The 72,089-nt window shown below is 35.6% G+C and overlaps 1 long non-coding RNA gene across 1 annotated transcript; it reads right to left on the bottom strand.

Annotated features, from left to right (window-relative positions):
- Positions 1 to 34,208: 34,208 nt before the first annotated feature.
- LOC131423673 (uncharacterized) lies at positions 34,209 to 42,766 on the bottom strand. The gene is made up of 3 exons (XR_009225539.1): positions 42,612 to 42,766; positions 41,435 to 41,500; positions 34,209 to 34,310 (listed from the first exon to the last, which is right to left on the bottom strand). It is a non-coding gene; the product is annotated as an uncharacterized LOC131423673 (long non-coding RNA).
- Between the last annotated feature and the right edge of the window lie 29,323 nt (positions 42,767 to 72,089).

Below are 72,089 nucleotides of genomic sequence, written 5' to 3' on the forward strand. Positions count from 1 at the left end.
GCACAAAGACTTCCTGAATAAGAACCCTATAGCTCCAGAAATAAAGGAATGAATTTATAAATGGGATGACATCAAATTAAGAAGCTTCTGCATAGCAAAGGAAACTATTATAAATGAAGAAAAGAGACTACTGACATAACGTAGAGAAAGTCTTCAAATATTCTTCCAACAGAGGATTAATATCCAGACTTTATAAAGAACTACAAAAACTCAACACCATAAAACAAATAACCAATCAGTAAATGAGCAAATGACTGGAACAGACACTTCTCAAAAGAATAAGTACAAATGGTCGTGAAAAAAATATTTAACATTATTTAGTAATCAAGAAAATACAAATCAAAACTTCACTGAAGTTTCATCTCATTCCATTCAGAATTGCAACCATCAAGAATACAAATAACATTAAATGCTGGTGAAGATGTAGGGGAAATAGAAACTCTTATGCACTATTGGTCAGAATGTGAATTAGTACAGCCACTAAGGAAATAAGTATGGAGGTTCACCACAAAACCTAGAAATTGAACTACAGCAAGATCTACGTATACCAGTCCTTGGTATTTATCCAAAAGAATTAAAATCATCATACTTTAGAGATTCATGAATACTCAGTTAATTATAGCACAATTTACCATAGCTAAGTTATTATCTCTGTCAACAGATAAATGGATAAAAAATATACACAATGGAATTTTATTAGCCATAAAGAAGAAGATAACTGTCATTACTGGAACAGGATGGAACTGAAAAACATAATTTTTAGTGAAATAAGTTAGAGAGAAAAGTAACATATTTCTTTTCACATGTGAAAGCTATAGGGAAAAAAAGGAAAACAAAACAAAAAGAATCCATGAAATTAAAAAGAAGATCAATATAGTAGAAAAAGGAAATTAGTGGAAGGCACAAGGGAATCATAAGGTATGGTAGAGTGAAATTGATCAAATTATTTTATGTGTGCATAAATATGCTACAATGATACCCACCATTCTGTGTAAGTAATATGTACCAATAAAAATCAATGATTTATGCATTTCAGGTGACCTTACATAGAAATTCATGTATACAATACCCAAAGGCCTCAGTTGACCATAATTTGAACTACATACTACTCAAAAGTGGTGAACTAATTTCCGAAAGAGCTAACAATAAAAAAAAAATTAACCTATGCTTATAAATATCTAACATCCAAGACAAGGGAGAAAATCATTCTGTTGTGGAGGTTTATACAAAATTCCAGCTACTGCCAGGTGCAGTGTCACACGTCAATAATTGCAGCAACTCAGGAGGCTGAGACAGGAGGATCCCAAGTTCAGTTCCAGCAACTTAGTAAGACCCTAAGCAACTTAGCACAATACTGTCTCAAAATATAATAAAATTAAAAAGTACTGGGAATGTAGTACAGTGTAAAGCACCCCTGGGTTTAATCCCCAATATCAAAACAACAACAAAAAATTGCAGGTACCACATTTTAAGGTGGAAATCTGATCAGTTAAGATCCCATTTAGTTTTGAATGATCTATGATAATAAAAGGTTAGAAAAACATTTTACAAGACAAATAGTTGAAGCATCCAAGGACAGTTGATACAGGGAAAAAAGTATATTTTCATAAATACATGAAAAAAATTTCAAACACTTGAAAGACTAGCATGTGAAAGGGAAAATAAGAGAGAAAGGAGGGGAAGATAGGAAGTCATTGGTTATAGAACAGCCCATTTCTAAACACTGTACAGAAGATTTTTCTAAAAGTTAATCAAAGCCATTTGTAAATGCTTCCTAGATGGTGAGCTCCCTGCAAGTAATCAAATAGAGGATAGATGTTGTAAAGGACATGGTTTTACTCTTAATATTGCGCCTTGATTTTCTGATCAGTAAAATAGAAAAAAAATTATGGCTCACCTCTTAGAGAATTTTCTAATAAATTTGCAGGGACCCCTTTAGATTTTGTATTCTAGAAAGGTTAAGATAGATTTAGGCAGTGCCTAGGAAATAACTGAACCATGAAAAATAAAACATCACTCAATATTTTTTGTCATTCAAGAAGGTTTTCCATCATGACTCTGTTCTTCCCATTTTTTATGTCTTTCTGAAACACTCCACAGGCTCTGCCTGGGCTGTCAGCCGTAGGGTTCAGCAATGCAACCACCAAGCCATCATTTTTCTAACTCATTAGACCATATTATTAGTGCTGTTTCCACCACAGCCCTTATAGCTCAGGGCATAAATATGTCCGAGCCTAAATTTAGGAGCTTAGAGCTTATCCTTCATTTTATTCTATTTTATTTTATTATTTTAAATTTTATTTAGCAACACTGTTAAGAATATTCTCTCAAAACTTAGACTGCCTTAATGTGTTTGCTTACCAGGATATTTCTGGGAGGGTCAAAATAGCATCTTCTTGGTGCCTCTCCATTACAGAAAAGGGCAGGTCATGCATTGCTGGTAGCCTGAGGTAGCTCTGAAATGATCTGTCAAGCACATAGAATGCCAGGCTTTGACAGTTCCAACATCACAGAACAATGAAGCTCCAGTGTACCCTGTTGGCATTTTCCTGTTCCAGATGCTTTTCTGACCATTTTATTTTACTGATGAATTTTGTAACAAGATGCAATTGTTAGGGCTGTTTATTGAGAAGCCTTTCTTAACTTCATTTCTCACAATTACTTGTTTTGCTCTTGGACTCATACAGGCTAAAAATCTAATTAAATTTGTTGACACTCCTCTGGCCACTTATTTTTCAGGTGCACAATTAACAAACAATACTGACAACACAATTGAATGTAATAATCATATCACATTTTATCATTTATAAAGTCCTTTCATGTAAATCTCATGGAAAATCTCTGAGGCAGGAACTTTTCAATACATGTTATCAAAAAAGTGTTTGTTAGAAGCTCCCACAACTAAAATAGTTTAGAGTATTTCAGGGGCAAGTTAATGAGATGGGATTGGTAATGCCCATCACAAAAATTCACATTAAATTATATACAAAAGACAAATGCAACTAGACAGATTCTAAGTAAATGCAAGTTTATATTTTATGTGTATCAAACATATGTTCTAGCTATATTAGTTTTCTCAGGCTGCCATAACAAAATACCATAAACTGGGGGTAAAACAGAAAAAAAAAATTCTCTCTCAGCTCTGGAGACCAAAAATCTACAAACAAGATGTTGCAAAGGTTGATTCTTTCTAGAGGCTCTGAGGAAGAGTCTACCCTATATCCCTTTTTTAGCTTCCAGTGGTTGCCAGCAATCCTTAGCTTTCCTTGGCATTTAGATTAACCATTCCAATATCTGCCTCTACCTTCATATGGCATTCTCCATATGTCTTTATGCATGTGTTTCTGTTTTCTTGTAAATACACAGGTTGTATTAGATTAGGATCCACCCAAATAGAGCACGATCCTATTTTAACTTAATTAAATAGGTAAAGACTATTTCCTAATAAGTCCACATTCACAGTTATCATAGTTTGGGATTTCAATATGTCTTTGGGAGGGCATAATACAACCCATGACACCACTCTTACCAATCAGTGACAATAAAGTTTTTGTCTCTTTATACTCCAAATGTTATAATCCCTACTTGAATCCAGACTCCTGCTCACCACAAAACTACTATTTTAGTGCATTTTATTTACACAGAATAATATGTTTCATTCTGGCATGTTCATACATGCAAGTAACATATATTGATCATATCCACCACTCCTTATGCCCCTCCTTTATCTTCTACTCTCCATCCCCCAATTCCCTTCCTACTCTCTAATAGTCTCCCCTCTATTTACATGCCTTGTTTTCTAGTTTTCCTTAAGCGTCCTAGCAATTTTTCCCTAGCAAATACAGAAAGAGTTCCCCTTTACTTTTGCTCTGACCTTCCCATCCTGTTGTCATAAAGCTACTTTGGATACTGATGGTCTTTGTCTTTGTGAAAATGACAGGGTGTCTCACCCAGCTATGTATGCTGGGAACTCCTACTAATTCTCATTCTAGCCTTGGATTTGTGGATACTACTGATAGGACTGGAGCTGAGACACACCTACTTAAGGCTACAAACTTCAAAATCTCTGCCTGGCTAAATCCTTGTGGGAATGTTGTTGCTACTGATATCTTTGCCTTCAATAACATATGAAGGCAAGTGTTGACCAACCTAAATTGTTCTATCCATGTGCAAGGGAACTGTATTTACACCATCAAAATTACATCAATTTTCTTTATGCTTTAGAGTCAAAACCAATTTAAGGCTCTTTCTATACCACTAAAATCAACCACCTCCTGTCATAGGATAAATTTCTTTCTGTGAAGACCTGTTGCCCTCCGATAAAAAGCTACCACCCCTAATCAGGATGTGACTTCCCATCTCAACAATCAAAGATAAATCTGCTATTTTGTGATTGAGACTGCTGCTAGTTGACTATGCAATATTTATTTTTCTTCTTATCCTTGGTAAATGAAAGATTACTTTGTTGGGTATGATAATGAGCCAAGCAATGAAATATTTATCCAAGCTTCTAGGGCAGACAGAGGTGGCTGATGAAATGTAGACACAAAATTTTTGGCATGGCTTTTAGGAATTCTTTTTATAGGGACCTAACTTAGCTCCTTCTTTTTCTTACCTGAAACATATGGCTGAGCTGCTGTAGCCATCTTTGCACCATGAAGTAGATTTTAAGAATGGAAGAGTTAAAAAAACAGAAGGATGGCTCAGGATATAACTCAGTGGTATAGCACATGCTTAGCAAACATGAAGCCCTGGGTTCAAGCCTCATTCCCTTTCTGCCATACACATGCAAAAATTTATATATATGTAATGTATATATGCATATATATAATCTTGTAAAATTGTACAGCTGCCAAAGCAGCCATGATTTCTTCTACATTATCACCTAAGGGACATTTGGCAATGTCTGGAGACTTTTTTGATTGTTACAACTTGGGGGAGGGGTGTACTGTTATTTAGTAAGGATCAAGGATAACACTAAACATTCTGCAATGCATAAGAGAGTCTTCCACAATAAAGAATCATCCCACCCCAAATGCCAATAATTCTGAGATTATGAAGCCCATGTTCTAGAATAAACACCTCTGTTATTTCTAGTCTATCTTGTGAGTAGTCAAATGTAATTCCTGACACATAGTGAAATAACCTTCATAATCAAGATTATTTTGTCTTTATCACTGTTATGTCATTGCATGTATAAGAACTAGAGTGAGTGTTAAACAAAATGTTTGTGTTGTGCAATTCAGGCTAACTTTATTTAATATTTCCACTACCAGGAAAAATCAATAATTATAAACATTTTAAGGTGCTTCTAGGCAAAGCATTGTTAATAAAGTTATTGCATTGCTGCTCTTTGAGTTGAAAGTAATAGGGTTGGTTCCTCAAGAAATTAAATGTAGAATTGCATACAGCCACCCATGGATATATACCACAAAGAATTAAAAAACAGCATTTAAATAAATACTGGAACACAAATGTTTATAAGAGAACTATTCATAATAGTCATAAAGTGATAACAACCCAAATTTTCAACTATGAATAAACAAAATGCAATATATATCTATAATGAGATATTATTTAAGCATAAAAAGGAATGAAGTTTTGATGCATGCTATAATGGGGATGAACCACAAAAACATTTTGCTAAGTGAAAAATATCAAAGATAAAAGGCCATATATTGTACAATTCCATTTGTCTGAAACATCCAGAATAGGTAAATCTACAGAAACACAAATCAGATTAATGGTTGTTAGGAATTGAGGGGAGAGGAATTGAGGAGTGACTGCTTAATGATTACAGAGTCTCATTTAGGATAAGTAAAATGTATTGGAACTAAACATGGGTTGTTGCTGCAGGACGTTTTGAATATAACTGAAGTCCACAGTTGTATATTTTAAACTAGCTAAACTGATAATTTTTGTGTTATTTTTATTTTACCACCTTTTAAAAAGCAATAGGTTAACTGTAGCCATCTCGAGTTTAAAAATAATTATTTGTGACCAGAAAATTTCTCAGGGACCAAACTCTTCACATAGAAATTGGGTTGACTGAGGGAATATTCAGAATCATAATATTTCAACAAGGCACAAGTATAAGGTCTTAGTAACAGTTATATATAAGATTTGGAAATTTCCAGACTGTCTTACAATAACTGTTTTTTTTTTTTCTGTGAAGGGCTGATATAAAAGGGGGGAAATGGTGTAGTCAAAATTTTGAGATCCCAAAAATATGAGCAGCAGAAACTCTGCTAGAAGATTGGGCAATGGTTTCAATCCAGGTTCTAGCATATCATTCTACAAGGATTTTCTAAAATTTGTAGAATTATGGTGTAACTAGGTGGGCATTAAGGTCACCTCGGTTTAAAATGTTTTGCACCACTCTAGCAGAGTTCCTCCATAGAAGAGCTCTGTTTAAAGGTTCTGTTGAGCACATTTTAGAAATCTGTGAATAAGCTAGGATGTCGATCTACTTGAAACTAGAATTAAATTCACTTTTCAAAGAGTTTTCCTCCAATTGGTTTGTTGGCAGAATTCTTAATTTGAACTAAAGAGGGAAAAATAAATAAAGCTTCTAACTTCTTTATTTGTTCCTGGATAAGGAATCATGGAAAGAATGTTCATTTTCTTTAATTCTACAAAGGAAAAAAAATTCTCATGTTGATTTCATAACTTAATAATTTATGTTTAGCTTGTTTTAGTATGTAAGTTCAAACAAGAATGCCTGTATTTTGACTTTTTTTTGGATGCCTCTATACAATGACTGCCTGTGGATACTCTCACACTGGAGTAATTAAAAGCAATGCTCATGTGAACTTATACTTAATGACACATTTTAGTTTTTAAACCAAGCCTTGTATATCATGTAATTGAGTAAGTGTTGCTATTACCCGCCATTCTTAGAAAAAAAATGTAAGGATCAATTGGTCATACCAAAATTTGTTTACATATATTTGTAATCTTAAAGCAGCGTTAGCTTTACAAAACTACATTTTAATGAGCTGAATTTAAGTGAGTTGGCAATTAGATATCTTAAAAAAGCAAAAAGACAAATGTTAAAACCAAATGTAAGATAGTTTTTACTACCCAATCCTTTGAAAATTCCTTCTAAATAACTCATAATAAAATCACTCATCACTCACTCACTCTGAATTATTTTTAATCCATCTTCATGTAATTTATATAAAACATGCGAACCCAGATCTAAACTTTATAAATTGCAATTTTGGTTATACAATTGGTCATCTTCATTTTAGAACCAAGAATATTTATGGCTCTAGGTTAAGGATAAAATATGTTTCTTCAGTGTTTAAAATTGGTACAGGAATGGCTGGTAATTGATAGAAGTAAAAGCTGTAAAATCAATAATAAATGTTGTAACCGATTTTATCAATGTCCCACCCATACCTCCCATTTTCTTCTCATCAGTTTTTAAATGTCAAATCACAACTACCAACATTTCTATTTATTTATCTGAGGGCTTTCTATAGTTTCCAAAGTCCACTATTTCCAAACAGATAGCAGGTTACAAGTGTGGCAGAATTAACACACCACCGGGAACAGCTTTCAACCAATGACTGCCAGGAGTTGGTATATACATTCCCCTGCACCTTGCCTCTCAGATGCCATTATGTGCAGTCATGTTCCATACCCACATACACACAAACATGGCTATAACAATAAAGGCCATATGTCCCAGCCTCCCTTACACATGAATGAGGGTGTGTGACAAATTCTGACCAATAAAATATGAGCATATGGTATATATGTCTTCCACTCGACTTGCTTCAAAGAAATCATTTGCCATAAATTTCTTTTCTTTCTTCCTGTCTACACATAGCAACATGGATGTTCTAGAGAATTGGCTTCAACCATGTCTACAGAGACAATATCTTAGAGAATGAAAGATCAATGACATGTAAAATTCCTGAATGACAAGGTACAATAGGAATGTCCTCAAACTTTTTAAACTCCAATTCAGTAGTCAAATAAAGTCTGCAAAAACCATCATCTGTAAGGTAGCATATCAGGACATACCATCACTATAGGGTAAACCTCTAAGCAAATTCCACATCTGTGTAACAATGATGCTGTCAGCTCTGAGACCCATATCCCCCACTTTTATCACATTTTTAATCCTAAAGAGTCTGCTCAATGTCATCTCCAACTTTCATGAGTTTTGACATGCTGACAGAAGCATAAAATCCTTTGCAGGAACTTTAGCCACTAAGCACAGATCTCAAATTTGCTTAAAATTCCCCCCAAAGCTAAGAATGTTAAGAGAACAACATGAAAATGTACTTCAACTTGATCAACCATATTTCTAATGTGCTGATAATGTCAGTTCAACCAAATTAGCTACATATTACATTGATATCATCAGAAATTATGTAATTTTCCCTTTTGGTTGCCCAAAAGAGGATAGCTGCAAAAGTCATTAAGAAAGACACATGAGCTGGTCACAGTGGCACATGCCTATAATCCCAGAAGCTCAGGAGGCTAAGGCAGGAGAATCACAAGTTCAAAGCCAGCCTCAGCAACTTAGCAAGGTCCTAAGCAACTTATATTGACACTGCCTCAAAATAAAAACTAAAAAAGGCTGGGGATGTGGCTCAGTGGTTAAGTGTCCCTGAATTCAATCCCCAGTATGAAAAAAAAGAAAGAAAAAAATAACAAGAAAGAAAGAAAAGACACATGATATATACTTAGCAAGTAGTGTGCCCTTCTATAAACATGAAGGGTACAGTTTAGACTGCTTTATTTAGGAGTGATAGTTTTAAAATTGATAAATCATGTATTGGTCCTTCATCTAACAAAAGAACCAAATCAATTAGATAAAATATGAAAATATTTTCACTGATTTTCAACTATGATTTTAAAGTAATAGTTTCTCCCAAGACTCATCAGTGTCACTCTCTTGATCAACATGAATCTTTCTACTGTTCCTCTATATGATTATGTCAAGAAAACAGAACATTTTCATTTACTGAAAATGTTCTGTGTTACTAATGTTCCAAAATTGTAGGGACATATAAATTCGGTTCCTGTGACATCATATTCTGGTTCATTAGTTAGTGATGATAGAGACTCAAGTTTATACCCATTATTGATTTCCAATTTTCTTGTCCTAGAAATTCGTAATTTTGTTATTTAAAATCTTATTTTGAAACTACTTCTACTGCAACAGTTCTCAACCTGGCTGCCCATCAAATCACCTGGGGATATTTTAAAATTCCAATGCCCAAATCTCACCCTATACTAATTAAATTAAAATTTCTATGAGTGGATAGCAGCCAGGTATTGGTATTCTAAAAAATCTCTTCTTCCATGTCTCCAGTGTACAGCAAAGTCTGAAGAGTCCTTGAGAAGATCAAGTTCTACATTTAGTTAACTGTGTCTCCTAGACTTCCTAACATTTCTAAATAAGGGCTTTAAACTAGATCTTCAAGTACAGAGAACCAATTCAAAAGTCAATAAATATTCATAAAGTTCCAACTATCCACCAGGTTCCATGTTCAGTGCTGGAAATGCAAGAATGAAAAAGACATCTGAGCCAGATAGAAAGAGCAGAGCTGCTCAAACTTTAATGTCTACATGAATCACCTAGGGATCTTGTTAAAATGCACGTTCCAACTCTGTAGGTCTAAGGTAGGGCCTCAGACTGCATTTCTAACAAGCTCCCAGGTGAGACACTTAATGCTGCTGGTCCGTGGACCTCACCTTGAGCAACATGGAGAATTGCAAAATGAAGTAATGAATACTACGAAAAGTGTAGGGTGCTCTGGTATGCCTAATAATGAACAAAACTCTGTAATTCTATAAAATGCTGTCCTGCAGGGGTTTTTGAAATCATCTTTATACCTTTCTTGCAGAGTTTTCAAAGAAAACAAATCTGTATTCTTCCTAGGTCATCTTTACACATGGTCCTAAGTATTTTATAATAATATATGTTCAACAATATTATTTTAGTGATGTTGAGAGCCACAGCCGAAGGGGCCCCAGCAAACTTCTAGCTGCCAGCTGATGATTGGCTCACAGCAGACCCAGCAAACTTCTAGCTGCCAACTGATTGGCTCCTCTGTGGTGATGCTCATTGGGTTGTTTCCCCGCCCTTTCAGACCACAGAGCTGCTCATTGGGGGACTTTTTTGGCTCCGCCCACACGACCCAGCCAATCGGCCTCAAGAGCAGGAGGAGTGGGGGAGGTTGAGAGGCTTGTGGGAAGCCTGTGGTGGCAGTTGGGCTCTGAGGGTTTTCCTGAAGAGCTGTGTGGTGGTGTGTGTGTGTGTGTTCTAAAAATAAAGTTCGTTTCTTTTGACAAGTGGCTCCTGAATTGTGCCCAGCCAGACTGCGGCATAGTTCAGTATTATATAGTTCAGAATTTTAGTTCAACAATAAGTACACAAAGTTCTAAAAGAAATAATTTAGAAAATCACATGAGAAAATAAGATTAACTAAAACCAAGATTGATGAAATTAAAAAGGGAAAGGCATGAAGGCAAGATTTTGAAAAAAGAAATGCATATTAGCGAAATAAAATTGGAAGGCAGGCAAGAAGTCAACTTGCCCCTTTCCCTGTCCTCTTTGTAAGTCCATAACTCATGCTTTTACCCCTTGTCTAAAGAAATTAAAGGTCATTTGCACTTAAAAGCAGCACTTAGAAAGAAATGTGCCTTCAAAACTCCCAATGCCTAGCCTTTTGTCATAAACAACTTTAAAGCAATTGAAACCTTTCTCAAGTGTTCAAACTAATGTTTCAATTAAAGTGATAATGTTAAACAAAGATCTACCTATTTGTATTTATTCTTTAATATATTTTGAAGATAAATATAAATGTATCCTTTCTTCTTTCAATATTTCTCCCTTATTAATAATAAAATAACATGTATAATAATATCTTCAAGTGTCTCAGCTGAGCCCTTTGATTCCATTAGATTCTACTATGACCAAATATCAAAGTCACTTTTAAATTCTTCCAGGAAGAATGGAAGACTGACATGTTGACATAGTGGGACTAGGTTTCTATTCAATATAATTAAATGATTAACAGAATCAAATTCTCAGTACCAAAAACTAAAACGTAGATGGGGGAAGAAGGATCTTAAGAAGATGAAGGCCTCTACAGGAATGAACAATTACTCTTTGTGTTAAATGATTATCATGGTATTTGTGATTAGAGTTCTCTTTTGACACACAGATATCTTCTTACTACAAGTTAATATTAGATTCCTCTTATATTAGAAGAATAATTAGACTTGATGTATCACCAAAAGAACAAGTTCTTCCCTAATCTGTACTTACTGTGTATTACATTGAGTTCTAGTGTTATAGGTGATGTGACATTGTCAAAAGTGAGTTTTTTGTGATTCTAATTCCAGCTCTGTGACTTCCTATATGTATGGCTTGCACTAGGGGAAGTTAAATATTAATAATTCTTTCAGTTTTGATTTTCTTCTGTATAAATGGGATAAAATGAGGTGGAGAGAAAGTGATGAAAAGGGGAAAGAATCGAGGAAAGAAATTGACCAAATTATGCTATGTATGTGTATCAGTATATTATAGTGAATTCCACTTTTATGTATATCTCTAAAGTACAATTAAAACAATAAATGAATACAAGGAAAGCCAGTAGAGAAAAGGGATCAGGGAGAGGAAGGAGGGGAGAAAAAGGGAAATTACTGGAGATTGAAATGGAGAAAGTTATATTACATGCATGCATGAATACATCAAAATGAACCCCACTATTATGTATAACTATAATGTATTAATAAAAACATTAACATATATATGTAAATATGATTGAATTTCTGCAATAATAATTATGCATATAAGGTGAAATTTCTCTTTTAAATTCTTATTACAATTTTCTAATAAGGATAATAAGCTCATTAAAAGAAAATATTGCAGTTTTGTCATCATAAGTCCCTTTGCATCAGATGAGCTTAAGGGATTAATGATGATGATGACCTAAGAGTTTATCTAAATATGATCTAATCCTCTGGTCTCTCCTCTCCTGCTGACAAAAAGTACTTAGGCACTAAAGCAAGCAAAAGGGAGGCATGTGGACCCAGTACAGCAAACAAATAAGTTTTTCTTGATTGGAACAGTACTCATTTAAAATGTTAAATTAGGACTGGGGCTATAGCTCAGTTGGTAGAGCACTTGCCTAGCACATATGAGGCACTGGGATTGATCCTCAGCACCACATAAAAATAAAATAAAGGTATTGTGTTCATCCACTATAAAAATATTTTTTAAATGTTAAATTAGTTGATGGCATTTAAAAATCAGAAGATTTAATATAAATATCTTGATTTCCAGTTCCTTTTGAAAAATCAGAAACTCAAGCAACATTGCCCAAATAATCACATTTTGCAGCCACCACCTGATGTTGAAAACCTACTGCCCGCTTTAGATAGAATGCCTTCTTTTTTGCCACTGTCTCCACCTGATCCATTTAAGTTAGGAAAGTGACCACTATAGGCATTTGAGTTGAGAGTTCTACACATGCACATGTGTGCGTGCACACATACAAACTCACTCTTTCTGTCTCAATAGATGATATATATGAAATAATTAGGGAAACTATAATAGCTGATTAGACAAATAAACTGCTTGTTTGAAACCACTCTCCAGTTTCAACTTGAGTTTGGGCACACAGGGGGATTTGAATGGAAATATAACCAGAGTTATGTTTTAAGTACTAAGGAGTTCCAAAACAAAAGAGGGATGTGAGCACTGTTTTCAATTCAGATTATAACTTCTGGCTCTATACCACTGTATACCCTGTTAGAGTGAAGTTTATTTATAAAAGGAGGGGAATACCAACTGAGCTTCAGGGTAGGCCACCAGCTGCTTTGGTGACATCAGTTTCAGCAGCAAAAAGGCTAATGTCCTCAGTTTAGATGACAGCACCTTCAGGACTACTATGGATACCATTGGGTCAGTCACTAGCCAGTGCTTTGTCTAAAAAGTCACTCCTCATAATATTAAGTATATTAAGCAGAGAATTCAGATTTTTAATGCTTAATGGTCCATTTTAGATTGTCAACACACCAATTATTATCCCATGTTCATCATTGGCAAAGGGAACCACTTGAATTTTGGTCAGGCTCAACAATAAACAGCTTTCTTCTCTTTTCTTCATCTATTTACTGTTTACTCAACAGTAAACAGCTTTCAGCTTTCAGCTCTTTTCTTCATCTATTGGAAAGGGAAAAAGGGGGGAATGTTTGAGGCCCATTATGTTGTAGGAATTGTTTGTTGGCATTTTTGAAAGTTTCTTTCTAAATAAATCTCTTCGGCAGGAGTGTACCTATTGTGATCAGCACCTAGGATAATTCTAGAAATAGGAGTAACTGAAGGGTATAAAACGATCTCACAGCTAGGTGAATGGTACATGGGAAATTTATGTACTATATTTACAGGTCTTCTGAAAAACTACTTTAAATGTTTAAAGGCTGCAAGATTACTACCTGTTTACCTAGTCTAAGATTTTTAGCAATTGAGAGACTGAGTAAGTTGATAGGAAATTCTTTATCAGATCAATATTTATATAGTAGATAGATCTTCATTGTCTTACAACATAGAAATTTATCTGTAATTGTCACTCTCAATATATTTTAAATTGTATTGCAAACCAATCACTGATTCACCATCATAAACCAAACTTCCTGGGGTTGATTATTTTAAAAATATCTCAACTATCAACTATACTCAGCAGGGGAGATTTAGTTTCAGGGTCTTAGGATAATGCTTAGAAAAACCTTGGGAAGAAACATTTTTTTTCATTCTGTATTCCTAGGAGATACCACCATATTTGAAAGGAAATATCTGAAAGACTTGTATTTGTCCAAGCTTTAGCCAAACTTGCATTTCTCCTTGCAGCAAAGTTTGTAAATTTCTGATCTATGAAGATACAACACAAAGCTTAAAAAGCCCAAGAACTGAGAGTGAGAAAATACCTAAGTTATGGAAGGAAACTGTTCAATATGACTATTTTATTTTAAGTAGCTGCTCTAGGAATAGCTCTAAGGATATTCTGAAATTTCTCTTTAGCTTTCCTTCATTCTCTGATGATGATGATGACAGATGATAGATTAGATATAATTGAGCCCTTAATAAGCATAAAGGGACAAATATTGTGTCAATTGTTTCAACTAAAATATTTCATTCTTGCAACAAGCCTATGAAATAGATAAAATAAGAAAAACATTACCTATTAAAAAGCTGAGTCAGTGAGAATTTTCTCCACGAGTAAGTGCAAGAATGCCACATTCCTTTATTTTTTTTTAAATCAAATTAAATCTGGTTCTATATCCCCACCCAAATTGTCAATTATGGGTTCCACTGTCAATTAAGTGGGGCCAGAAAAGAGAAGAAGGCACGGAAACTTCATAAACTGTGATGTTATTCATCATTCTCATTGTTCCTTCTACTTCTATAGGGCTCTGTTGACCTTTGGTTTTTTAGCTAGCTGTTGGCCACTGTAGGCATAGAGAGTCTCTTTACTTACCACAGGCTCCTATAGAGCTCACAGTATATGGTCCAGGTTTAGCAAATAAAAAATATTGAACACCTGGTTAAATTTGAATTTCAGATAAACAACAAATAATTTCTCAGCATAGGTATGTTCCATGTAAGACTTGGAACAATTCTTTATCTGAAATTTAATTTTAATTAGGCATCCTATATTTGATTGGGCAACCCTCTTAGCAGCCATTGAGGCCAGAGCACTTAGTCTCCAGACACTGCATACATCCCACACCCATTGCTCATCTAGGAAGCATGGGTGCAAGATGGATCATGTGATTAAGAAAACATTTTGATTGAATCCAGTGCTCTGTTTCCCACTAGCACAGCCATGAAAAGATCAAAAGATCAAAAGATCAAAAGGCCTGATAAACACTGACTAGTCCCATTGAGTATTGAAGAAAAAGCACACAGTGACATGGAAGGAAAATCCCTCTGTTGATGTCTGGTGCCTGGAGGTTAACTCTGTGAGCTTGAAATAAACCTGCAGCAGAGAATTCAGGTGGACCTGCCTGAACCTGATACAGGTCAAATCCCCTAAAGATTCTGGCAGTGGCTCTCATGCTGGGAACAGTCAAAGTGTCTCCTCATCACCCTGAGACCTCTTACCTGAAACCCCAGCCCTGAAAATTGCTCAACTCCAGCTAACTACTTAAAGCAGTCACAACTCAAAACAAAACAGTTTTGGTACTATGTGAGTCACAGATTTGCAGATGTTTTTAGTATTTGATCCCTTCACATTACTGTTCTTTTCTCCTTGTGTTGTTTTGTTAATTCTCTTAAAGACTTTCACATTTGAATAGCCCAACAGCAAAGTGTTCCTATAAGGGGTCATGAGAGGGATCCTAAACAAAGGAAGTGAGAGAAATACTTTCTATCAAACTGTTCTCACATTGGTAGTCAGGACCAAAATGATTCTATACCTAAATAAATGTATGGACAATAATACTAACCTAAAATAATGACCAACACAATAGCAAGAATCACCCTCACTTAATAATCTATAAAGAGAAGCCAGGGGAAGACAGCAGAAGTGAATGAGGTAACGAGTCTTGATCTCCTCACAACACAGAAAGAAGGCAGTGAAGAAAAAGCAGAATTGAGAGTTTGGTGACAAATTACATGCTCTATGACTCATTATTACAAAGTGTGCAGAAAAAGCATTCGACAAAGTACAGCATTCCTTTATGTTCAAAACTCTAGAAAAAAATAGGGATAACAGGAACATACCTCAATATTGTAAAAGCAATCTATGCTAAGCCTCAGGCTAGCATCATTCTGAATGGAGAAAAATTGAAGGCATTCCTTCTAAAATCTGGAACAAGACAGGGATGCCCCCTCTCACCACTTCTGTTCAACATAGTTCTCAAAACACTGGCTAGAGCAATTAGACAGATGAAAGAAATTAAAGGCATAAAAATAGGAAAAGAAGAACTTAAATTATCACTATTTGCAGGTGACATGATTCTATACCTAGCAGACCCAAAAGGGTCTACAAAAAAACTATTAGAGCTAATAAATGAATTCAGCAAAGTGGCAGGATATAAAATCAACACGCATAAATCAAAGGCATTCCTATATATCACCGACAAATCCCCTGAAATAGAAAGGAGGACAACCACTCCATTCACAATATCTTCAAAAAAAATAAAATACTTGGGAATCAACCTAACAAAAGAGGTGAAAGACTTATACAATGAAAACTACAGAACCCTAAAGAGAGAAATAGAAGAAGATCTTAGAAGATGGAAAAATATACCCTGTTCATGGATAGGCAGAACTAACATTATCAAAATGGCAATATTACCAAAAGTTCTCTATAGGTTTATTGCAATGCCAATCAAAATCCCAATGGCATTTCTTGTAGAAATAGAGAAAGCAATTATGAAATTCATATGGAAAAATAAACGACCCAGAATAGCAAAAACAATGCTAAGCAGGAAGTGTGAATCAGGCGGTATAGCGATACCAGACCTCAAACTATACTACAGAGCAATAGTAACAAAAACAGCATGGTACTGGTACCAAAACAGGCGGGTGGACCAATGGTACAGAATAGAGGACACAGAAACCAATCCACAAAACTACAACTATCTTATATTCGATAAAGGGGCTAAAAGCATGCAATGGAGGAAGGATAGCATCTTCAACAAATGGTGCTGGGAAAACTGGAAATCCATATGCAACAAAATGAAACTGAATCCCTTTCTCTCGCCATGCACAAAAGTTAATTCAAAATGGATCAAGGAGCTTGATATCAAATCAGAGACACGCCGTCTGATAGAAGAAAAAGTTGGCTACGATCTACATACTGTGGGGTCGGGCTCCAAATTCCTCAATAGGACACCCATAGCACAAAAGTTAATAACTAGAATCAACAAATGGGACTTACTCAAACTAAAAAGTTTTTTCTCAGCAAAAGAAACAATAAGAGAGGTAAATAGGGAGCCTACATCCTGGGAACAAATCTTTACTCCTCACACTTCAGATAGAGCCCTAATATCCAGAGTATACAAAGAACTCACAAAATTAAACAATAAGAAAATGAATAACCCAATCAACAAATAGGCCAAGGACCTGAACAGACACTTCTCAGAGGAGGACATACAATCAATCAATAAGTACATGAAAAAATGCTCACCATCTCTAGCAGTCAGAGAAATGCAAATCAAAACCACCCTAAGACATCATCTCACTCCAGTAAGATTGGCAGCCATTATGAAGTCAAACAACAACAAGTGCTGGCGAGGATGTGGGGAAAAGGGTACACTTGTACATTGCTGGTGGGACTGCAAATTGGTGCGGCCAATTTGGAAAGCAGTATGGAGATTTCTTGGAAAGCTGGGAATGGAACCACCATTTGACCCAGCTATTCCCCTTCTCGGTCTATTCCCTAAAGACCTAAAAAGAGCATGCTACAGGGACACTGCTACATCGATGTTCATAGCAGCACAATTCACAATAGCAAGACTGTGGAACCAACCTAGATGCCCTTCAATAGACGAATGGATAAAAAAATGTGGCAGTTATACACAATGGAGTATTACTCTGCATTAAAAAATGACAAAATCATAGAATTTGCAGGGAAATGGATGGCATTAGAGCAGATTATGCTAAGTGAAGCTAGCCAATCCCTAAAAAACAAATGCCAAATGTTTTCTTTGATATAAGGAGAATAACTAAGAACAGAGTTGGGAGGAAGAGCATGAGAAGAAGATTAACATTAAACAGGGGTGAGAGGTGGGAGGGAAAAGGAAAGAGAAGGGAAATTCCTTGGAAATGGAAGGAGACACTCAGGGTTATACAAAATTACATACAAGAGGAAGTGAGGGGAAAGGGGAAAAAAACAAGGGGGAGAAATGAATTACAGTAGATGGGATAGAGAGAGAAGATGGGAGGGGAGGGGATGGGGGATAGTAGAGGATAGGAAAGGCAGCAGAATACAAACAGACACTAGTATAGCAATATGTAAAACAGTGGATGTGTAACCGATGTGATGCTGAAATCTGTATATGGGGTAAAAATGGAAGTTCATAACCCACTTGAATCAAAGTGTGAAATATGATTTGTCAAGAACTATGTAATGTTTTGAACAACCAACAATAAAAATTAAAAAAAAAAAAAACAAAGTGTGAGTCCTGGAGAGACTCAAAGATAAGTTACTAGAGTAGAAAACAAACTCAGAGTCCCCTAACCCCAACCTAGATCTGGGGATGAGAAGGAGGAAGGGCAACAGAGAAAGAAAGAAAAAAGGAGGATCATAAAATCTCTTAAGCTCACCCACTTGAAAAGAGTTGGAAAGAGACAAAATTTAAAATGCAACTGTAACAGAAGGGTCCTTAAAACAGCGCATACATTTTAAACTCAAATTGTGAAAAGAAAACTGAGCCGGGGGTCCACAGCCATCTTGTGGAGCCTTCAACCAACCAGTCACCCCCTTAAATCATCATGCTGTCTTCCCATACCCAGATAGCTGCAAATTAAACCAAAGAGAAGTCCTCTGCAGTGGGACCTCTTAAGAATCCAGAGCCAGAAAGATCTTCTAGAAGGAACACTGCTAACAGAAATTTGCTAAAACCCTCTCTACCTCCCCCTTACCACAAACAAGGGGAATTGAATGGGCTGGAGGAGACCTGTGCCAGGAAGCACACCTAGTCCTACTGAACTTCTTTGACCCAGGAAAGGGCAGAAAGCTCTATGCAGTATCTGCTCACAGACAAAAATGAAGAAGATGTATCTCCAAACAAAAGAAAGCAGATTCACCAGGTCCTGATCACTGACACTGAGGGAAGCCTAGGGGATGGTCCCCTGGATTGCCGGTCAATACCAAAGACAAGCTGCCTGAATATCAGTGACATAGACGCCCAGTGGGAAATTAACAGAGTCCACACAGCAGAAAGGGGCTGATCACAGCCTTCATTGGTACACAGCCTGAACCATGATCACAACTGGCAAGTGATAGTGCATTGTTTGAATACTTGCAGGAAGGACCTTAAATCAGACTTAGTAAATGGAGAAAATCAAAACCCACCATTCACAACCTGTTGCAGTAGAACTTAGAGTCCAAATGAACTAACTACCTGTGATCCTCCACTAAAGTACCTCAGAGTGGCAATGCCTCGGGGAATACTACTGCACCACAGAATACCCACGGAAAACCCACAATCAGAGTTCCTGTGCTCCTAGACAGCCACCAGCATCTTCACTACTGTGGAAAAGATCCTATAGAGGGGAGCAGATACACTCCAGAGCCTGCATCCTGAACTACTGCATACAATAGAAACAGCCAACCCACAACACTGCACCCCACCCCAAGAAATCAGCTATAAGAACCTGAGCTAACAAACCTGAGCTGAACCTCCTGATAGGAGGTTCATAGCAACTAGGGAACTGACCAAAGACTGCTGAATGTCCACATCCCAATGAAATCCAAAACAAGATTAAACAAGAATTTTCTTCATCTTGACATGGTTTACTATAAATAAATCTAATGTCAACTTTGATCATATAAATAACTCTTTAACTTGAACAATAATTATTAACCAAATAGCCAACAATGATACCTTCAACCCATTTAAATGTATTTCATCTAATGGTTTAAAGCATTAATTGTAAAAACAAAATCTTCCTGTGTTTTGCTAGCTCTAGTTTATACCTGCTCCTCTTACCCACTACTCATCCTCTTTGCTACAACCTCAAATACCGACCATTCATCTCTATCTCTTTTCTACTTTGATGTATATATCCTTTTACATCTTTTTTCTGTTTTTCCCCTGTAATTTTTGCACAATCCTCCCTCCTACTTTTAGCCCTCACTTAGTATTTACTAAATTTAACAAATAATTTTATGACCTATTCCAGAACTTTATTGCCAGTTTATACCTGAATTTGAGGAACCATAAAGAAAAATTGCAACCAGTTTGTTTCTTATAATATTGAATAGAACAAGGCTTGGGTCAGAAGTGATTATAGTAAATATGGCTCAGTGGCATCTCTTTTTTTTTTAATTTTTTATTGTTGGCTGTTCAAAACATTACATAGTTCTTGACATATCATATTTCACAATTTGATTCAAGTGGGTTATGAACTCCCATTTTTACCCCATATACAGATTGCAGAATCACATCAGTTACACATCCATTGATTTACATATTGCCATACTAGTGTCTGTTGTATTCTGCTGCCTTTCCTATCCTCTACTATCCCCCCTCCCCTCCCCTCCCCTCTTCTCTCTCTGCTCCCTCTACTGACATTCGTTTGTCCCCCTTATATTATTTTTCCCCTTCCCCTCACTTCCTCTTCTATGTACTTTTGTATAACTCTGAGGGTCTCCTTACATTTCCATGCATTTTCCCTTCTCTCTCCCTTTCCCTCCCACCTCTCATCCCTGTTTAATGTTAATCTTTTTCTCATGCTCTTCGACCCTACTCTGTTCTTAGTTACTATCCTTATATCAAAGAAGACATTTGGCATTTGTTTTTTAGGGATTGGCTAGCTTCACTTAGCATAATCTGCTCTAATGCCATCCATTTCCCTGTAAATTCTATGATTTTGTCATTTTTTAATGCAGAGTAATACTCCATTGTGTATAAATGCCACATTTTTTTTATCCATTCATCCATTGAAGGGCATCTAGGTTGGTTCCACAGTCTAGCTATTGTGAATGGTGCTGCTACGAACATCGATGTAGCAGTGTCCCTGTAGCATGCTCTTTTTAGGTCTTTAGGGAATAGACCGAGAAGGGGAATAGCTGGGTCAAATGGTGGCTCCATTCCCAGCTTTCCAAGAAATCTCCATACTGCTATCCAAATTGGCTGCACCAATTTGCAGTCCCACCACCAATGTACAAGTGTACCCTTTTCCCCACATCCTCGCCAGCACTTGTTGTTGTTTGACTTCATAATGGCTGCCAATCTAACTGGAGTGAGATGGTATCTTAGGGTGGTTTTGATTTGCATTTCTCTGACTGCTAGAGATGGTGAGCATTTTTTCATGTACTTATTGATTGATTGTATGTCCTCCTCTGAGAAGTGTCTGTTCAGGTCCTTGGCCTATTTGTTGATTGGGTTATTCATTTTCTTATTGTTTAATTTTGTGAGTTCTTTGTATACTCTGGATATTAGGGCTCTATCTGAAGTGTGAGGAGTAAAGATTTGTTCCTAGGATGTAGGCTCCCTATTTACCTCTCTTACTGTTTCTTTAGCTGAGAAAAAACTTTTTAGTTTGAGTAAGTCCCATTTGTTGATTCTAGTTATTAACTTTTGTGCTATGGGTGTCCTATTGAGGAATTTGGAGCCCGACCCCACAGTATGTAGATCGTAGCCAACTTTTTCTTCTATCAGACGGCGTGTCTCTGATTTGATATCAAGCTCCTTGATCCATTTTGAATTAACTTTTGTGCATGGCGAGAGAAAGGGATTCAGTTTCATTTTGTTGCATATGGATTTCCAGTTTTCCCAGCACCATTTGATGAAGATGCTATCCTTCCTCCATTGCATGCTTTTAGCCCCTTTATCAAATATAAGGTAGTTGTAGTTTTGTGGATTGGTTTCTGTGTCCTCTATTCTGTACCATTGGTCCACCCGCCTGTTTTGGTACCAGTACCATGCTGTTTTTGTTACTATTGCTCTGTAGTATAGTTTGAAGTCTGGTATCGCTATACCACCTGATTCACACTTCCTGCTTAGCATTGTTTTTGCTATTCTGGGTCTTTTATTTTTCCATATGAATTTCATGATTGCTTTCTCTATTTCTACAAGAAATGCCATTGGGATTTTGATTGGCATTGCATTAAACCTATAGAGAACTTTTGGTAATATCGCCATTTTGATGATGTTAGTTCTGCCTATCCATGAACAGGGTATATTTTTCCATCTTCTAAGATCTTCTTCTATTTCTCTCTTTAGGGTTCTGTAGTTTTCATTGTATAAGTCTTTCACCTCTTTTGTTAGGTTGATTCCCAAGTATTTTATTTTTTTTGAAGATATTTTGAATGGAGTGGTTGTCCTCACTTCCATTTCAGAGGATTTGTCGCTGATATACAGGAATGCCTTTGATTTATGCGTGTTAATTTTATATCCTGCCACTTTGCTGAATTCATTTATTAGCTCTAATAGTTTTTTTGTAGACCCTTTTGGGTCTGCTAGGTATAGAATCATGTCACCTGCAAATAGTGATAATTTAAGTTCTTCTTTTCCTATTTTGATGCCTTTAATTTCTTTCGTCTGTCTAATTGCTCTGGCCAGTGTTTCGAGAACTATGTTGAACAGAAGTGGTGAGAGAGGGCATCCCTGTCTTGTTCCAGATTTTAGAAGGAATGCCTTCAATTTTTCTCCATTCAGAATGATGCTAGCCTGAGGCTTAGCATAGATTGCTTTTACAATATTGAGGTATGTTCCTGTTATCCCTAGTTTTTGTAGAGTTTTGAACATAAAGGGATGCTGTACTTTGTCGAATGCTTTTTCCGCATCTATCGAGATGATCATGTGATTCTTATTTTTAAGTCTATTGATGTGGTGAATAACATTTATTGATTTCCGTATATTGAACCAGCCTTGCATCCCAGGGATGAATCCTACTTGATCATGGTGCACAATTTTTTTGATATGTTTTTGTATCCGATTTGCCAGAATTTTATTGAGGATTTTTGCATATAGGTTCATTAGAGATATTGGTCTGTAGTTTTCTTTCTTTGAAGTGTCTTTGTCTGGTTTAGGTATCAGGGTGATGTTGGCCTCGTAGAATGAATTTGGAAGTTCTCCCTCTTTTTCTATTTCCTGAAGTAGCTTGAAAAGTATTGGTATTAGTTCCTCTTTAAAGGTTTTGTAAAACTCTGCTGTATACCCATCCGGTCCTGGGCTTTTCTTAGTTGGTAGTCTTTTGATGGTTTCTTCTATTTCCTCAATTGATATTGGTCTGTTTAGGTTGTCTATATCCTCCTGACTCAATCTGGGCAGATCATATGACTTAAGAAATTTATCGATGCCTTCACTATCTTCTAATTTATTGGAGTATAAGGATTCAAAATAATTTTTGATTATCTTCTGTATTTCTGAAGTGTCTGTTGTGATATTGCCTTTTTCATCCCGTATGCTAGTAATTTGAGTTCTCTCTCTTCTTCTCTTCGCTAGCATCGCTAAGGGTCTGTCGATTTTGTTTATTTTTTCAAAGAACCAACTTTTAGTTTTGTCAATTTTTTCAATTGTTTCTTTTGTTTCGATTTCATTAATTTCAGCTCTGATTTTAATTATTTCTTGCCTTCTACTTCTTTTGCTGTTGTTTTGCTCTTCTTTTTCAAGGATTTTGAGATGAAGTATGAGATCATTTATTTGTTGGTTTTTTCTTTTTTTAAGGAATGAACTCCAAGCAATGAATTTTCCTCTTAGAACTGCTTTCAATGTGTCCCATAGATTCCGATATGTTGTGTCTGTTTTCATTAATCTCTAAGAATTTTTTAATTTCCTCCTTGATGTCTTCTATAACCCATTGATCATTCAGTAACCTATTGTTCATTCTCCAAGTGATGTATGCTTTTTCCTTCCTTCTTTTATCGTTGATTTTCAGTTCCATTCCATTATGATAAGCTAGGATGCATGGTATTATCTCTACTCCTTTATATTGTCTAAGAGTTTCCCTGTGACATAATATATGATCTATTTTTGAGAAGGATCCATGTGCTGCTGAGAAAAAAGTGTAACTGCTTGATGTTGGGTGGTATATTCTATATATGTCAATTAAGTCTAGGTTATTAATTGTGTTATTGAGTTCTATAGTTTCCTTATTCAACTTTTGTTTGGAAGATCTGTCCAGTGGTGATAGAGGTGTGTTGAAGTCTCCCATGATTATTGTATGGTGGTCTATTAGACTCTTGAACTTTAGAAGAGTTTGTTTGATGAACATAGCTTCACCATTGTTTGGGGCATATATATTTATGATTGTTATGTCTTGTTGGTGTATGGTTCCCTTGAGCAGTATGTAGTGTCCCTCTTTATCTCTTTTGATTAACTTTGGCTTGAAATCTATTTTATTTGATATGAGTATGGATACTCCTGCTTGTTTCCGAAGTCCATACGAGTGATATGATTTTTCCCAACCTTTCACCTTCAGCCTATGTATGTCTTTTCCTATCAAATGCGTCTCCTGTAGGCAGCATATTGTTGGGTCTTGTTTTGTGATCCATTCTACTAGCCTGTGTCTCTTGATTGGTGAGTTTAAGCCATTAACATTTAGGGTTATTATTGAGATATGGGTTGTTCTTCCAGCCATATTTGTTTATTTATGTTACTAAACATGGTTTGTTTTCCTCTTTGATTATTCCCCCCCACCTTTACTGTCCTACCTCCCACTGTTGGTTTTCATTGTTATTTTCCATTTCCTCTTCCTGTAATGTTTTGCCAAGGATGTTTTGAAGAGATGGTTTTCTAGCTGCAAATTCTTTTAACTTTTGTTTATCGTGGAAGGTTTTAATTTCATCTTCCATCCTGAAGCTTAATTTCGCTGGAAACACAATTCTTGGTTGGAACCCATTTTCTTTCAGTGTTTGAAATATGTTATTCCAGGATCTTCTAGCTTTCAGAGTCTGTGTTGAAAGATCAGCTGTTATCCTGATTGGCTTACCCCTAAATGTGATCTGCTTCCTTTCTCTTGTAGCTTTTAAAATTCTCTCCTTATTCTGTATGTTGGGCATCTTCATTATAATGTGTCTAGGTGTGGGTCTCTTATGATTTTGCACATTCGGCGTCCTGTAGGCTTCTAGGATTTGGGGTTCTGTCTCATTCTTCAAGTCTGGGAAGTTTTCTCGTATTATTTCATTGAATAGATTGCTCATTCCTTTGGTTTGAAACTCTGTCCCTTCCTGTATCCCAATGACTCTTAAATTTGGTCTCTTGATGTTATCCCATATTTCTTGGATGTTCTGCTCATGGTTTCTTAACAGTCTTGCTGAGCTGTCTATGTTCTTTTCAAGTTGAAATACTTTATCTTCATTGTCTGATGTTCTGTCTTCTAAGTGTTCTACTCTGCTGGTAGTATTCTCAATTGAGTTTTTAAGTTGGCTTATTGCTTCCTGCATTTCTAGGATTTCTGTTTGTTTGTTTTTTATAACCTCTATTTCCCTGTATAGTTGATCTTTTGCTTCTTGGATTTGTTTATGTAATTCATTGTTGAAGTGATCTTTCATTGTCTGATTTTGCTGTCTGATGTCTTCCTTGAGACTCCAGATCATCTGAAGCATGTATATCCTGAATTCTTTATCTGACATTCCATCTGCTGCAGCTATTACCTCTTCTAACGTTGAGTTGACCTGCAATGCTTGTGGTCCTTTCTTTCCTTGTCTCTTCATACTGTTCGCATTCCTTTCTACTTGGTGAAACTGTTGTGCTATTGAATTTTCCCCCTATATATTTATATTGGTCTTGTATAGTTGCAAAGTCTCCCTCGCAGGTGCGGGCGGCGGCTCTGCCCCTCCTCCAATTGGGGCAATGTGCCTACCACGCTGGCAGGCCGCTGGGCCTGCTCTGCCGGTCGGTAGCAGGTCCGCCGACTTTGCAGGCGCGGGTGGCGGCTCTGTCCCTCTGCGTGCCGCTAGGCTTGTTCTGTCGGTGGTCGCAGTTCTGTCTACTTTGCAGGCGCAGGCAGCGGCACTGCCCCTCTGCAGGCCTCTGGGGCTGTACTGCCAGTGGGTCGCAGGTCCGCCTACCTTGCAGGCGCGGGGGGGGGGGGGCGGCTCTACCCTTCCTCAGGCCACTGGGCCTGTTCTGTCTCTCAGTTGCAGGTCAGGCCTGTTCTGATGGTGGTCACAGTTCCGTCTACCTTGCAGGCGCGGGGGGGAGGGGGCGGCTCTGCCTGTCAGCAGGCCGCTGCTCCTCTTCTGCCGGTGGGTCGCAGGCCCGCCTACCTTGCAGGAGTGATTGGAAGCTCTGCCCCTCCGCGGGCCACTGGGCCTTTTCTGTCAGTGGTCACAGTTCCGCCTACCTGGCAGGCCCGGGGGGTGGGGGGCGGCTCTGCCCCTTAGCAGGCCACTGGGCCTGCTCTGTGCGTGGTCACAGTTCCCTCTACTTTGCCGGCGCAGGGGGAGGGGGCGGCTCTGCCTCTCAGCAGGCCGCTGCTCCTCTTCTGCAGGTGGGTCGCAGGCCCGCCTACCTTGCAGGAGTGATTGGAAGCTCTGTCCCACCGCGGGCCACTGGGCCTTTTCTGTCGGTGGTCACCGTTCCACCTACCTGGTAGGCGCGGGGGGTGGGGGGTGGCTCTGCCCCTCAGCAGGCCGCTGGGCCTGCTCTGTGCGTGGTCACAGTTCCGTCTACCTTGCAGGCGCGGGGGGGAGGGGGCGGCTCTGCCTGTCAGCAGGCCGCTGCTCCTCTTCTGCCGGTGGGTCGCAGGCCCGCCTACCTTGCAGGAGTGATTGGAAGCTCTGTCCCGCTGCGGGCCACTGGGCCTTTTCTGTCGGTGGCCACAGTTCCCCTACCTGGCAGGCGCGGGGGGTGGGGGGCGGCTCTGCCCCTCAGCAGGCCGCTGGGCCTGCTCTGTGCGTGGTCACAGTTCCCTCTACCTTGCCGGCGCAGGGGGAGGGGGCGGCTCTGCCTCTCAGCAGGCCGCTGCTCCTCTTCTGCCGGTGGGTCGCAGGCCCGCCTACCTTGCAGGAGTGATTGGAAGCTCTGGCCCGCCGCGGGCCACTGGGCCTTTGTCAGTGGCATCTCTTAAAGTGGTGCTTATATTGGGATCAGCAGAGGTCACACATTGACTTAAAAATGTCATTATCTGGATATTCATCCAATCCAGGGCTCTTAAGGAAAAGAGGCTCACAAAGTAGTCATTTGTTTAAAAGAAATCATAACTATAGCAATAGATGGGTAGACATGCAAACAATATGGAAAAACAAAGGGAAAAAAAACATTCCAAATGGTCCATAATGCTTCAACTTCATTGACATCACAGTGGAGGAAATGTCAGAGAAGGAATTTAGAAAGCTCATAGTTAAACTGTTCTATGAGCTAAAAGAGAAAGTAAAGAGTGAAATCAGAGATAAAATACAGGAAGTAAAAGATCACTTCAATAAAGGGATAGAGTTTCTGAAAAAGAAACACAAATCCTTGGAATGAAGGAATCAATAAAACAAATTAAAAACTCAATGGAAAGTATTACCAATTGATTAAACAACTTTGAAGATAGATTTTTAGCCCTTAAAGATAATCTTGAAAATAAAGTCAACCATTAAAAAAAAAAAAAAGAGAGAGAGAGACCATGAACAGAATATTCAAAAAATCTGGGATAACATTAAAAGACCACACTTAAGATTCATTAGGATAGATGAAGACTCCAAAATACAAACTAAATACATGCACAATCTTTTAAATCAAATAATATCAGAAAATTTTCCAAACTTTAAGACATATTTCCTGGTTTCTGTTAAGTGACATGCTACCAAATTCAAACTGTTAATTACTGGTCTCAGTAGCATTCCTAATTTGGGGGATATGTCTGTCAAAGGCAATGGTTTCAAACTGTACTTCTATACATCACTATATCATTTATTCTACCCCCTAATTTATGGATGCTACCTCCACATGACTGTCCAGGATCAATTGACTCAACTGTCCTGGCCCTGGGCAAATGGATAGCATCAGTACTTCAAGGATACTGGAAAGGAGATGTTATTCCAAGATATCATTACTGCTGCTTCCATTCCAGCATACAGTCTAATTTATACAGTCTCTTGACCCTCTGTCACTTCCTGACAATCATGTGGACACAATCATAGAACACAAATGCTATTGTATGCTTGATACCATCAAACCCCATGTTTTTTTTTTAGCATAAATGGGCTTTCATCCTAAAATTCTTGATTTCTTTGGTTATAATTGAATTACTGCAGTCAAAGGCAATATTAGGCTACTTTAGCCTAAAGACACTAACATCCTGACCTTATACTCACACATAGTATAATGGTGAGGAAGACAAAATGAGAAGAGCAAGAGGAATACATGCATGAGTAAGCAGTATAGGACTGCTTTCCCAAATTCAGAATGAGCTGAAACTCTGTTATAGTGAAGTTCATGCTTCAAATAAAGTATTTAGTTCAATTTTATTTCTTGCTGACAAGTTCCTCCTGTTCAACCTAAGGATAAAAGCTGAAAAAGCTTTTTTTCAGTTGTCAGTTGACTATACAAACAACAGTCTGATGAGTAGTAAAGTATATTAATTAGAAACATATGGGAACTGATTTCCCTCAAATTAAATATAGTTGTGAAAGTTGAGAGTAAAAGAAACATTTAGCAAAACATTCTTGAGTCATGCTGAATGTACAAAATTAAGTAAGATATGTTAATCGAGATTAAAATATGGCTTTATTTTTTGCTTCCAGCAAGTGGGCCAACTTACAATAAATTTTTCATCAGTAAGAATATCATGTTAATTTATTTATATGTGTACATTTATTATTTGACTGATAGTTTGTTTTTAAGGAATCAGGAAATAATGAAGGTGAAAGGTTTGGGGGAGAAGGATTTAGCCAATGTGCAATGTATCATTTCTTTAAAGATTTGAAAGAAGGATGGTAAAATAATAACGTCCATCAAATCTGCCAAGTGGGTATATGTGTGTCTATTTTATTATTTTCTGTATATTTGAAAAAAAATCACAATAATAAAAGGGAGCAACATGCCAGAGTAGATAAGAATGCAGGATTTGGTTTGAGATGCCTGGTGCAACTGCTTACTAGATCCATGTCTTTGGTGATCTAAATCTCACTTTTAAATAAGGAAATTATGAACTGCTTCCCAGCTAAAGGGGTGAATACTATCTATTATTTGTTGAAAAGGCACATATGCATGTGTATATGTCTTAGGTCAGGTTCCCCTGGAAACAGACTTTGAAACATAGATTTGCAAAGGACATTCATTGTGGAGAGCTCTCAGGAATACCACTAGTCAGGAGGCAAAGAAAGCCAGATTGGGCAGAGGAAGAAGTTAAGCTGTAATGCACCTGCAACAGAGACTTCAGCCAATCCTTTGGGGACACAATGGAGTGAAGAGGACCCTTCAGAATTTTCTAGATCCAAAGTAAGGGGCCAAACTTCTGTGCCTGTACATTTAACCTCTAAATCAATGGATGAAGGCAACCCCTTGGGGAAGGATACAACCTTAGAAAAGGTAGTACCCTTCAGCCAAGGGTAAGGGCTTGAGAGGAAATGAGGTGAGAACCATCAGCAAGCAATAGCCACAACAGCTAAGGAATGAGAGCTTCAACCCTTTATAGAGAGAATCTGAAGTAAACACCATGGCATCCACTACAGTCAGTTGTGGAAACTATCCTCAGTAAAGGAACTAACTTTGTGCAATAGCAGACAGATAAGGGGCCAAGAGATTAACAGGTGAAACAGGTTAGATCCCTGTCCTATATGGGATAGGATGAAGTCTGAAAGCCTGTGAGAGAAAGTTTGCTGTGACAAGATAAGAACTCTGTAAGTCAGAGTCCTCATCTTGCTTGTATCTTATTGTACTTGCCTGCTGTATTCCAGTACAAAACCTATGTGTAAACACCAACTAATCATTGTTTGGGCCAGAGAGTTTAAGAGGGAAGAGTTGAAGTTCAGATGAACTAATGAAGTAACTGAGTAAGCCATACCCACTTCACCACACACAGCAGGGACACCGTTTCCAAAGCCAAAACTTGGAGCCTTGTATTCTGTTTTAACAAGGAGAGAGCTATTTCCTTGTAGCACCCCCTCCTCCCCAACTTTCAGAATGTTATGGGTGAACTAGGGCAACCATTTCACATCTCAAAAGGAATGGTGTATTTTTAATTTTTTTTTTACCACTTTGAAACATTCACCCTTTTAAGAAAAGAAAAAGAAATTTAAATTTTAAAACTTGATTATATTTAGCTGAAAACTATTCTCTAAAGTTAAGGCAGCTTTCCCAAGTAGGCTGCAGTATCACAGTGAGATAGCATGGCTTTCCTAAAAGGATAATTTGTACATAAAATTCAGAGACCACATTTAATTAGGTTTTAAAACACCATATTTGAACCTACAAGTTTTATCACATCAACCATTGCCAGTCACTTATTTATAGACAAATGTCCTGTCACACGCCCATTTTAATGCCCTTGATCACTCATTTTGGATTCAAGACGTATTATTTAGTTATAAAGACCCTGAGGCCTTGGAGTTAAAATAATGAAATATCAGAGAGAAGGAGTACTGTGTGCTTATTTGCACAATGGGAAGACTTTTATTTTGGCTCTTTTCTTTGACCAAATCTTTAAGCCTCTTTGCATTTCAGTGTTTTCATCTGAACTGCAGCATAAGCACATATTACATCCAATTAGCCCTACAGGTATGGATTAAAAGCAAAATAGATAATTATTGATTGGAGTTAGATTGCATCTTTACTTCCAAATTTGTTATAAGCAGTGAAATAAATAGACACAAGGGTGCCACAGAGTAAAGAAGAGGTTCTAAACCAGCCTACTAAGTGTCCAGGGGTTTCTCATGATTTTTAAACAGTAATGGAATTCACTTAGTCCACACTACTGATTGAGTAGACTTGAATTTAATTCATTACCGATAACACTGCTAGCCTCTGTCATCTAGTTTGGATGACTTCATTCCCTATACATATCAAGGCCAAACATATTGTATGCCTGTTCCTATAATTCATTCATATGAATGGAAGAAAACAACAAATACAAACCACCATAAATTTAGCTTTCTAAAGACTACCCAACTACTCCCCCTCCCACCTCTACCATCACTGGAAAAAGCTAAAAAAAAAAAAATCACATTAAAGCTTTTGTTGTGGAGAGTAATGCATTTTCACTATGCTGAAACTAAAACTACACATGCACACATGCAACTACCTAAAAAGAAACATGCTGGAAAATTCCTTCCTCTTATTCAGCTATGCAGAAGCTTTACAAAAGCTGTTTTTCTTACATTCATATAAGAAATATATTGAATATAAATGTTTTTGTTTTGCTAGAAGAAAGCATAGGTGTGGACAGGCATAGTGGGTGAGTTGTTTTTACTAATCTATAATTAAGACAAAGTGTCTGACCTGACATTCTCATACACAATCAAATGTAGTAACCACACACTGTCTCTTTCCCCAGAAGCTGCAATCTTGTAAGGGCCACTGACTACAGAGTATGATCATAAAATACCGTTCTTCTTTAGATGTGTTTTTTATAATTCTAAAAGGTTGAAGAAACATTTTAGCTCATAGAGTATGTAAAAATTGGCAAGAGATGGGCCCAACAAGCCATAATTTGCCAATCCCTGATCAATACTAGTGGTTTCCAAATCTGCCTCTGCACATAGAATTACCTAGGGAAAGTAATTTAAATTTAAATTTTCAATGCTCAGGCAATACCCCCATACCGATTAAATTACAATATCTGGAGGATACTGACATCAGTAACTTTGGTGTTCCTCAGATGATCCAGGATACAGACAAGTTTGAGACTTATTGATCTCTAAGATTGTCCTTTCAGGTGATAATCATATTCTTTGCTTTGACTTCCGTGGTCATTCCTAATAACCCTAGCAAAAGGCCTTGGACTAATGAAAGGGTGAATTTCAAAATTAAAAAAAGTCTAATTTCAAAGTAAATTCAGTCATGTTTGAAATAAAGCAGGTGGAGAAGGTAGCATACTGCTTTTGGCAAGGACATCATAGTCAAGAGACAACAAGATAAGACTAACTGAGGTATTTTTTAAGATTTACAGGGAAATCATAGTCAACAGTGTCATTCTAGACCGGGTGGTTTCTATAAGTTTCTAGTGCCCTAAATCTTCCAGGCACAGCAAGCCTTACAGACAGATGAGCCCATGATGAGCCCCGCCCCCCTACACACACACACACACACACACACAAAAGAAGGAGAAATCATCTTGAGATAGGAAGTGAAATAGCAATTCACTTCAAGCAATAATGGCCTCTCTAGGACCTTGTTGAACCAGAAGATGATCCCCCAGAGCAGTTTGACCAAGACTGCTTAATTATGCATACCTCTTGCTTCTAACCCCAATTCTTTCCCTATTTAAACATAAAGTTCATGCAGTAGTCCTAAAGGTGGAGCTGAGGATGCTTGTCCCCCTGTTTTCCCAATATAAATATACTAAATAAATTCCTTTCCTACTTCATCATTTTATTCATTTGATTTCTTGGGCAAGTATGCATACCTGGTTTGTTAGAACTCCTCAAAGTCAGACCCCATCCTGTCCTACTCGCAGCAATATCCTTATCAGAGATACCAAATAACTTGCTCCCATACTCTTCCACCATGTAAGAACACAGCAAGAGAGTGGTCATCTTCAGGCCAGGAAGATAGTCCTCAACAGAACCAACCCTGCTGACACAATGATCTCAGACATCCAGCCTCCAGAACTGTAAAAAAAAATAATTTCTGTTGTTTAAAACACCTAGACTATGGTACTTTGGGCAGCACAGTGGACTAATAGTGATAAATCCTCTTTCTTTAAAACACAATGTCCACAATGATACAGTTATGATTTTAGCAATAAAAAGGTAAAAGTCAGTTTATTAAATTCGAACTCTTCCCTATCTGTCCCTATTATCACTGTTCTACTCAATTCTGTCAAGCTAAATTTAAATAAGATCAGAAAGTAAAAAAATATGTAAAATGTACACTTTAAATCCCTCCACATTGAAAATAAGTACTATTGTCTAGGATCTTAATTATATTTATAAAAGCATGGAAAACATCTTATTATATCAAAATAGATTCTACTGTCATGTATAACTAAAAAGAACAAATAAAAATTTTTAACAATAAAAATAATGTGTTATTAATGTTTGGGGCTAATTTTATCCCCAAGTATTTTTACATGGTTGAGATTTCTTTATTTTATTTAAATTTTAAAACCTGATTAAAGTCCTTAACTTTTGGTCATAACAGACACACTGCCTCCCTATGTCCTTCCTAAATAAACTTTTTTTCTAACTATCCTGTCACATATAACTTGTTAACTACACTAGGCAAATATTAAAACTCTGAGGGATCGTTTATGCCATCATAGATATGAAAAGCCACAGGGCTTCTAAATGCATTTCACTTAAGAGTGTCACTATGCTGATATCACAGTATGTCCTGGAAATGATTAGGAAACAGTATTCAGAGCAATACTGACTGAATCTCCCTTAACAAATGAACAGGTACAGTAAGTATAAAGCTTAGACATGCAAGTGCTCTCTTCACAGATTTCAAAGAGTCAAGTAAGCTAGACTAGATCACTTTCTTTTCCTACCTCCAGTCATCTGCTGAGGCCTCTCTTTGGTAGATGCCAACTATCAAGGAAAGTTAGATGATATATTTCAAAATAATATCCTCCCTGAGGCATAAAGCCGGGCAGAGAATTGCAGATTTTGTTAAGAGAATGGAAGCATAGTTGATAATAGGCTTAAAAGTATCCAAGTTTTCACTTGAACAATATGTGTACTGTGGTTAGATCCTATTAGTAACCATGTAGGTCCTGTGCAATTTGCCTGCCAATTATGTCCGTCTCAAATCAGTATTTGATGATACTGAAGATTGACATTGGATTGCGACTGTTGGCATGCAAGACAAATTCCAGGCATGTACTTATTAATTGTTAAATATTAGAACCATGTGACTCTGAACCCAGAACAACATTGTGATACGTTTTCTCTATCCTATAGTTCAGAACCTGTCTGGTAAGGAAGAACCACATGATTCCTATGAGCCAAAGTGGTGACCTTACTTTAGAATGCAGTAACTTGCTAAATTATAAGTTCAACATACTATTCATGGTTTTGCCATAGTTGTTGCCCCAACAGAAGTTTCTCCAACTAATTCATCCCTGGGTTTTACAGGTTCCAGCTACTATATCAAATCCATTTTGACAGCCCAAATATCTGTAAATCATGGTGATATGATTTTCCTCTTAACTAGAAATTCCTTATAGATTCCATTTGTCGCATTTAGGTCTCTGTCCACTGAGCTGATTTTCTTATCTTCCCATCTGCCAGAGGGCATCAAATTATTAGGTGAGTGGCCACTGCTTTCCAGTAGCCTACACTATGAACATACATATTTGCCCCATCAGTAAATCATACTTACTCTTGTTCTTCCAGAGCCATGTTACTTTGGGAAGTGTATGAGACTTGGAGGGCTCTAACTCATTTTCATTTATATATCATCTGGCACTTTTCTGGAGGATGCAAACTTTTGTGGTGCCCAACTTAACCAATTCTTGTGTATATCATTTCTTCTTGTCCATGGAATCCATTTGGGCCTGGTCAACCCTGTGTGAACAAAAGTCCTACACTGCCTAATCCAGAATGGAAATATCCAACTGATAGTTTATGCCATGTTTGCAGTACCATATTTTACTACATTACCATTGCCACTGCATAATCATGACCACCACATAATTGTTGTACCCTGTTTTTAGCCCCTAAATTGGTTTATACCTTTCATTGCATAATCACATGGTATAATTTTGTTCATAGTGCCAGTGAAAAGGTAAACAGAGCTGCAATGTATTCACCAGTGGCATATGGATACATATTTGTCTTCTCACATATTGTAAGCCACAAGCCTAGAATTCTCAGCATACATGTATTGTCAATATATTTCTGAAAGCCAACTTGGGTTTGTTTGTTTAGAGTGCTGCAGTACTAATACACATCCTATATGACTGGCACTGAGAACTGCACATCAGATAATGAAACCAATGATAGCAGTGGAGATATCTACAGGCATAGAAGATTAAATTTTGTTATGTCCGTACTTCACAACATTATAATATATTTCTCAAGTGTAATAATTTGACCATAATGCACAAATCAACAGCAACTAATGTGGTAACATTTTTTTTCAGACTGGAGAAATGTTTGCTAAACTGTCACAAAGAAACTATATGCATCAATTTGAACTATTCAATTTTAACACATAATCGTGAATATTCTATGCATCATAATCTTGCATCAAAGAGTTTAGGGAAAATGATTTTTAAGTAATAGTGACACATTTTTTAAAAAAAATGTCTCAAATAATAGTCATACACAACGTTTTTGCAAAAGAAATTTGGCATAGAATCTACAAAGATTATGTAGTTAAATATAGCATTCCTTACAATAGACACTCATGACCAGAAAAATGCTAACAGCTATTTCTCAAAGTCTGAGTGTCCAGGAAGCACCCAATTCAGAATTCTTGGAATTCATAATTTGACCTCTTTCCTGGTTTTGGCACAAACTCAAGCAGACATGAAGATTTGCCACCTAGAATGTCAAAGTCATGATATATGTATATGTGTACCCTGCTTTAATTTTTTTCTAGAGCAGGAAACTATTTCACTATCCATGCAAATTCATGCGTTTCCAACATAGCTCAATAACACCAGCCAGAAGTACCCTAAGTGGGATGCAAATATTCTCTAGAACCAGAATCACATGTTTTAAGAAGGATAGTATTAAAGCCATCAATCTATTCTTTTTATTTTTTTAAATTTTTTATTTGTTTTAATTGGTTATACATGACATCAATCTATTCTAATTGGTAATAACTTACAGTTTATTAATCTACTGAATTTCAAATGACATAATAAGCCTCAGTCATTGAAATTTTTTCATTTACCTTTCCATTCTATGCATCATATGTAATCCACCATTACTATTGGAGTGTGTGGCGCCATTCCATCTCTCCATTAATTAGGAATTCATTGATGTGCTGATGGATTTATCTAGTGAACAGTAGTGTTGTGCCCAATAAGTTTCAAAGAATGCTCTGCCATTAGGAGGCAAGTTTTATGACATTGTGGTAATACCATACATGTATATTGCCAACTTTCCCAATTAAAAGTGAGGCTAGCTGCCCTCTATCATTGAGATAGAGAAAATGCCATTTACCAAATCAATTAGTCTTCAGGCTACATATCCAGGCCTGAGTGATCTGGTTTTAAACTATGATCATATTTTTCTGCAATAACAAAGCTCCAGAGTCAATGATGAAAACAGCAACATGACCTTTCTAACTTGTAGATCAATTTGCCAAAATCCAGACAGTTTGTCTTTCAGCCTCCATCATAGTTCCATGTGACCCTGTGACTGAGTTCTGGAATACAAGCAATGTGCACCATTTTGAGGTAGAGCCAGGCAAAACCTCACTTGAAGAAGAACCCCATGTTCTTCCCCCCATCTGCCACCTAGGAAGAAAGGACTCTGAGGGCCCAGAGAAGGGTGAAGCCACAAAAGGAAAGAAGCAACCCTAAATAAAAGCTGGAACATAACTCCAATCCGTTTATTCCCTCCATCCCCACTAACCTGCATGAGACTGGATGTGAGAAAGCAAGAAATACATGGTGTACAACCAGAGAAATTAAAAGTCGTGTTCTATTTGTGTACAATGAATTGAAGTGCATTCTGCTATCATGTATGGCTAATTAGAACAAATAAAAAACATATATATTAGGGTTTTCATTATAGCTATTGGCCTACACCGACAAATATACAATGTGATGTGTTAAAGTTCTCCAAATTGAGTGTATCAATCAATGAACTGAGAGAGAATACCAATGTATCTAACTTGGGAGTATTATGCCTAGTACTGAGCAGAATGCTTGGCACACAGTTAACAACAAATATTACCCACTAAAATGGTTTAAGATGTGTTAGCTGTTATAATATTAGATAAATTGGAAAAAAATAAAATGAAATCTTTCTTTTGGTTGGTAATACCTCTCTATATTTGGTCACATGCAGAACCCAATCCTTATATGTAGCCAGTGCTAATAACTTATATGATTATAATGATTAAGTATTCTTTTGAAGATTTGGAGTCCTACAAGGCTAAGATTGATGTGACATAAGTCACAATTTCAACAGCTGCTTGAACCACCTGAGTAGCAAAGAAACCCATAAGCTTCACACTGACACGTAGTCAACAGAACAACAGCCTACCCAGAGTCTCCACATCAACCAACAACAATGCTGCCTCTGCTGCCACTATCAATTACAATGTATTAATATCCCACAATGTACATTACTTGCTTATATTTTTAACTAATTATATCTAGAAAATCCTCATATACCCAATGCAAGGCAAGTACTGCAATATGCCAGGTAAGAAAGACCAAATATCTCATTTAGATCCTTCAAATGTCCATGCGTCTCCTTAAGGTAGAATATGGAGGCAAAGAAAGTTTGCCGTTTCCTAAGTTGGGCACCTGAATACCTTGATTCTATACTAGAACCTCTTATCATCTGGTTGTAAAAATCAATTTTTAGAGAATAGAAATAGGCCAAATTCCTATAATAAGAGGGTTTAAGATCAGATCCAACCTGAGCTGGCACTCAGTTTGATTTTATCTAGCCTCTCAAGTAACATTGACCTTATCACTATAGCTAAAGTGCAAAGCACCAAAGAATACATTTTATTTTGGCGTAGGACTTTATTCTTCATCTTAGTATGGAATATAAGGGAGGTTTTGTTAATTTGGCAGGAGCCACACATTTTTTGAGAACTGATGAAAGCTAGGAATCCTCTCTGCAGGAAAAATAAATAAAAATTACATGAAATTTCAAGGAGTTTACAGACCCTCCCATTTTTACCTGTAACTCTGAGACAGTGGTTTTCACACATGAGAGTACATGAGAATCTTAAAGAAGCCTCCAAATTTTCTGATTGTTAGTCGAGGTGGGTAGAACCTGAGGATTTGCATGTCTAACTGGTTCTTATTAATGCTGCTGCTGCTCTGATAACCATTCCCTAAGAACTGCCATCTAGGACCCAAAGAACTAGGTTGAAAACATCAGCTCCAAGGAGCTCACTTCAGAGCATTTCAAATGCTGGCAGCAGGGACCCATCAATAAGTGATAGGGCAGAAGATAAAAGATGTTAGCTTTCAGCAACACTGGGCTCTGATCTGTGACCTTCAGTGAACATACATCTTGGAGCTGGTGAAATCCTCCTGGTATTTTCCTCTGATTCCTCTATTTCCCTTCCTCCTCCTGCTGCTGTCCACCTTTCTTTATCCCTCTCTGTCCCAGGGCCTCAGTGTTTATGCACCCTTTTCTTTCCCCCATCTGTCTCTACATGTGCATATATGTGGACATCTAAATGACTGAGTCTCTCTTATCTCTCTTACTGTCCCCACCCTTTTTCCCTCTGCATACTAATATGAAACTATATTTGCATTTTCTAATTTGTTGCAGCTATTCAATTATGTTTTATGACTCATTCTTAATTTTGAAGCAGGTAAGTTGACTATCCTAAATTTTCTCTGAGGGCATAAAATACCAAAGCCTCTTAATATTTCTCCTAAAACAACTCACATTTTAGTTAGTGGAGGAAAATATTCCCACTTTTCCCTATACAGGCACTATCTAATGGAACTTTTTGTGATGGCAGAAATATTTTGATTCTCTATTGTTCAACTCATTACCTACTGGTCACATATGGATACTGAGTACTTAAAATACATCTATGGTAATTGAGGAAGTAATTTTTTATCTGAAGTGATTTTAAATTTAAATAGCTATATATGCCTAGTGGCTACAATAGTAAGCAATGCAGCTCCACATTATCTATTTTGAACATTGTATATATTTATATATATAAAATACACATACAGGATGCAGATACATTTTTAAACATATGCAGTTATGCTATTATCACTTCAACATCAACACAGAAAAGCATTCATTTCCCTAACCCTCTCATGAATCTGATGTCACAATTGAATGAGTAGTTTTATTTTTAACAATTAATAATTTAATTGTAAATAAAGCCAAACAATGATTAATTTTTGTTTTGTTTCCTTCCAGTCACCAAGGAACTGAAAACCTTCTCTTCAGAAAATAACATAACCTTCTGTGTGCCTCAGACCAGCTCCATTTTCACCACTTGAATAGGAACTGGGAAGCAGCAGAATGAACACCGCAGTCATTCATGAGTAGACACAGCCAATCACCCTGTGCCCCAATGGCCATTAACCCAACAGCAAGTCATTGCAGATAGTATCTAAACAAACTTTTTCAACTCCTGTTTTGATGATAACTTAAGCTTTCAAGGGATCTCAGAAATTCTAAGCACCTCTCAAACCAAACATACTCTAATTTCAACGTAAGTAAATACATGTCACATAGCCCCTTTTCAAAGCTAATATGAGAAATTAAATGAACTGAACTTAGAGGGTGTCATAATTTCAACAGGACCATAGAATCACTGTCCAGCCCCACATTTTAAAGCCACTCAGCTGGTGCAGCCTCAGATTAATAGTCAAGCATCTTCAAATCCTAATCTGAAGGTTTGGAACCGACTTACAAAAAGTGAAAATTAAGTCTTGTTAGAGACTCCATTTACCCAGGAATACCTGGAAATCCATGCCATGAAAATGAAAAAGCTTATCAGAGTTCACGCTCTATTATTGTACAATAATTCTGCCCTCATCAAGGATTAATATCAAAGTTCCTTAGGGGAAATCTATCTGAATTTTCCCTATTTTTAGTGTACCATCAGTTTATGATAAGTCCTTATATATGTATGGCACATAAGAGCATATTGATCACTTTCATTTACACAATCCTTCAATCCTTACAAAACTGTAAAGTGGATATTACAGCCTCACTTTTCTTATAAAGAAATTTAGGCTAGGAGGTTCTAATTGATAAGGAAATGATCCATTGAAACAGTAGGTAGAAAAGAAATCTAAGTCTAATTTAAAGAGAAGGAGGTTTGGGTCAGAGAACTGGGGAATCATATCAAACTTTCCAATGTCTTAAACATAATACATAATATGCTTTGAGAGGCATAATTGCCATTTCACTTGAATTAACCACATGGAATCCAGCCCAGGCTGTCCCAAGATAGATTAATGGAAGTAAAATTTTAAAAAATGTCTTTGAGCCTTCTAAAAGTATATGTTATTGTATATGAGGCTTTTATAGATACATTTTTTTTTTCTGAATCAAGGATTGACATATTGCATGAGCATAATATACTGGCAGGGCTTTTTCTCTGAAACCAGTCAGAAGCCTGAAACCTCATTAAATGTTTACCATAATAAATCACTTTAATATATTTCACTTTGCTAAGTTGTTATACAGTTAGTGTTTTGTAAGCCAAGTCTATGCAAGGAGCTAGATGAACTCAGTTTAAACCTATTAAAGAAATTACTCCCGACTGCATTGACCTGTTTTGAACACTGAACCATATTTTCAGGGACAGATTAAGAAACAGATTTCATCCTGAATATAGAAGCCCTTTTTCCCTTTAAATTAAATCTATATGAGGAGCATAGAACTTTTACAGCCTTTATTTGAAGTTCCAACATGAAGCGATATTCTGTTGAATACTTTTAAGGTAGCTATGGCAACAATGATTGTCACCACATACTACCAACTAAAATACCACCTGCATACATGTATATTCTAAACCCTTAATTAAAAAGAAAAGCCCAGTTCAAATTTCCAGTTGGTAAATTTGGGAGAAAACTTTTTTTATAAAAAATTGGAAATCTATTTAGGTTTTGCTTCTGTGTTTGGTTCACAGAGTGCTTTCTCTCTTTCTCTCTCCCTCCTTTTTTTTTCCTTTCAGGACAACTTAAGTCTGACTCTTCCCCCATTCCTACCCACATCAGAACCGCCCACGCTATTAAGTTTCTGGAGAAAGAGGCTTCAACATTTCTATTTCTAAGGAGTTAATCAGAAATGAGAACTCCAAAGACATCCCTCCCCACCCAAAACACTCCTTTCAAGCAATTTACCTATGTGCATAAGAATTTTAGATTTGTGTTCCGTTTCCCTGTAAGAAGGAAGGATAAGGGGTAGGGAGAGGCAAACGGAATCTGGCAAAGGAAAATAAAAATGAGCCCAGGATGGATGGAGAGAGAGAGAGCGAGCGAGCGAGAGCGAGCGTGCGAGAGAGCGAGAGCGCACTAGCACACACCAGCATGCAAGAGCATAAGTTATTTAAATCTGTGAGGAACAAGGAAAGGGGAGAAATGCGAACAGTCCATGCAAAGTAGAAACAGGCTTTATACAGGCTTAGAATGGAATATTCTATAATCAACTACTTGCAAAGACTTTCTTCACTTTTCCCTAGTTCCATGCCCTTTGTCTTGTAACTTTGCAGTATCTGCTCACTTAGACTTTGGGCTCAGTCATATTACTTGCTTTGGTCAATGGTATATTAGCAAACATTATGTGAGCAGAGGATTGACAGATACTTGTGCAAATAGACCATCTTGCTACTGCCCTTTATACTGCTATGAAAACATTCCTGAGCTAGGCTACTAGAAAATGAAGGTATGTGGAAATTGAGCCGAGATGCTCACTCTTGTCTTCCCAACCAAGACCATCTTAGATCAACTGAGAGTACACCCAAAGCTGAGCAACTCCAGCCAATATTAAAAAAAAAAACTTACCATAGACACAGGAGTAAGCCCTCTCTATACCTGACGAATCATTTCTTTGTTGTTGTTGTAAGCCACCTAGGAGGTTTATTATGCAGCATTATTGTAGCAATAGATAACCAATACAGATAATACAGATGTATACCCACCCTGTAAATTCAGATCTTTCATTCTAATCCATCATAATAATGCTTTATATCATATAATTTTGTAAATAGGTATAAAAGTCCCTGATAAAATAGAGCATGATCTTAAATATAGTAAATGTAAATTTTTGAACATAAAAAGTGTTGTTAATCACAAAAATAAAATCCAAAACATTCTCCAAGGTAAGGCCACTAGAATTCTACAACTGCAGAAAACCTGGAAAGAAGCCAGTGAAACTTATTTTAGGATAAATTGAGTTTGAGTAATTAAAAGTACACAAGCAACCTCTATCCATATTCACTACAACTGCACCAACTAATAGACAAGAGTTTGAAAATTTTCAGGTGCCCTCTTGATTTAGATGAATAGCTATAATAATAAAAGCAGTTTTCTCCAACTGTGGGCTTAGGGATAAATGGGGTAGGTATCCCTGATGAATGAGGGAGGATAACAGCTGTTATGAACACCACATTCCCTAGCTTACCATAAAAATGAATAAATTGTTTGAATGAAAAAATACCTTGAAAATGTATGTGAAAGAGCACTACATTCTTATGTAAACTATAGAAATATTTTTCTTTATAAAAGTATAAAGGAGACAATACACACAATTAGGATAGAACTGTTTCTTTTCCTATAAAGCAGAATTACATTTTATTTAAAATGAGAAGTGCTGGGTGGTGCTTAGCGGGTCGTTTGCAAAGGGAGATCTGTGTACTAAGTGAATGAGACCAATGTTCTCTGAATTCCAAATAATGTGTTTAATCAAAGACTCTGTTAGGTATGCAGCTGAGTTAACCAAGTAGCATCATGTTGAAATAATATAAAATGGATTCTTGATTGACTGCAGTAATCAGGGAACAGTAGCATGAACAATCCTTGAATCATTTTATAATGTCCTTGGAAAGCATTTTTTGATTGATAATATCATGAAAGGAAGGGGGGGGAAGCACCTTGAATTCTGATCCTTGTCCAATTCCTATGTGGTTCCCATGACATGGTAAACATCACCAATCTCTCTTCTAAGCAGCTGGAAACTCACTTTTTCTCGTGTCTTCCTTGGGTGGATGACAGAAGGACTTTCCCAATGCATGAAGCTTGAAAAGACAACTGATTCTGCTTCTTTGAACATTTTCCTTTTTCCCCAGTTTTTAATGGTTTCCAGATGTCAGGAACATAGTTCAGAAGTGAGGAAGTCAGAAGAATTCACTGAAAAGCAATGAGGCTTCAACTCTGTAAGATTTGTTCATTCATTCATTCATTCATTCATTCATCCAAAAAAAGTCAACTCAAATATACAATGCCTCCTATGTGCCTGCCATGTGTGAAGTACTGTGGAAACACTGGTGAGCAGGGCCCCTTCATGACCTTCCTAGAAAAGATGATAATCTAATAAGAGACATGTAACTAACTCTAACTCTGTATAATACAGCAGTAGGGAGCCACAGTGGAGAATGGAGAGTGTACAAGTACTATAGAGCCACCAAATCTGCCTAAGGAATGGAATCAGGGAGCCTTCATGGTAAAGAAGTTAATGAACAAGCTAATGGAAAGTTCACATCACAAGGATATTTTGATTAGACTTCTTGCCTCAGAAGTCTAATAAAAAATTAAAAAAAAAATTGTCCTTGGACCTCCATTGATAGACTCCAAAATTTAAAGTTTTATACTTTAGAACTATGGATATGTCTGAATTAATATGAAAGGGCAATTGCCTTAGCACAAGCAACTGATATCATTACATGGGCCTGGAATATTTGTGGAACATTTAGTAGATTCCAGAAACTACAAAACATGGTAACTTATTTGTTTAAAAGAGGGGCAAAGTCTTCATTATATTTCTTTCAATTCATCTGAGATTTATAATGATAGACTTGGCAGTCTTTCATATCTACTAGAAATATTAGAAGAATGAAATGTTCTTTGAATTTTGGTTTTGATCCCTAAAAACAATATAATGCTTTAATTTGTAAAATATATTTATTAGTAAAGAAAACAATATGAAAGGCATCCTTTCCACTGAAATTGTCACTTCAAGGATGGTACGTGACACTGAGAGATCTAATTAAGCAGACTTTTAACCAAAATTATTTTGGTTTTCCCATGTAAACACATTTCATTTTAGTTCTTTTTTGTCCTTGAGAAGAAAGGCCAAGGAAACATGACACTGGCTAAGGAGAAGGGACAAAAATAAAAGTGATTTTTTTTCAAATGAGTTCCTTGAATTTATGGTTGACTGCAGGGCCAGAGAAGTACATTTTGCCATCACCATCTGAATTCTGTTTCTTCACATTGTAAATTCAAAGCTGATTATCAAAAAAAAAAAAAAAAGACAGTGCAACATTTTCAAATATTTCCAAAAATTACTTTGGACCATGAACAAATTTAAGCCAAGGAAAATATACGAATCCATGTTTTTCAGATTGGAGATGGTAATTTATAGTGTTTATGGGATTTCTTTGCTTTGAAGTTCAAAATGAAGAAGAGTCAACTTATGGATCTTGTTTAATCCTTTGAGAAACCCCATGAAACAAGAATTATCACTTTGACAAGTGAGGAAATTGAAGCTCATAAAAGTTTAGAAGGTTGTAAGCGTGAAGTAGCCAGACTGAAGTATAGGACTGACAGACTTTATAAATCATGCTTTTTCTACATATTACCTGTGATTAAACCATTTTATATTTGATCTGGCTATTAAATGGGTACATTCTATATTTGATCTGGCTGTTGATGGGTACATTCTATATGCCATGCCTCATGGACCTAGCTAAAAAGGAAACAAACCTAGATTCTAATAAAGCTAACAAAAGACAGATTGAATAAAAGACCTCTTCGCTGTTTCAAGCAGGAGATAATAACAGTCACAGAAAGATTTAAAAAAAAAAAAAAAGCTCATTTTCCCCTTTCAATCAACCATCATGGCAAGGAAGGATACAATATTAAACCAACATGAAGACAAAACAAAAAAAATTTTGTATGACTAGAAGAAACTTAACTACAGATATAATATGCATGGCCCTTTAAGACAAGGTAAAATTTTCATGGATTTTTGTTCTTTGTTTTCTTTTTTCCCTTTTTTCCTAGAAAGAATGTTTGAGCTATAAATTCAATACTTCTATAGTTTTTAAATTATCTTCACAACTACTTGATAAAGTGGAATTTATTAATGTTCCCATTTGAAATATGGGAACACTGAGCTCAAAGCAGATAAGCAACTTATTGAAGCACTTTCTCAAGTCTTTCCTTGCAATGACAAATACACTGCTTTTCCCACCTGCTTTGGGACAAAGGGAAACTTCTTCAAAGACAGATGGGGAAAAATGAAATTCTTACAAATCATAAGACAAACTAAACAAGAGTTAAGATCAGCCCCAAAGCATTTGACATCAAATTAGTATTAAAGTTGATTTCTAAAAGATAAATCTTCTATCAGAGACTTTGTATAAAAATAAAGTATCTGGGTGTTAGTAATCAAGTGAGGAAAATATCTCAATATATTTCATAATTTTCTCAAAAAATTTATTTCCATTTCTACATGGTTTGGTATTAGATTTAATGAAGTACTAGACACATAGTAGATACTCAATAAATGTGCCTATTGAGAGTTATTACTATAAAAGGCTGTGTATGAAATTTATTATACTTAGGCAAGCTTGGATCTCTACTATCAGGCAAACTTCCCATAGTTTAGAATTATGTAATACCGGGGCTGGGGATGTGGCTCAAGTGGTAGCGCGCTCGCCTGGCATGCGTGGGGCCCGGGTTCGATCCTCAGCACCACATACAAAGATGTTGTGTCTGCCAAATGCTAAAAAATAAATTAAAAAAAAAAAGAATTATGTAATACCTCGGAAAATGGCAATGAAATTACAGTATACTCAGCAACTCTTGCAGTAACAATTCTGAACGGGAAAACCTTCATTTCAGTAATGCAGAAAAACAAACTTAATTTTTCTTGCCCAAGGATTTATGCATAGGCTACAATTCAGCTGATTTTGATCAGGCTTGGCTGAACCAGGCTGAACTTCAAATGCTTCAAGTTTTATATGTAAAATGTACTTCTTTGACATTTTGAGCACAGAAAGTATTTGTGAAAAGTTCTTCCAATGATGAACAGCAGAACTGCAAGAGACCAATCTAAGCCACGTGAGCACATTTAAACCCTCTACTCATCTATTGACCAGTATACCACTTTCCAAACAAAACACACAGCCAAGCCTTACATGATTGGAGCAGGGAAGTAAACTTAATCTCTTCTACTAAGACATATCACAGCAAGTACATGAATATATCATTTTATTATTTTTATTATAAGGAGGGAGTAAAGAATTAGAAAAAATAATTCCATCTAGCTAATTTCATCCATGGGAATTTGTCTTGGGTCAAAATTTCATTAAACCAAACACATGTTTCTAAAAAACTGAGAAAAGAAAAGTAAACCCTCAATATCTCAAAGTTTGTTGTTAGAATGTTGGTGTGTAGAATGTGAAAAAATAATCAGAAATTAGGTTATTTTATTTAAAAAAGAGGTTTGAATGTGCTTGAGAACCATGCCAGAGAGATTTAGCTTTAACTCAAGAATAATAGGGATATACTAAAGCCCCTTTTATTTTTTTTTTTATTTAGAGACCCCTGACACTACTTGGCCCTATATACAATGTTACCCCAGGAGTATATGCCAACCAAGTTTGTTTCATTCTCTTTGACCATATCTGGTAAAGTTTTAAGAATAATAAGCAAAATTTGTTGTATAATGACAATCTGCCCATTTTAAAATGGTGGGAGAAAATTAAAAATATTTCAAATGGTGTTTGCCCTATTTCTTGAGGTTCTACTTCAGAGAAGAGGACTTTTACTTTGTCTTTTTTGACCTCCTTTTTGTCTGCCCCAACTTTGCCTGCTTCATTGTCTTTCTCATCCCACTATTGACTGTCATATAAACAGGCCCATATATGCGATTCAGAAGACCTCCATAGCGCAACTACCAAGCATTCCATTGTTCCTGTCTACCTGGGTGCTACGGATATATGTGTGAAATAAATGACAAAAGATAGGACACGAAACACATATGATTGGTGTGTGCATGTGTGCGCTCACCCTCTCTCTCTCCCTTTCTTGATAAGACACTGTGTTTTCTCCTAATATTCTTATACATGTAACCTCTTTGTTTCCCTGAACCTGTAATAAAGGCATGGACAGGGGCCAATTTGCTGAAGTTTATCCCTAATGAAATGGAATGGATTTTGACTCACAGAATGAAACTGAGAAGGTTGTAACAAGAGAAGTGTCTACTCATTTTATAGCTGAAAAGATCAGGAAAACTTTTACCCTCTAACCACATATAGATTTCTTGAGTACTTATTCATTCATTCTTTAATTCATTCAATCAACATCAGTTAAATGTCTACAATGATCTAGGCATGGTACTAAAATGTGAAAACACATTAAGAATCATAAGAACCAAAACAGACACTTTTGTAGCTTTATTACCAGAGTAACTGGTATGGTAGAAAAAAAAATAGTGGACTTTGAGCAAAAAAGAACAGTGTTTCCCAGAGTGTATTCACTAGCCAAGTGAGCTTAAGCAGATCGTTTTACTTCTCTGATATTCTATTATTTTAGTCTGTAAAATGTATATAATGATATGTATTCGACTTTTCTGTCAGCATAAACCATATCCATTGTTGTCATTTATGTATGAGCACAGTACAAATAAGGAATAACAGAATGCCAGAGGGAGGTTATTTTAATGCAAGGACCACTGTATCCATCCCTATTTTTGTATAGCAAGAAGTCACAAAAACTCACTAGAGGAGAATAGCCATTTATCTTCATTCTTATAGACCTACAGAGCAGCTAGGGTATCTCTATTTCAAGCTGCAGGTCTGCAGGTCAGCTGGGATGACCCTCTTACTCTACTGGGACCAGCAAGCTACTAGGGAGGAATATTGCCATTTGGGGGGCAGTTGCAGGAATACAGCAAAAAACACAAGCAACTTCTTAAGGTCCAGGTTTAGATCTGGTGCACTGTCATTTTTACTTTTATTGCTAAAAAAAAAAAAAAAAAAAAAAAAAAAAAAAAACAAAAACATATAGCCAAGCCCAACATCAGTGAGAAAATAATAAATAAGAAATAAATACCTATAATAGTAGGGAGAAGGGAGTGGATATTCACTGAATAATAATCTAAGTCATCTCAACTCTTTCCTTTTGTATGCATAAGACTTAAGAAACAATTTGGGATAGGATATATGCTTTCAACATGCCATTCCTGCTCAAGAACCACTGAACAAGAGGTCTAAGGCACATTTGTGTACAAGCCTACTCAAAGACCATTATTAATCCCTTTTCCTTAAAATCTCATTTAGAGAGATTGGAAGCCAAATACTTCCTTTCCCAGTCTCCTTTGTTTGTAAGGGTAAGCATATGGCCCATATTGGTTCAGTGAAACAAAATCAGAAGTTTAACAGAGGCTTTTAGAAAAGACTTTGTTCCCTGTAGAAAGGGACAGGTATGAGAAGAGAGTGACTGACATCACCATTTCTCCCATTTTTCCAGTATGAATGTATAAATGATTTCTGGAGCTGTAGCAACCATTTTATGAAGGTGTCACAATCATGAGTACAGAAAGCCAAAGTTATGGCACTATTAGGTGTCTTAAAATGTAAATAAACTAAAAATTCATTTGTTAAAGTCACTTTTGTATAACTTGAGATGAATGATTCTATATAGGCTCTCAATTTTCTATCTGACAAAAATCTAAACTGGCATTTCATGTTCTTATTAACTTATTCCATATCTTCCTACTCATTATTTGCAGGTCTGCAGGTCAGCTGGGATGAGCGTCTCACTCTACTGGACCTTGACTTGAACCAGGCTGTTCTCTTTATATGTCTTTGCTCCTGGAATGCCCTCCTTCCTATTTTCCAATCCAATTACAATACATTTTCAAATACCTAGCTTATATACAACTTTCTCATGCAGTTCAACTCACAGTGAACTCTTCCCTTTTCTGAAACCCAGTTGAGAGTTGATCTAACTAGAACCCAGTTTATCCTTTGTGCTCTCAAAATTATCTTGAATGCTTACTGTTTCTTAACATTTAAGAAGAGTGAACAGGCTGGGTATGTGGCTCAAGCGGTAGCGCGCTCGCCTGGCATGCATGCAGCCCGGGTTCGATCCTCAGCACCACATACAAACAAAGATGTTGTGTCCGCCGAAAAACCGAAAAATAAATATTAAAATTCTTTCTTTCTCTCCCTCCCTCCCCCCTCCCTCTCCACCCCCCCTCCCTCTCTCTTAAAAAAAAAAAGAAGAGTGAACATTTCTGCTGGATGGACCCCCATGGTTCTGAGTGTTATAAGTCTCAACACAATACAACAAATGCTTGTTGATTATTATACATAAGAAACAGACTCTAATATAGGTTTATACCTAAGTAATTTTTGATTAGTCAGTTGTCTGAAAGCTTGAATATACTTTGCACAGAAAATCCAGTTAATTTGGTTTTCTAGAAATGTAAAGAGAAGGGAATCTCCTTATTTTTCTTCTGCCTTAAGCCAGCCCTAGGCAATATTTATCAGTTTGTCCATTTATCTAATAATTAAATATTTATCTATGCTACCTATGTCATTAAATATATATTGGATAACTATCTGGTACCTATGGCATATTATCTTTATGAGCCATCTTTAACATATCTGTATCTCCCTTCGCTACTACTTTCTAGGACACCAGTATTTTTCCACCATCCTAAGCTCTAGCTCAGACTTTCTCTCTGCCTTGAATGCTTAATACTACCAAAGTGATCTACACACACACACAGACACACACACACATACACACAATCACAGAGCCTGGTCTTTTTACAATGATCTAAACTACACAAATGGAAAAAGTCATCAGGTAACAAGCGAGCTACCTCCCTCTAAACCCAGTGGCAAGTCAAGCATGTTTTCTTCCTCTACTTCTCAACCTAAAGAATATCTTCTAAAATAGCTTTATTGAGATATGGTTGACTTATAATAATATGCACACATTTAAAAAGTACAATTTGATAAATTCTTTTTTTAAAAAGAGAGAGAGAGAGAGAGAGAGAGAGAGAGAGAGAGAGAATTTTTTTAATATTTATTTTTTAGTTCTCGGCGGACACAACATCTTTGTCTGTATGTGGTGCTAAGGATTGAACCGGGGCCGAACGCATGCCAGGCGAGCGCGCTACCGCTTGAGCCACATCCCCAGCCCAAATTTGATAAATTCTGACATGTGTATATACTCACTGCAATCAGGAAAATAACCATTTCCATCATCTCCAAAAGTTTCTGCATATCTCTTTGTAATCCACCGATTTGTTTTCTCACTATTCACTAGCTTGCATCTCCTAGTTTTTTTTTTTTTATATATAAATGAAAATCATACAGTGTAGATAGATGGAAGGAAGGATGGCTTATTTTAATCAGCATAATAATTTTGATATTTATTTACCATGTTTTTGAATGTATCAATAATTCATTACTTTTTATTTCTGAGTAGTATTATACTATGAGGATATAACATAGTTTTTTCTTACCCACTCATTTTTTGGATGTTTGAGATTTTACCATTGTGTGGCAATTACAAATAAAGTTGGTATGTGATTAAAGAAGTTGAAGATGATATAAGTAAGTGGAATGAGATCTCATGTTCATGCATTATAATTATTAATATTCTTAAAATATCTATACTACACAGAGTGACCTACATATATAATTCCACCTATCAAAATTCCAATGTAATTCATCATAGAAATATTTTTAAAATCGTAAAAAGTAGCCAAAGCAATTTTTTAAATATTTATTTTTTAGTTTTAGGTGGTCACAATACCTTTATTTATATTTATGTGGTGCTAAGGATTGAACCCAGTGCCTCATGCATGCTAGGCAAGCGCTCTACCACTGAGCCACAACCCCAGCCCCTAGCAAAAGCAATTTTGACAAAAAAAAAATAGATGAAGATAATACACTCCCAGATTTCAAAATACATTATAAAGCTATAGTAATCAAAACACCATGGTAAACATTATGAAAACAGAATACAAACCAATCAAGTAGGACAGAGATCCTAGGAATAAATCTACCAATTTATGGTCAATTGGTTTTCAATAAAAGTTCCAAGAATATAAAATGGGAAAAATAAGAGTCTCTTCAATAAATGATTCTAAAAAAACTGTATATTCATATTCAAAAGGATGAAAATTAACCCTTATCTCATCTACTAGACAAGAAACAACTCAAAATGAACCAAAGATTTAAACACATGTCATGAAAGAGTAAAACTCCTAGAGGAAAACACAGGGAACAAGTGCCTTGACATTGTTCTGGGCAATGATTTCTTGGATATGCCTCCAAAAGGATAGGCAATAACAGCAAAAATTGACAAGTGAGATTACATCTATGTTAGTCAGCATTTTGTCACTGTGACTACATTACCTGACAAGAACAACTTATAAGAGGAAAAGTTTATTTAAATAGGCTCAGTTTCAGAGGTCTCAATCCATGGTTGGCAGACTCCATTGTACTGGGTCTGAGATGAGGCAGAAAAATCATGGCAGAAGGGCATGAAAGAGGAGAGCTGCTCAGTTCATAGAAGCCAAGATGCAAAGAAAGAGCTAGGAGCCAGGGAGAAGATATAAGCTCCAAGGGCATGCTCCCAGTGACCCACTTCCTCCAGCCATACTCACCTACAGCTACCACCCAGTAATCCATTCAAATTATTAATCCATGAAATGGACTAATCTGTTGATGAGGTTATAACTTATAAATCTAATCATTTCAATTTTTAATGTTCCTGCATTAACACATGAGCTTTGGGGGGACATTCATGATACAAACTATAGACCAGGCATGGTGGCACATGCCTGTAATCCCAGTGGCTCCAGAGGCTGAGAAAAGAGGATCACAAATTCAAAGCCAGCATCAGAAACAGCAAGGTGCTAAGCAATTCAGTGATACCTTGCCTCTAAATAAAATACAAAATAGGGCTAGGGATGTGGCTTAGTGGTTGAGTGCCTCTAAATTTAATCCCTGGTACCAAAAAAAAAGGAAAAAGAAAGATACAAATCACACTAGAATAATACCCAGCAAATGAAGCAATTAACAGAATAAAGAGACAATGAACAGGTTGGGAGAAAGTGTTTGTAAGTCATACATTAGATAAAGGGTTAATATCCAAAATACAAAAGGAACACAAACCACTCAGTAACAAGAAACAAATAACCCTATTAAAAATGGATAATGAACTTTATATGTCTTCTATTCAGAAACATCTATTAACTGACAAGAGATATGTGAAAATATGCTCAGCCAGTTGTGGTGGCCCATGCCTCTAATCCTAGGGATTCAAGAGGCTGAGGAAGGAGAATTGCAAGTTAAGTTGGAGTCTAGCCTCAATAACTTAGGAAGACTCTACTATTTCATAAAATAAAAAAGTAAAATAAAAATGGCTAGGGTATAGCTCAGTGATAGAGTACTCCAGGGTTCAATCCCCAGCACCAGAAGAAAAAATATGTTCAACATCTCTAATGAAAGGAATGCAAATTGAGCACTAAGGACATCAGCATAGAGGTTCCTCAAAAGACTAGGACTGGAAACACAATATGACCCAGAATTAACATCAGCATACTATAGTAACACATGCATGCCCATGGTTGTAACAGCACAACTCACAATAGCCATGTTACAGAACCAATATACATGACTGTCAACAGATGAATGGATTAAGCAAATGTGGTATATATACACAATAGAGTTTTACCTGGTCATAAAGAAGAAAGAAATTATGTAATTTGCAAGAAAATGGATGGAACTTCAGAACATTATATCAAGCAAAATAAGTCAATTTCTGAAAGTCAAGGGCCATATGTTTTCTCTAATACCTGGAAACTAAAGAGAAAGGGGGAGGAAATTGGAGGGGGTTGTCATGAAAAAGAAGGGAAACAAGTAGAATAGAGGAAGGGGACCAGGTAGAGGGAGGAAGGGAGAAAAAGGAGAGAACAAAATTGACCAAATTATAGCCTTCTATTGTGTGCATATACAATTATATAACAAGGAATCTCACTATTATTTGGAATGATATAATAAAAAGTCCACTAATTCAAGTGGAATAAGTGCAAATTAAATCTACAACAAGATATTACCTCACAGTTATTAGATTGACTATTATCAAAAAGATTAAAAATAACAAGTGTTGGTGAGGATGTAGAAAAAAGGGAATCTTTGTACACTATTAGTGGTATTGTAACAGTAAAGTCCTTTTGTAAAACAGTGTAAACATTCTTCAAGATACTAAAAACAGAACTACTTAATTCTTAATTAATTAATCTTAATTAATTGGTCCCATAATTCTACTTCTGGATAAAAAATGAATTGATATCAGTATATTAAAAAGATATTTGCATTTCCATACTCATTGCAACATTATTTTAAATAGCCAAAATATGAGAACACCACAATTGCCCATTTACAGATGATCTAATAAATAAAATGGGACATACATACACAACAGAATACTATTTGGTCTTTAAAATGCAGGAGATTCTGTCATTTTTGACATGGCAGAAGCTAGAAGAATATTGGGCTAATTGAAATAAACCAGGCATAGACAAGTACTGCATGAGTTCAGTTATGTGTAGAATGTAAAACAAGTCAAACTCCTAGGATAAAGTAGAATGGTGATTACCAGAGGTGGACAGGGAAAGGGGACACATTGGGTACAAAGTTTCAGTTAGAGAAGAGGAATAAGTTCTGGTGATCTATTTATTTCACAGCATGGTTATTATGGTTAATAATTACATGCTATACATTTCAAAATAGCTAAAAGAGGATTTTAAATGTTCTTACCACAAAGAAGTAATGAATATTTGAAATGGTGAATAGGTTAATTAGCTGAATTAGATCATTTCCCAATGCATACAAGTAGCAAAACATCACATTGTATCACATTGATATATACAACTTATTATATTTCAATTAAAATAAAACTTAAAAAATAAAGTTGCTTTGAACATTCACATACAAGTCTTTATAGAGATATATGCTTGTATTTCTCTTGAGTAAACATCCAGGAGTGGAATGGCTGAATCATATTGGAACTTAAAGTATCTTTGAAAACTCAAACACAAGTTTTAGGAAAAACTTTTCTCCATCATTCTCCAAGTATCAGCATCAGAGGCACTGTTAGATACAGGGGTGAGAGACATTTAAATACCATGTGTTTATAACTAGAGGACTGTATCTGCTTGGGAAACAATTATTTTTTTAGTATCTCCCATTCAAAGGTACAACAAAGGTAACAACAATTTTCATTCCAGACTATCTTTTCAAGTATGTTTGTAAAACACAGAAATAGGACTAGAGTGAGGCAAGTTTGGCACCCAGCGTTCCAAGTTAAACACATACTCCAAGGGCTGCATAAGTGTCTGATAGTCAGCACCTTGAGAGTACCTCACATTCGTGCCACCCTAGTCTTGGAACTGCATGGGCAAATAGCTTTAGCTGATATAGTATCTCCCTCCAGTGCAAAGGCAGATGTGTTTCCTGTACAAATAATAAAGGCAATATCTCTCACTGGAGGAAAGGCTGGGCAAGTTTGCTAGTAGTATTTAAAAGGCTGGGACTTTCTATATTCAGAGATCTTAAGCTGGGATGTAACACTACTATATGTACAGAATCCCACTCAGTCCCATCTCTGTTTCACTTCCATAGACTTGGGGGAACTAATGCAAGCTCATGCTGATAGCTATACCATGAGTAATGAGGTCCTCTGTCTCCGACTCAAGAACCTCACATCTTCTGCCAGCATCCTTGAAACTATAGCAGGCTCCCTTTTTAGCTTGAAAGCAAGGGAAATATCAGACTGTTCACAATTCTTTTATATAATTTTTTAGTTGTAGTTGGGCACAATACCTTTATTTTATTTATTTTTATGTGGTGCTAAGGATCGAACCCAGTGCCTCGCACATGCTAGGCAAACGCTGTACTGCTGAACCATAACCCCAGACCATTCACAATTCTTGACTCCTAGTCTCACAGAAGGATACCCAACCTATGATCTTGGTACCCAGCTAAGAAAATTTCTAGGGAGTGCAGGGAATTCTGTATGCTCTTAGGCAAAATGCTTAACAGAATTCATTCCAACCCTTCTGGCATTCCATTATTGCACTCATTTATTCATTCAACAAATATTTAATAAACTGTGTAACAAATGCCATATTAGGCATAGACATAAAATGGATATGATTTCTGCCCTTCTGGAGTAATAGCCTAATGGGAGAGGAACACAGGCAAACAAAGAAAACTGCAATTCAAGGAAATTTCTGCTATAACAGAGATGAGAAGCTGGAGAGGGCTTCACAGAGGAGGCTGCATATGAACTTAGTCTTGAAAGAACTGTAAGCACTGTAAGATGGGAATCACGTGGAGAGAACAAGCATGTGAATGTCATATCTATATGAAAGAAAAAGTGAATTTCAGAGAACAAGGAGAGGATTACTGCAACTAGAACAGAGTGTTCACGTTGAGAAGGAGGGAATAGAAAGAGGCCATTAGAAGAAACAGATTGCTGGAGGAAGAAACTGAAGAGGTAGATAAATGAAAAGAATCTAGAGAGTCAATCTAAGAAAGTAGAGCTTTAAGTAAAAAAGATGTTTGAAGATGGCTTTTTGTTGTTTGTTTTGTTTTTGAAGGGTGGGAACAATAAGATTTGTATTTATCACATTGAATTATGACTATTGGTCTCTCTGAAAATTTTTCCTGCTAGTTCAAGCTGCTGCACAGAACAGAGTTGCAACTCAAAAAAAAAAAAATAAATAATAATAATAATAATAATTGAATGAACCCATCTTGACAAATGAGTCACTCAGCAAAACTTAACTTCTCCTCTCAGATAATCCACATGTGTCATATACCTCAATATGCCCTACATTTGAATAATTAAAACAAAAATGAAAATTGGAATGTCACTGATACTTTTGAATGAATTATCATTCCAGCTAATGTCTCACCAATTTTTCTTTCACTTTCTGTAACTTTATTCATGAGATGGCATATTTTTAATCACCTTATATGGGATACCAATATACTTACTCTATTCTAAAATAAGATTTACATTATTTTCATTAAATATACTTCTTTTAAGTTTATAAGGTGCCATGTATTTTACATTGACAACTCTTGGCTCATACTACAGATTATATATCATTTTCAATCTGTCATAATTTATCACTTAAATTGAAATAAAATTATATTTAACTGAATTCAGAGCTGGTGAATTATTCTCTCATTTCAAACAATTTCTGGTCACTTCTCATTGCCAAATATTATGGATGAAAAATCCTTCATTTGGACACTTATTAATAAGAGGCTCATGTACCAATATTTACTTTCTTTTAAGATACATTATTGGGCCTAAAAATATTGATTTTTAATAGAAAAGGAAAACCCTTAAGAAAAAATTCATTCAAAAACAAATGAAAATATATATCATTATATATACAGTCCACTAAAATTTTACTAGACTCTAAATCCTCTTAATTCTGACCTTTCTTTCAACTTAAATATATTTGTTACAAAAATATACAATAATAGAGAACTTTTTAGTCAAAATTATTTTTATTCTTAATGCAGCATAACATTTCTTAAAATTCACACATATAATTTTACCTCTAATATTATACACTTGAACAAATGCAGCACTGTTCTAGATATTTCCTTTATTTACAGAAACTTGCATACACCTCCAACTGAGAGTGATCAGGCTCAAATGTAAGAAATATAGAACTTAAGAATTGTTCATGGCAAATAACTGCCCCTTGCTGCTCTTTTCTTAAGCTTCTTTTGGCATCGAGAAATATAAGCTTTAGCTTATTCTATTTCTCTGTTCTTTCCCCTAAGCAACTGTAATTGCTTCTTAAAAAATAATACCACTAATATACTGTACCAACTCTTACCAACATTAGTTACTATTACCATACTTTATTCTGACATTTTGAAATGGGACAAAATAAGGTTTAAACAGAAACCAGGCATGTTTCTTTTTTTCAACCACTCTTTATTAAGAAACATTTAGTTTTCTAGAGCTGATCGTCTGAGAAGACTGTTGAAAGTTTAGTCCTTATGTTGGCCTATAAACTTAGTTCCCACTAATAAGTTCAGTCCAAACCTGAGTACCCAATTGAAACCAGTTGAAAGAACAGATGAAACCCACCACTGATGGTGACAATTACTGAACTTCAGGGAAATGAGTCCTGGTGGAAAAGAAAAGAAACACTGGCAGTGTTCTATTCTCCAACCATTGCCTTCTAACTATGTCTTGCAGCATCCTAAGGTTCATTTTCTCATCTGGAACACAGAAACAATTTGTGCCTATTTCTTAAGGCAGTGTAGAGCTCAAAGGACACAATGCAAGGAAAAGCACATTGTAATTTCAATCTAGTTTTAAATTTGCATTCTGTTTTTTCTTGTATGAAAGTTTTTTTTACCATGTCAAAATTGTATGCATATATATTCTCTTAAAAATACACAGAGGACTGTGGGTATAGTTCAGAAATAGAGCATTTACCTAACATGCACAAGTCCCCAAGTTTAATCCCCAGAATTTCAAAAAATGTTTTAAATTCCCTTAGATATCTAGCCTCAGTTATATCCATCATCTCCCTTTCCACAGAACAACCACTACCATAAATTCATTCTAAATCATGACTTTTACACATTTGACCACACTGATTGTACAAAGAGATTCAGCTGCCTTTCCCTTTAACTGAGGTTTATTATTCCATTTTGTGAAAAGGCCACATTTTTTATTGTCTTGAAAGATATTTGTTTCCAATATTTTATTAGTATAAATAGACATTAGGGGAGTATCCTTGTTCCTTCTTTGTATACCATGATTAACATGTATGGCATGTACCTTCAGATAGAACTTCTAGATCATCAGAATATGGGTATTTCACATTTGTGACTCGTGTTACCCAAAGCTTCTCCAAAGTGGCTTTATGAATTCAAAAACTTATAAGCCATGTACATGAGAAGACTCATCTCCTCATATCTTCACTACATTCAGACTTAAAAACCTTAGTCATTCTAATGAAAGAAGAAATTACATTTTATATCAACTATAGGCCTATAAATTTGATCATAAGAGAAATAGACAAATTCCTATACTGATACACCTTACCTTGACTATATCATGAAGAAAAAGAAAAACTGAATAGACCAAATACAAGATAGAGAAGGTGACTTTATACTGGCTAAAGGAATCATCCAGCAAGATATAATGATTGTAAATATTTATGCCCCAAACAACAATGCATCCACATACATAAAACAAATCCTTCTCAATATAAAGAACAAACAAAGGGAGGGGATAGGAAAAGGAAAACAGTGGAATGAATATGAAATAATTTTGAACATATATGAATTGAATATAACACAGTGAACCCCACCATCATGTACCTCCACAAGAATGGGGTCCTAATTAGAATAAGATATTCCATGCTTGTATAATTATGTCAAAATGGATTCTACTATCATGTATAACATGTATAAAAAAAACAATTAAACAATTTTTAAAAGATAATCAACTAGACCACAATATAAGATTACCAGGTGATTTCAACACATTTTTCTCACAACAAGATAAATCATTCATACAAACTAAGTAAGGCCTCTTCAGAACTAAAATACACTAGTGATTAAATGGATCTAAAAGATATCTATAGATTATTTAATATATTGATAATTGAATTCACTTTCTTCTTAACCACATGTGGGTCATTCTCTAAAATAGATCATATATTAGGACACAAAACAAATTTTAGCAAATATAAAAAATAGAGATAATTCCTTGCATCTCCTCAGATCATAATAAGATTAGAAATTAACAAAACAGAAAAAAACAGAAATCATTCTAACACCTGGAGAATAATACACTTGTGAATAATGCATTAATATTTGAAGAAATCAGAGAAGAAATAAAAAGTAATTCTTAGACACAAATCAGATACAACATATCAAAATCTCTGACACAGTATCAATGTAGTTCTAAGAGGAAAGTTTATAGCACTGAGTTCATACATTTAAAAAATATAAAGATACCAAATGAATAATCTAATGTTACACCTCCAGGGACTAGAAGAATAGCAACCTAAAACCAAAATTAGTGTAAGACAGGAAATATTTAAGATCTAAACCAAAATTATTAAAACTGGCAGTTAAAAATACAAAGGATCAATGCAACAGAGTTGATTCTTACAAAGATAAAGATTGATAAATCCTTAACCAAACTAACAACAAAAAAAAAAACAGAGCAAAGATGCCAAATCAACAAAATTAGATATGAAAAAGGAGATATGAGCACAGATACTTCTGAAATCCAGATGATCACTACAGAGTATTTTAAAAATTTATACTCCATTAAGCTAGAAAATATCATAGACATTGACATATTCCTATAGACATATGACCTACCCAAACTGAACCATAAGCATAGGCTATAGCAAATTTAAACCAACCAATATCTAGTAATGAAACTGAAGCACTATTAAAGGGAAAAAAGCCTTCCAACAGAGAAAAGCCCACGACCAAATGCATTCTCAGCCAAGTTCTTCCAGACTTTAGAGAAGAATTAATGCCAATCCTCTCAAATTATTCCACAAAATAGAAAGGGAGGAAACACTTCCAAATTCATTCTATGAAGCCAGAATCACCTTGATATCAAAATCAGACAAAGACACATCAAGGAAAGAAAACTTTGACCAATGTCCCTGATGAATAAAGATTAAAAAAAATTCTTAATAAAATATTGGCAAAACGCATTTTAAAACATATCAAGAAGATAGTATACCATGATAGTACACCTTGGGTTTCACCCCAGGGATGTAAAGTTGGTTCAACATATACGAATCAATAAATGTAATTCATCAAATCAATATAGTTAAGGACAGGAATCACATGATTGTCTCAATAGATGTAGAAAAGGCACCTGACAAAGTCCAGCACCCATTCATGTTTAAAACAACAGAGAGACTAGGGATAGAAGGAACTTACATCAACTTTGTAAAGGCTATATATGACAAACCCAAGGCCAACATCATATTGAATGGAAGAAAACTGAAAACATTTTTTGGCTATCGTAAATTGTGTTGCTATAAACATAGATATGCATGTATCATTAGAGTAAGATGCCTTTAATACTTAATACCAAGAAGTGATATAGCTGGATCACATAGTGGTTCCATTCATAATCTTTTGAGGGATCCCCATACTGATTTCCATAGTGGTTGTACAAATTTACAATCACACAAACAATGTGAAAGTATTCCTTTTTCTCCACATCCTCTCCAACATTTATGATTTGTTGTGCTCTTGATGACTGCTATTTTGACTGGTGTGAGATGAAATCTCAGAGTAGTTTTGATTTGCATTTGCCTCATTGTTAAAATTTTTCACATATTTGTTATATTTGTTCTTTTGAGAAGTGTCTGTTTAACTGATTTTCCCATTTATTAATTAGGTTATTTGTTTTTATGGTGTTTTGAGTTGTTTATATAGTCTAGATGTGAATCTTCTGTCAGAAGAATAGCTAGCAAAGATTTTTCTCCCATTCTGTAGGTTCTCACTTCACATTCCTAATTGTTTCTCTTGCTTTTCAGATGCTTTTTAGATTAATGTCATCCCATTTATTAACTCTTGTCATTGTTTCCAGAGCTCCAGGGGTCCTATAAAGTCATTGCCTGTGCCTATATTCTGGAGTGTTGACCCTATGTTTTCTTCTAGGAATTGCATGATTCCACATATAAAAGACCCAAAAACCTCTATGAGAATACTTCTAGAGCTGACAAACAAATTAAGCAATGTAACAGGATATAAGATCAATATACATAATTAAACTATTTTCCTTTATTCCAGTAATGGATCTATTAAGAAAAAAATCAGAATAACTTTCCCATTGACAATAATCTCAAAAAACACTTAAGAATAAATCTAACCAAAGAGATGAAACATCTCTACAATGAAAATTATAAGAAACTAAAAACAGGGGAAAAAAAAGAAAAGAAAACTGAAGACAGAAATAGAAGATGAAGATGACTTTATAAGATGGAAAAATAGATGTTTTTGAATAGGCAGAATATATCAAAATAACTATACTACCAAAAGCATTATACCCACTCAATGCAATCCCAATAAAAATGTCAATTATTTTCTTCACAGAACTAGAAAAAAACAGTCCTAAAATTGAAAATATAAGACACTCAGAATAGACAAAGCAATCCTGATCAAGAAGAGCAATGTTGGAGACATCATAATACTGGCTTCAAACCCACATAGATACAGTCATGTGATACTCAACAGAGGTACCAAAATAATACATTGGAGAAAAATAGCCTTTTTTAAGATGGTGCAGGGAAAACTGGATATCCATTTCTAGAAGAATGAAAATAGATCCCTATCTTTCACTCTGCTTAAAAGTCAATTCAAAGTGGATCAACAACATATGAATTATACCAAAAACTCTGCAACCTCTAGAAGAAAATGTAGGCTCAACACTCCAACATATTGGCCCAGGAATTGACTTCCTTAACAAAACTCCTGAAGCACAAGAAATAAACCAATAATAAGTGGAACAGAGTCCAATTAAAAAGCTTCTGCACAGCAAATGATATAAGAGCTTGAAGAGAGAGCCTATAGAATGGGAGATCTTTTTCACCTGCTCTTCAGATCAACTCCATCTGGTCCTGGGCTTTTCTTTGTTGGTAGGCTTTTGATGGCATCTTCAATTTCATTGCTTGAAATTTATCTCTCTAAATTCTCTATGTCTTCCTGTTTCAATTTGGGTAGGTCATATGTCTCTAGAAAATTTGTTGATGTCATCATAATTCTCTATTTTATTGGAGTATTGATTTTCAAAATAGCTTCTGATTATCATGTATATTTCAATAATGTCTGTGTTGATATTTCCTTTTTCATCATGAATTTTAATGATTTGAGTTTTCTCTTTTTATTCATTAGCTTGGCTAAGGGTTTATCTGATTTTATTTACTTTTCCAAAGAACCAACTTTTTGCTTGGTCTATTTTTAAAGGGATAGAAATAGGAGAAGAAGAGCTCAAACTACCCTATTTGCCAACAAAATAATTCCATATTTATAAGGCCAAAAAAAACTCTACCAAAAAGGTTCTTGAACTCATAAATTAATTCAGCAAAGTAGCAGGATATAAAATTAACACCCATAAATCAATTGTGTTCCTATACACAAATTATGAGTCAGCTGAAAGAGTAATCAGGAAAACTATTCCATTCACAATAGGCTCAAAAAAAAATACTTGGGAATCAATCTAACAAAAGAGGCAAAAGACCTTTATAATGAAAACTATAGGACACTAAAGAAAAAAGTTGAAGAATGCCTTAAAAAATGGAAATATCTCCCATGTTCTTGGATAGGCAGAATTAATATAGCATATGGCCTTATTACCAAAAGCACTATACAGATTTAATGCAATTTCCATGGAAATTCCAATGACATTCTTCATAGAAATAGAAAAAGTCACAAAATTCATTTAGGAAAATAAGAGGCCCAGATAGCCAAAGCAATCCTTAATGAGAAAAGTAATATAGGAAGCATCACAATATCAGACATTAAATTATACTACATAACTATGGTAACAAAAATGACATGATATTGGCACAAAAATAGAATTGAGAATGAATGGAACAGAATAGAAGACACAGAGACATACCCACATAAACCCAGTTATCTCTCACTAGACGAAAGCACCATAAACATACATTGGAAAAAAGACAGCTTCTTCAACAATGGTGTTGGGAAAACTGGAAATCCATATGTAGTAGATTGAAATTGAACCCCTATATCACACCCTACACAAAACTCAACTCAAAGTGGATCAAGGACACTGGCATTAGACCAGAGACCTTGTGCATACTAGAAGAAAAAGAAAGCCCAACTTTCAGCTTAGAAACACACTTCTTCAATAAGACTCCTAAAGCACAAGAAGTAAAATCAAGAATCAATAAATGGGATGTAATCAAACTAAAAAGCTTGTTCACAGCAATGGAAATAATCAAGAACGAAAACAGAGAGCATACAAAATGGAAGCAAATCCTTTCCACCTGCACCTCAGATTGAGCACTAATCTCCAGGATACACAAAGAACTCAAAAAACTTAATGCTAAAAACCAAATAACCCAATCAATAAATAGGAAAAGGAACTGAACAGGCACTTCACAGAAGAAATATGAATGGTCAAAAATATATGAAAAATGTTCAACATCTCTAGCAATTAGACAACTGCAATTAAAACCACACTGAGATTCCATCTCACTCCAGTCAGAATAGCAATTATCATGAATACAAATAACAATATGTTGGCAAGGATGTGGGGGAAGAGGTTCAGGTTCACTCATACATTGCTGGTGAGACTGCAAATTGGTGGAACCACTCTGGAAAGCAGTATGGAGATTTCTTGGAAAACTGGGAATGGAGCCACCATTTGGGCCAGTTATCCTACTCCTCAGCTTATACCCAAAACATTTAAAAATCAGCATACTACAGTGATGCAGCCATGTCAATGTTTATACTAGTTCAATTCACAATAGCCAAGCTATAGAAACAACCTAGGTTTCCTTCAACAGATAAATAAAGAAAATGTAGTGTATATATGTAATGGAATATTACTCAGTTATTAAGAAGAATGAAATTATGGCATTTGCTGGTAAATGGATGGAACTAGAGACTATCATGCTAAGTAAAATAAACCAGTCCCCAAAAAACCAAAGGTCAAATATTCTGATATGTGGATACTAACCCATAGCAAGGGAGAGTAGGAAGGGGACGTACAGAAGTTCATTGGATTATACAAAGGAAATGAAGGGAAAGGAGGGGGATGGGAATAGCAAAGACCATAGAATGAAAGACATAATTTTCCTATGCTCATATATGAATACATGACCACTTTAACTCCACATAATGTTCAAGAATGTGATCAAACTATAATGGGTGCACCCCATGTATGTATAATATGTCAAATTACACACTACTATCATGTATATCTAAAAAAATAAAAAAATAATAATATAATTCATCAAATAAATAAGATTTAAGGACAAGAATCATAGGATTGTCTCAATAGATGCAGAAAAATCATTTGACAAAGTCCCATTCATGTCTGAAACACTAGAGAAACAAGAGAAGAAATATACCTCAATATTTGTATTGGCCAATATAGATAGCAAATAAATATATGAAAAAAATTCAACACACATTCAACATCACTAGCAAGCAGAGAAACGCAAATAAAAAGTAAGCATCCTACTCCAGTCAGAATGGCAATTATCAAGAATACAAATAACAGTAAATGTTGGCAGGGATTTAAAGGAAAAAGTACACACATACATTGTTAGTGAAACTGCAAATTAGTGCAACTACTCTGGAGATCAGTACGGAGATTCCTCCAAAAAATTAGGAATGGAACCACCATATCACCCAGCTATTCCACTCCTTGGTATATATCCTAAAGATCTCTAATCAGCATACTATGCAGATATAGCCACATCAATGTTTATAGCAGTACAATTTACAATAGCCAAGCTATGACACCAGCCTAGGTGCCTGTAACCAGATGCATAAACAAATAAAATATGATACACACAAAAAAAATAGAGTTTTACTCAGCTGTAAAGAAGAATAAAATTATAGAATTTGCTGGTAAATGGACAGTACTGGAGAACATCATGCTTAGTGAAATAAGCATGACCCAGAAAGTCCAGATTTGAATATTTTCTCTCATACACGGAAGCTAGATCAAAATAAGTGGTGAAAATAAAAGAAAATAGGGGGTGTGAGGGATCTCATGAAAATAGAAGAGAGATGAGTGGAGGAAAAGAAGATGACTGAGGGGGAGAGAGGAGGGGTAGGAAAACAGAATAACAGTGGAATTAATATAATCTAACTTTCCTATGTACATACACATGAATATACCACAGTGAATTTCACCTTTATTTATATCAATAGTGCACTAATATTTTTTAAAAGCTATAAATAAGTATTAGAAATATCAATATAGGAAAGGGAACAGGAGAAGGAGGAGGAGGAGAGAGAGAGTAAGTACAGAGGATTGAATTGGAGCAAATTATATTCCATGCTTACATAATTATGGCAAAATGAACCACAATACTATGTATAACTATAATGAATAAAAATGATGACATTAAAAACAAAAAGGTCATTTTTGCAACACAATTTACTAAATAGCCTTTAATTTCCTCATTGACTTTTAATGTCATCTCCTTCATAGAACAATTTTCCATTTTTTCCCATGTTCTCTATTCTGATCCTGGTCTATTTGTGTCTTTCTGTACCAAGTGCATGCTATGCTAAGTACTAAAGCTGCATAAAATATTTTAATGTTTGGTATGTTCTTTTTACAAACATGTCTTTGTTACCTATTTACGATTCTACATGGATTTCAAAATCTGCTTGACCTCGTCCATTAAAAATCATAGTGGGAATTTTGGTATTACAATAAATTCATAGATTAATTTGGGAAAAGTTCACATCTTTTACAATATTTGAGTCTTCTGATTGAGTTATGTATCTTATATCTTATATCTACATTTATTTAGGCATTTTATATCCTTTAATAAGGATATAAATATTTCCTTAAATATCATTCATATATTTGATTAGGTTTATAGTTTTACCAAGTTTATATTTTTGTTGTTACACTAAATCACATCTTTTTTTCTTATGAATTTAATTGGTTGCCGCTGGTATATGGGCACAGTATTAATTTTTTATACTGATCCTATCTCAAGAAACCTACCTGAACTTTTATTAGCTTTATACTATAGGTTTATCCTATTGAATTTTCAATAAATGCTCTGAAAATAATGAAATTTTGCCTTCCTTCCCTTTCAAGTCCTTATAGTAGTTCTTTCCCCTGTTGTATTACATTGTGAAGACCCCATGTACCATAGTAAGTGGTAGGAATAATCTTCATCATATCAAACCCAGTCTCCACTGGAAACTTCTTAATTATCAGAATGAATTATATTTGTTAAATCTTTGTTTGCTATGATATTTCATCATTAATGGTATTTGAAATTTTGTCTTTTTGATTGATTAGAATAAATGTCACTATCCATTTTCATTTACTAACATAATGAATTCCAATGATAGCACTGGTAGTATTTTAATATCTTGTATTTCTGGCATAAATCCCCATTTTATAGCTTTGCTTTTTTCCCAGTTTTTTTTGTTGTTGTTGTTGTTGTTTCCATATCAATGTCCATAAGTGAGATTGGCTATAAATTTTGGTTTACCTTACCTGGCCTCAGTTATACTCATATAAACTGAGTGTTATGGTTTAGATATGAGGTATCCCTCAAAAGTTCATATGTGAGACAATGCAAGAAATTTTAGTGAAATGATTGGGTTAGGAGAAGTTTAACCTAATCATTATGTTAAGTCCCTGATAGGGATTAACTGTATGGTGATGTAGGCAGGTAGGGTATGACTGGAAGACGTGGGTCACTGAAGTATGCATTTGGGATATATATTTTGCCCTGGTGAATAAGAACTCTCTCTGCTTACTGATTGTCATTTCCTGAGCTTTCTTCCTCTGCCACACCCTTTTGTCATGATGTTCTGCCTTATCTCAAGCATAGAGTTAAGCTAGCCACCAATGGACTGAGACCTCTGAATCTGAAGTCCCCAAATAAACTTTTCCTCCTCTAACTGTTCCTGTCAGGTCTTTTGGTCACAGCATTGAAACAGCTAACTAAAACACTGAATTTTATGAATTTTCCTCTAAATATATTCTATAGCAAATTTTTAGAACAGGGTGTCTGTTTCTTTAAATATTGGTTAAAATTTACTCAAAATTCTCTAGTCTTCAAGTTATTTTTAAGAGGGAGAGGTGTATTTTAATTCACTGTCTTGATGTTCTTTTATTGACTTTTTTGTTCAGGCTTGCTACTTGTTATGGTTTGGATATGAGGTGTCATTCCAAAGCTCCTATATTAATGCAGGAGGTAAAATGATTAGAATATGAGCCCTGTAGCCTAATCAGTAGACTAACAAATTTGATGGATTGATAATTTTAATGGATTACTGGGTGGTAACTAAGTAGATGAAATTTGGCTGGAGGAAGTGGGTCAATAGGGGTGCAGCATCGAGACTCTGTTTTGTCCCTGGCTCCTCACACTATCTTCTGGATTCCATGACCTGAGGAGCTTTTCTCTGTACCAACTGCATGCTATGCTAAGTACTAAAGCTGCATAAAATATTTTAATGCAGATATTCTGCCTTACCCTGGACACAGAGCAATGCAATTGGCTGACCAAGGATTGAACATCTGAAACAGTGAGCCCAAACTAAATTTTTTGTCCTTTAAGTTGTTCTTATCAGGTATTTGGTCACAGTGATGAAAAGCTGATGAACACACTACTTTTCAGATCCATATTACTAATTTTAATGGATAATAGGATGTTATATTCCAGACAGACTTTTAACTGAGGATCACAGTCCACTTGAATTTAATCGCTATAATTGAACTTAATTATGTCACTTATTTCATTTCTATTCGCCATGCTTGCTTTTCTATTTTCTTGCCATGCTTGCCCTTCATTTATATTTTTCTGCTTTCAGTTAGAGTGATAGTAATTGTTTACTTTGTTTTTCTCCCCTTTTCTAAGAGCCATAGTCTACTTTTTTTTAACTTTTAGGGATTATGCTTAAATTTTGTAATATGCACACTTGAGTTTATGTTTTGCCACCAAGTATTAAGTTAAGCTTTACTATTCCTACCTCTACCACAGACAAGAAAATTTAACCACACTTTTTTCTCCAAATTCCACTGGAATCCAAACATGGTATTCCTTACCAATTCTTGCTTTGTAAGTAAGGCCTTCACCCATTTGAGTCTTTACACTTTTCTTTTCACCTGTGATGTTCTAAAGTTTTATTCCAATGGGTCTACATATATTTTTAATCCTGCTGAAAAACTGGGAATTTTCTACCTGAGAATCATGTCCTTCAGTTTTTTTTTTCTTCAACTGTTGCTCTCTATATCATTCCCTGCTTCTGAAAATCCTTTTACATGTAGGTAAAAATGTCTTCTAGAATATATCTACTTTATTTTATATATCTATACTCTATTTTGTCCACAGTTATCTCTAATCATTATGCATATTATACAAGATGCACACTTTCCACAACAGCCTCCACTGGGTAGTTTAATTTGGGGCTTGAATTTGACAGAATTCTAGGTTTTGTGACCCACACATAAAATTAGTTCTAACACTGAAAACAAATAATGTTGGTAAATTATATGAAATATTATTGAGAATTTTCACTGGAAAATGGTATGATTTGATTAACTAGCACAAACTAGGAACAATATTAAATGTGGGAATCTAAAAGGTCATCTCTTAAAGTGTCCAACCAGTTGTTTAATATAATGTTAAGTTTAAGCTCCATTTTTTAAATCAAAAATTAAATTATATAATCTCTCCACCTCTGTCTGTCAATCATAGGAGAAAATATATAAATGCCTCAAAATATAAAGATTAGTCATTACATGAATACAAAACATCTCTATGAAAGCTGCATTTTACAAATCTTCATCCCCTGCTTTGTGCTGAAAGTCCTTCAAATTCGTCACCACGAACAGCCTTATATTTAAGACAATTTCCTTGAACATGAGAGTTAAGATTTGCCAGATTTCAATGAAATCATATCCTGAAAATGCTCATTTCAGAAAACAAATAGGTTTAACTGTGCTATTATATATGTTATGATCTGTTTTGTTGAATGGTACCTTTAAGAAAGCAGAAAGATTTAACACAACCATAGTCATTTGAATAGAGTCCAAACCTTCAAATCAATGACTAGCTCTCTTGAGAAAAGCAGAAGGGAATCTTTTAGGAATTAAGTTTCTTTAAAACATGAAAGTTCTCGTTGTTAAAACAGCTCATATTTGATTCAAATTTAGTTCTTTTAATAAATCAGGCAGTTGTAACTACAATAGGATTTAGCCATATTAAGATAACTCACTCAAGTTTTACAGTGTGTGATATGCTTTCTTATACATAAAATTTACTCCTCACAAAATCCTGTATTGTTTTAATGAGAAGGAAACTGAGGATAAGAAAAATTATGTGACCTGTTTACCTGCATAGGCAGTCACTGGCTAAACTCAAGACTGAATTACACTGCCCAGGCCCAGGTGTTTGCTGACTTTCCTAATCCAACTCTTTCAAAAAGACCTCAAAGAAAATCACTGTATAAAACAAGACTTATAGGATTCACTTAACAGCCCCTTAGTTTAAAATATGCTATAAAATTTTGTTACCACAAAATTTGTATTATAATCAGATCTTCTGCATTTAAATGGCCAAGCTTTTACCCACAATTTCTTAAGAGACATTCTGCCCCCATGGGATAACTTTGTTAAGATATCAACAACCATCACTATAATGCAGTATTAAAACTCTTCCCATTCCCTCAATAAAATCCTTTATGCCAATTTACATTTATTTCCATGCTACCCTCCAACCTTAGGCAACCACTAATCTACTTTGAGTCTCTATGCAGTCACCTTTTCTGAACATTTCAAAAATATAGGTGCCTGAGATTCTTTCACTTGAGAGATTGTTTTTTGAGGTTCATCCATAAACAGGACATGTTAGTAGTTTGCTTCTTTATATTGCTCAATAGTATACCACTGTATCATACTTTACTTTGTGGATTCATTAATCGATAGACATCTGGCTTGCTACTACCTTTCTCAAACCTACTTTTACTACAGTTTGGTAGGTTGCTTTTTTTTTAAATCTATGTTTTGTGTCTTCTTCTAATGAACTGACTTCCTAAATAATGTCATTGATTAGATGTACTGTACGCTTAAAATGGGTAGATTTTATGGCATATAAATTATATCTCAATAAAGTTAAAAGAAGGTAGGGAATGGAACACAAAAGGAGGATACAGAAACTTAAATGATAAGGTTCAAGCTGTCAATTTGAGCAACAGACACAACTTCCAAGGCCCAAAGACAATCCTGAATGAGGCAGTTATGAGTTCATTCAACTCAATGTAATCCTACTGATATAAACCCAGTAATTGCTCTGACCTATGTTCATTCCCATGCTAAATCTTAGACTTTCCTTGGTGTCTATCACAGTGGCCAAATCCACACAACTGGAATAAAAGAGAGACAGTACACAAGGTTAAGGGAACAAGCTTTTGATTCCATCAAAACTACCTTCAAGAGCTGGAGTTGTAGCTCAGTGGTAGAGTGCTTGCCTCACACACATGAGGCCCTGGGTTTCATCCACAGCATCACATAAAAATAAATAAATAAAAATAAAAATATTGTGTCCATCTACAATTAAAAAATTTAAAACTACCTTCAAGCCTGCATCTGTCACCTTTTATCAAAGTAAGTTACCCAAAGTCTAGGATGGATTTACCAAATAAAAATATAGGACACTTGGTTAAATTGAAGTTTCAGCTAAACAATGAATAATTTACCATTACCATGCAATACTTGGGGCATATTTATAGTAATTTAATATTTATCTGAAATTCAAATGTAAGCAGGTGTCCTGTCCTATATTTTACTTAGCAATAATACCAAATTTACATATCCCTCAGTAATATAGGGGATGTTAATAAAATCAAATTAGAGAATTGTGAGATTGAATAGGATATTTAAATACATAAACAAGTGATACTTAAGGGAGATCATGGGAGAAGATTATTTCTAGATAGGGAAGAGGGGTGGGAGGGAAATGGAGGGGGAAGGGGAATAGCAAGCATGGGGCAATGTGATGGTCATCATTATACAAAATATATGTAAGAAGTTTTGAAGTTGGTGTCAACATACCTTATATACAAACAGATATGAAAAATTGTGGTATATATGTGTATTAAGAATTGTAATGCAAAAAAAGTACATGTATAATGGCAAAAAAATAATTTAAAAAAGAATTTGCTTGTCACATAATTGTGATTCTGTCTTAACTACTTCCTCAGATGTTCAATAATCCTGAGTATGGAATCCCATCCTGAACCACAGCTAGCTTTAGTGGAATTTTAACAAATAATTCAGATCTCCCTAACTTTATCTCCTAATGGAAGTCTAATAATTCTACCATAAATCATGACATACAACAACCAATTATTCACTATAAACTAAGTCTTCGGTATTTGACATCTATGAAAGGGTAGTCTCAGTACTAGTAGCAGTATAAATTAGTATAATATATCTGGAAAGAAATTTCACAACTGTCCTATGTAGTAAAAATGTATCTGTAAAAAAATGTTGATTTCAGGGCTGGTGTCATGGCTCAGTAGTAGAGCACTTACCTAGCATGTGTGAGGCACTGGGTTCGATTCTCAGCACAACATATAAATAATAAAATAAAGGTCCATCAACAACTAATTTTTTTAAAAAAAAATTGTTGATTTCAATAATATATATAATAGCAAGAAATAGGCAATAACCAGATAGAATGGCTGTTTTACCCTATGGAATATTAGGTACTAATTAAGAATAATACATTTGAGAAGTATCTGGGAGAAAATAATCATGTTATAAAAAAGGAAGATATAATTTGATCCATTTCAGTCTTATATGCCATGAATATATGAATATGTCAAAATGAACCCCACTATTATGCATAACTATAATGCACTAAAACAAAAAAAGGGAAGATATAAATGTCAAGTATGATCCTATTTGGAAAAATACACATATCATTTGCCTTTTCCCTCTCATAGGTTGTACTGGACTATAGAATTGCATGTTCCTTTTTGCTCATCTTTTATATCACTTCAGAATCTTAAACTAATATGAAAAAAAATCATTTGAATGGTTTGCTTGCTTGCCTGAAGCTATTACCTTCAGGGCAGGTGAACATAGTCTTGTATTGTCGGTATTCCAGGACCTGAGAGAGCTGGTTCACTTGTAATAGCTAAACTCTGAAAGTCATATATTTGACTAACCTGGTGTCACCATGAACAGTCAGTCCTCAACATACAGCATACATAATAGAGGAGGGCTGTTTTTAAACTCCACATCTATGTGCTAATGAATTCTTCCAATTTTAAGGAAAAACTAATTTATGGTTATTTTGAGAATATAAGGTTAACTCTGACTTTCCTTTACCCCTATCCTCAAGATGGTCTTGGTCTTCACAGAATAGCAAGGGTAAAGGACCAATGAGTTCACAGGGGAGGTAAATGTCTATTCATCCTCTGGTGGCTTTTAGACATCCATTACTGTGGATGTCTAGCTTTTTCTGCAACACTTATTTTGGACTCAGTTTTTGGAGTTGAAAGTACCTATGTAACAGAGAGAAAGCAAGAGAGAAAGAATCAGAGAAAAATATAGGATAGGGTGCTAGGTAGCCATGCTAGGTGCTCTGGCACTGGAGTTCGGAAATATAGCACTAGGTGGCCCATTC

This window comes from Marmota monax, unplaced genomic scaffold (assembly GCF_021218885.2).
Source record: "Marmota monax isolate L192 unplaced genomic scaffold, Marmota_monax_Labrador192_F-V1.1 WCK01_AAM20220418_F8-fsc00307, whole genome shotgun sequence".
Classification (NCBI taxonomy): domain Eukaryota; kingdom Metazoa; phylum Chordata; class Mammalia; order Rodentia; family Sciuridae; genus Marmota; species Marmota monax.